Source organism: Lacerta agilis, chromosome 5 (genome assembly GCF_009819535.1).
Source record: "Lacerta agilis isolate rLacAgi1 chromosome 5, rLacAgi1.pri, whole genome shotgun sequence".
In the NCBI taxonomy this organism is placed as follows: Eukaryota; Metazoa; Chordata; class Lepidosauria; order Squamata; family Lacertidae; genus Lacerta; species Lacerta agilis.
This window is the reverse complement of record NC_046316.1, coordinates 32,323,652-32,395,022: the sequence shown is the minus strand read 5'-3', so window position 1 is coordinate 32,395,022 and position 71,371 is coordinate 32,323,652. Positions and strand designations below refer to the sequence as shown.

Below are 71,371 nucleotides of genomic sequence, written 5' to 3'. Positions count from 1 at the left end.
CTTGCCAATAAAATTCTAGCCGCTGTTGTGGCATACATAAAAAATACTCTATCCTGACTGGGTATCTCTTCATTGGTCATGCTCAAAAGAAATGCCTCTGGTTTCTTACTAAAGGTAATTTTCATTACCTTTTTAAGCTCGTTATAAATCTTATCCCAGAAAGCATTTACCCCTGGACATGACCACCACATATGATAAAAGGTACCTTTCGTAGATTTGCATTTCCAACACACATCAGACATTTTAGAATTCATCTTAGCTATCTTAACTGGTGTCAGATACCATCTGTACAACATTTTCATTATATTTTCTCTTAAACTATTACAAGCTGTAAATTTGATACCTTTCTGCCACAATCTCTCCCAGTCATCCATCATAATATTATGGCCCACATCTTTAGCCCAATCTATCATTGTCGATTTAACCAGTTCGTCTTTCGTATGCCACTCTAGCAACAAGTTATACATCTTGGAAAGGTTTTTAGAGTTCGATTCTATCAGTTCTGTTTCCAGTTTTGATTTTTCCATTTGAAAACCAGTTTTCTTATCTAGCTTAAATATCTCATAAACCTGATGATATTGCAGCCAGTCGGTGACTTGACTTTTTACTTGGTCGTAGCTTTTCAGCTTGATTGACTCACCTTCTCGCTGCAATATATCCACATATCTTAGCCAACTTGCAGACATGTTCGGTCTCTTATAAGCCTTGGCCTCCACTGGTGAGATCCACCTAGGAGTCTTTCTCTCTAACAAGTCTTTATATCTTGTCCAAACCTGATACAGGGCTTTCCTAACTATATGATTCTTAAAAGTTTTGTGGACTTTCGCCTTGTCATACCAAAGGTATGCATGCCAACCAAACATATTATCAAATCCTTCCAAAGGAGATACCTTTATCACTTTACACCAGAGAAAAGCTCAAAGAATGAAAAACCAGCTGAAATAATTGCTGACAATTTACTGAATTGCATGAAAGAGAAAGGTATTGATAAAACAATACAAGCAATTGGAGGTGATTCAACAAATATTAATACCAGCTGGGAAGGTGGCACCATGCACTGGGTAGAAGTCAAACTAGGCCGCAAACTTAACTGGCTAGTTTGTGCTCTTCACACCAACAAGTTACCTCTTCGCCATTTAATCACAGCCCTTGATGGGAAGACTTTGTCAAACAACAAGTGGACAGGTGACATTGGTAAAATATTAGATGCAGCTACAGAGCTTGATATTAATCCTAAATTTCCAAAAATTTCAATTGGAGTACCTGTTATTGAACTCAGTGACAGTATTGTGAAGGATCTGTCAACCGATCAAGCGTATGGATATAGAATTACACAGGCCATAAGAGCAGGTAAACTTCCCAATAATCTGGCACTTCTTGAAATTGGACCAGTGAGCCAATCAAGGTGGCTTACAACAGCAAACAGACTTTGTTGCTTGTGGGTTTCAAAACATGGCCTAAAAGGCAAAAACCTCAAGAATTTAAGGCTGATTGTGGATTACATCGTTGGTGTGTACTATCCGTGTTGGTTCAATATCAAAGTAAAACATTTGTGGATAGAAGGCCCATGTCATTTGTTGTTTCAATTGCAACAGCTTAGACTGCAAAACAAGGCTGTAGTAAATGCTGTTTTGCCGACTGTTAAGCATTCAGCATGGTATGCATTTAGTGAAATGTTAATTCAGACACTGCTGTGCTCAAATAATAAGGAAGAAAGGAGAGCTGGAATTCAAAAGATCATCGATTTGAGAGGTGGCAATTATGATACACTTGGAGACCTTTCAGTACTTCTAAGGAAGACACCTTCTATAAACACCTCTGCTTCGAACTTAGTGGAGTTGATAGACTGGTTTGATGGAGTTTATGAACCTCCATTAACATGCAAAATGACCTTGACAAAAATAAAGGAATTTATTGACAAGCCTATGCAAGTTCCTCAGTGGCCTTGTCATGGTCAAGGGATTGAAAGATGTGTGAAACAAGTCACGGAGGCTGCAGGAAAAGTGTATACACAGGAAAAAAGGGAGGGCTACATCAGAGGCCAAGAAGCAAGTCATCGGCTTTTGTCAAGAAATGAATCAAAACAGGACTTGATGAAATTTGTTATTAATTCTAATTAATATTATTCTTTTTTTTTACTATAATAGGACATTATAAGATAAAGTGATGATATGTTGTTACACCTGGAAACAAAATTTCTTTATATTTTCGCTTGTATAGAATGATTAAAAACTTTAACTTCGCTTCATAATGCGAGTTTTTGGCTTTTTTAAGTGTATTTCAAACAAATCTCAATTTACCAAGATAATCATCAACCAATCATAAAAATAATTGAAGATTTGGATTCCTCATGTGCAATAACATATTTTTAGAACCTCTCATTGAGCAAATTCACAAAGGAAAATTTTCCGTCCTTAAATGACACGCCCTACTGCAGATCCCTAAGTGTGCTGATGCTTCTTGGTATCAGTCGCTGTGATGTTCAGGCAGAAGAAAGCTTTTGAAGCTCCCGAACGAACGACCAGGAAGGAGAGAACATGCCAGCCAGGCATGTGTCTCTGTCAGGGTCCTACACGAGAGTAGGACGCTCCTGCGAACAGTTACAACTACATAGTTGCACCAAGGGAAAATATTTAACCAAATATCTCTCAGCGCATAGATTTATTAAACACTTGCCAAATTACTAAGGTATTGCAAAGAAAAGAGGTTGCAAAAGAGGGATTGATTTCTTCATTTCCAAGGTAGTATTGAGTGTAGTATATAGATTTTTCTTCTTCATCATCTCAGTTATTTCTATGTATAGTTGCATCAAAGATTATAGATATCCCCTGAACAAGAATATGAATATTTTAGCCCCACCTCAATTGTCAACTCAATTACAGCAGTTCTAATTGCTTTATCCATGATCTCTGTGTACATGTCCTCCTTCACTAAGACTTCCGAATATCAGTGACGAGCACTATGGATACTTATTCATTATCTCTATGATCTCCATAAACATGCGCTCAGTTGCATCAATTCCCCAGATAAAATCTAGGTGGTTCCATTCGGGAATATGCTTTTCATAAATGAGGTTAGTAATCCGTGGGCGTAATAGTTTTATATCATCTGGGCGTGCAAACAAGTCTTGCCCTCCAGTCCATATTGCGATTGGTATTTGTATATCTTCTATCCTGTATACAGGAGGTGTTGTCTGGGGATAAAACAGCAACAATAATGACTGCTAAAGACTTCCTTTCAAGCAGATGATGTAAAAAAGAAGGCAACCCATAAAACAAAATATGACTATACACAGGTTGCTAATAACTTCCCTCTGGCCAGGAATCTTGAAACAATATAGCAGAGATCAGCAAACTTTTTCAGCAGGGGGCAGGTCTACTGTCTTTCAGACCTTGTGGTGGGCCAGACTATATTTTGGGGGAAAAATAATGAATGAATTCCTATGCCCCACAAATAACCCAGAAATGCATTTTAAATAAAAGGACACATTCTACTCATGTAAAAACACGCTGATTCCCGGACTGTCCGCGGGCCGGATTTAGAAGGCGATTGGTCCAGATGTGGTCTCCAGGCCTTAGTTTGCCTACCCGTGCAATATAGTATGATATATCCAGAGGCAACATTATTGGGGTATTATATATGTAACTGAACCATTTTCACAACCAAAATCCAATTGTTAGTGGCGTATAAACTGTGTCTCAGCACTCTGTATTTCTGGAAACATATATAGTTTTTCATAATCTACCTCTCAGTTATTACACTTGTAAATTGCAACTCCAGCGAAACGTTATTCCACATTATGTATAGTAGTGTATAAACTAGAAAAATGAAACCTATTCTAAACTATATTTAAAAACATTCAGTCAACTAGCAAGCGAAATACAAAAAAACCCTGCAAAATACCTCCGAATTGCACACAACAGAATTGTTTACTAAAATAGTGTGTAAATTTGAACACACCCGAGAGAATAAAATGGACTTTAGATAACAGCAAAAAATATGCGAGGACGGGGGCTGAACTTAGCTCCCTGACATAGGCATGCCTTTGAACATACCGTATATACCCGAGTATAAGCCGACCCGAATATAAACCGAGGCACCTAATTTTCCCACAAAAACCTGGGAAAGCTTATTGACTCGAGTATAAGCCGGTTCACCTTTGCCGCTGTGGAGGAGGAGGAGGAACGAGCAGCCCGAAAGCAGCCCTTTGGGCTGCTCCTTCCTCTTCCTCCTTTGCCAAGTTTGCATTTATGCGAGCAATTCAGGAATGGAACAAGCTGCCTGGGGAGAGTAAAGAACCGCCGTTCTTGTACGCTTCTTAAGGAATGGTTAACTGGGGAGAGCGGGTGGCGGCATGAGCGGAGAGAAAGGGCTTCTTTCTCTCTGCCCCCACCGCCCGCCTCACTCAAGTATAAGCCGAGGGCAGCTTTTTCAGCACAAAAAATGTGCTGAAAAACTAGGCTTATACTCAAGTATATACAGTATCTTCTAATTGGAGCCAGACCCCCGTTAACTCTCACAGCTAGCCTCCCCCCTCCCCCAACTACCACCACCACCGCTCCTGGGAATGTTTTCTTTTATTACATTGAGATTTCTCTGTTCTCTTTATAGGTCTGTACTTGTGTGGAAGGTCTGAGAAAGTTGCTATAGAAGATGTGTGAGGAAGAGGACAGCACCGCACTGGTTTGTGACAATGGCTCAGGACTTTGTAAGGCTGGCTTTGCTGGGGATGATGCTCCGAGAGCAGTTTTTCCATCCATTGTGGGACGTCCCAGGCACCAGGTGAATAACTGGTTCAGCTACTGAAATATAAACCGAGGCACCTAATTTTCCCACAAAAACCTGGGAAAGCTTATTGACTCGAGTATAAGCCGGTTCACCTTTGCTGCTGTGGAGGAGGAGGAGGAACGGGCAGCCCAAAAGCAACCCTTTGGGCTGCTCCTTCCTCTTCTTCCTTTGCCAAGTTTGCATTTATGCGAGCAGTTCAGGAATGGAACAAGCTGCCTGGGGAGGGTAAAGAACCGCCGTTCTTGTACACTTCTTAAGGAATGGTTGACTGGGGAGAGCGGGTGGCGGCACGAGCGGAGAGAAAGGGCTTCTTTCTCGCCACCCCCACCGCCCGCCTCACTCGAGTATAAGCCGAGGGCAGCTTTTTCAGCACAAAAAATGTGCTGAAAAACTAGGCTTATACTCAAATATATATGGTAAATCTAATTTGGTCCCTCTGTAGTCTGTATTAAGTGGGAAATAGTGTCAAAAAAGTTTTCAACTGCACTATACGTATCAGAGATGTTATTCTGATTTCAAACACTGCCCTACCTGATTGTACTTCTCCATATTCTTTTCCTCTGAACCATGGTCAAATCCTTCAAACTGTTTTCTCAGATGCACCTAGAAATAAATTGTGCATTTTTGTAAAATGTGTAATTTTCAAAGATGCAAAAAGTGTCAGATGTAGGATTTTAGCAATCTTGACAACAGCCCTGTAAGATAGGCTGCTGTTATTTATCCCTGTTCTTTAGATAGATTGCTATAATGGTCTCATCATAAATATCCATCTATAATCATTTCATAGTTCTAGAAAACATTTTTTTTAAAGCAACTATGGATCAATACACTGCTTCATTAAAATGTTGCTTTATTTCCATATGAGTTCATGGATGGAATCCCATTGCATTCTTTTCTGGGATAGAGTCAGATTTCATGTGCCACACGATCCTTTCCCTGATTCCAAACATCGGAGGAAGCTGCTTCCAGCCATTCTGTAGATAGCTACAAAATCTTCAGACACAAATAATAAACACCATGCTGTGACAGAAGAGCTAGAGTGATTGGCAGCAGGGAAGTGGAATAGGATGTTTGGCACAGTTTAAAGCAAGTAGAAAGCGTGGGTTGGGAAATGACGGAGATTAGAGAATTTGGTTATGTGTGGGAAAGTCAGAGTCCAAGGGAAAGTGAGATGGGAGAAATACAGAAAGTGAATGGGGAAGAGTTGGGTTAACTGTTTTGAAATTTACAATAGACAGGATAAGAAAACCAGACTTCAAAGAACTGACCTGCCAAATTAGCTGCCAGGCTAAGTTCAAGGTGCTGGTTTGGTGCATAAGACCCTACACAGCCTTATCTCCAAAATGTTGCAATAGACAATCAGATAAAGAGAATGCCATCGTGGGAAGAGTGGGAGGAGGGGAGCTGGACTTGGCTGATTCAGAGCTGCAGGGCTAGAATCTCAGCAGCACTCTCCAGTTGCAGGGCTCACGCTGCTTCTTTGAAAAAGTTGGGGGCATTTGTCCAGCCTCTATTTTGTCCAGCCTTTGATTTCTCTTTCTCTCTTCCCCAATTCCCAATTAATCTCATATTCCTGTTTCTGTGTGTATGTGAAGTTTGATGTGTGTGTCTTTGTCTTGTGGTTACATAGGTAGTGTCACACTTCCCTTTCGCCCATCCTTCATTTTGGTCCTACTTTTTAAGGCAAGGTTTATTTATAGCTGCATTCTGCTTCGTGTACTTCTCCTTATTAGTACTTCTACCTTGTATGTATGCATGTGCAGAGGTCTAGCTAGCCACTTGGGTGCCTGATGCGGCGGCGTGTCCTGCAGCTGGGGATGGGGCGATCCGCCCATGGAGCCTCTTTGCCAGCCCCCCCTCAACTGTAGGGCTGCTGAGGGAGAGGCAGTAGGCAGAAGTAAGTCCCACACTGCCATTTGAGGCAGTGTGGAACTTGCAGGTGCCTAAGCCACCATGTCACTCCTAAAAAGTTACAACCCCCCCCCAACTCATTTTGTCGCACACACCCCAGTGATGACACCCGGGGCGATACGCACCCCCCGCACCACCTTCCTTCACCACTGTGCATGTGTGAGTAAGTCTTGTGAGCAAACTGCACACAGTCCAATACATATGCACAACAGGAACAGGGATGCAGGTGACACTGTGATCTAAACCACTGTGCCTCTTTGGGCTTGCCAATCAGAAGGTTGGTGGTTTGAATCCCCGTGACGGGGTGAGCTCCTGTTGCTCGATCCCAGCTCCTGCCAACCTAGCGGTTCAAAAGCATGCCAGTGCAAGTTGATAAATGGGTACTGCTGCGATGGGAAGCTAAACGGCATTTCTGTGTGCTCTGGTTTCCGTAACGGTGTTCCGTTGCGCCATAAGCGGTTTAGTCATGCTGGCCACATGATCCGGAAAGCTGTCTGTGGATAAATGCCAGCTCCCTTGGCCTGAAAGTGAGATGAGCGCTGCAACCCCATAGTTGTGTGTGTGTGTCTACTTCAGTCATTAAAAATAATCTTTTTATTGGGGGGGGGGAATTGTAAAGCTGGCTAGCATGAAAGTCCTTGCATGGAGTTACCTGTCTGAAATTTCAATTACATATGGGGAGGAAACCCCCAAACAGGGGCATTTCCCCCCTGCATGCCTTCCCCTTCCTCTGAAGTTGGCTCAGGTGTATGTGTGTCAAGAGGACCCATGGAACAACTTGGGGGGGGGAGGGGAGGATAGTGGGGATCATTTTGTCTGGTAAGTCAAAATGCTTGTCTTGCCAGATCAATTGACATAGCACTAGGATGAATTCCTTCAATGGCATTTTAATAAATTTAAAATTGAATAAGCATAATATTTGAAAATTCAATATACCTGTTTCCAATGCAACACGTTTTGCACAGATGTTCCAGCAGGAGAATGGGATGCATACATGTCCATTCGGCTCTGAAATAAAACAGTCTACATGGCTTACGCTGCTATAATGCTCTGTTCTGGAAGCCCCACCTGATATCTACACTGTTCCCTTTTCTACAGCAGGCAAAGACCTTTCTATTTTCCCAGAGAAATGAATATACAACAGTCATGATGTCTGAAGATGAGGCAGAGGTAGAGTCCAACAACAACTAGAGGACCACAGGTTTGCCAGCCCAGTCTGACTGTAGGACTAAAATTCAAAGGGGACTTGTTGGAATCTAGTGGTTCAGACATGCTTTAGGAAGCTCACAGTCCATTAGGGCTTCCTGCCTATCCATTTCAGCTTCTCATCGGCAGGGCAAGAGGCCTATATGCATGTGTACCTACAGGAAGCCTCTTGGGTTGACAGGGGTCAACAAACCTGACATACTGGATTAGATGCATTTGCATGACTTCTCCATGAATGCACAGCATTCATACTACACATACTACCTTTGTAGAATCCATATCTGAGGCTCAAATGTCAGTTTATGAATGGATTCTGAAATGCATTTGGGAGTTGGAAGAATCCTGGTGGAAAGTCCTGATTAGTATTCAAGGTATACAATGCTGTGAGACTGGTGTGTGCTTGTGGACATGGGGGCAGCCATCTGTTGTACACACTGTGGCACTTTGTGCACAGAATTAGAGGGAAAGGGATGCAGATCTGCGTTCCTTCCTGAGAACTGGTCTGTTGAAACAAATGTTCATCATAAAGATGGAATGGGAATTCTTTGCTACCACTAGACAGAGGAGAGAAATGGTAATCCATTTCCACATTTCAATCATTTCAACCTGGAAGCTTTTACATAACAAAGCGTAAGCACTCATTAAGCTTAGATATAATATATCCTCAACTCCAGCAACCCCAAACAATCTATATGTCATAGATGTTTTTAATTATTTACAATATGCTTTTAATTTATTTTAAATTTTATTGTTCTACCATTGATGTGCTCCCTCTAGGGAGGAAGGGTGGGGTAGAAATGTTTGTTTGTTTGTTTGTTTGTTGCTGTTGCTGCTGCTGTTGTTGTTTCTAATCCAACAACCGGAAGTACCTCAAAGTTACATGTGCCCAAGCTTAAGCCTATGCATGTTTACTCATCATAAACTCACGTAGGATTGCGGGGCTAGTTTTCAAGAGAAAGAATCACCCTGCAGGGGCAGAAGGTCTTGCCATGCCCTTGCCACTTGGACTACAACTCACTTCAGGGAATTGGGTGTGTAACATATAAGCAATGACAACAGTATAGTGACTGTGCATAAAGCTACAGAACCAGGTCCATGTTGTATGTCTCACTGGGAACCCATTTTAGTGGTGAGTGGGTGGTAGCGCCACGTTTAAATGGGAGCCAAGCTCTACCCCCATCCCCAGTGGCCACCTGCCATTTTGATTTACCTAAAATTTAATGCCTTGGTCCATAAATCTATGAAATTAGTGTGATTGCTTTGTGTGTGTTCTGGGAACCATCAATAACACTGAGCCAAGGGCACCCTGAAATCTGGTGCTGTCCTTGCCTGCAACTCTTTTGTTGTTGTTTTTGGTATGTGCCCCAGTTCCAGCTCGACTTCCAGGGTCATCAGTCTCTTACGTTTATCCCTGGCCTACTTAGGCTAAACACAAGCTCCCCTAAAATTTCCATTAAGTGTTACAAAGACAAGAATATAACTTACCAGGTTTAAATTGGGGATGTTATATCCAGCCACATAGGAAATAACATTGGCACAAAATTTAGGCTGATAAGTGCAAATCCTAGTGACTGCCTTTTTCCAATGCATAGAGTAATGAAAAATATCTTTCTGGCCAAATATTGCCTGAAAAATAATATATTTGAAATTAGCTACCACTACACCAAATCAAGATCAATATCCTATTCTCAGAGAGTCCCACTGTTGTGGAATGTGTATGGAGGCGGGAGGGAATGAAGTCGATAGTGGTTTCTCAGGCTGCTGCTGCTGCCAAAATCTCAGCAGATCCACCTTTGCCTCCAAGCTAGTAGCAGCAGCAGTCTGGGTGGCCAGCAGATGCCCATTTTGCAACTGGCTCTGCCAGGATGTGGAAGAGGAGCCAGCCAAGCTGCTTCATTCCATAACACTCAAGTTCCGTACCCGCTTCCTATGTCATTATGTAGCATAGCTCCCTTCCTATTTCCTATTAGCATCATTTTCAAATAGACAGAGGGCTGCTTAAAGTCTTGGTGCCACAAGTCCAGTCCTGCTGCCAATGAGCAGAGGGAGGGAGGCAGCTCCAAAGCCCTAGAAGGAGAGCCCAGATGTGGTTCAAGCACTTCCTGCTCTTCAGCTCAGGTTCCTCTCAGGGCAGTTCTGCTGCTTCCAGATGACACCTCAGCTGGAGCTGCTTCACAATTCCCTCAGTAGTACTGAGCTTGGGAGGAAGAGCATTTGCTGTGCAAACTCTCCTGCCCACACTGGATAGGGGAGAGCTCCCGGCTTGCAAAACAAACCAGGCTGCATGCCTTTCCCTGCGTGCATTGCAAATGTCCATGAGACTGCAGTAGGACCAGCAAATATGGCAGGTTGGGTTGGACAGCAGAATAACTGCTGTGGGTGGGGATAGTGGCCAGAGTGCTGAAGGGGCCCCAGAAGTCCCTCATACCTGACAGTGCCACTTCCTGCTTTGCATCCCCCCACCATAGATCTAATGGGACACTCCTTAGTAAATTATAAGAAACTGTTACAACACTCTTAGTGCCTTACTGTGGGCACACTGAGTTTGGTAAACAAATGAGAGCAGGGGTGATGGCACTAGCATACACACACACACACACACACACACACACAGACTATGAATATAGATCTTTACTCAACTCTGTACCTATATGATTGACTTATGAACTAGTCTGTGCTCATATAAATAGTGCCCAGAAAGACTTACGTGGAAAATCATCTCAGGAACACGTGCTAGTTTTGTGATTGGGGATGTGCAAAATGTCACTGTGGCTACAGGTGCCAAAGCAAAAAATACTTTGATTCTTTCAGCCAGTTTTGGCCAAGTAGAGAATCCTATGAAACCTGAGAAAATAAAATTTATCCTAAATCAGCAAGTTGTCAATTCCTTCAACTTTCTAGAATACTCATAGCCCTTGCAGTTGATAAAAATGTAATTGTCTTCCTTCATGTTGAGTGCCTTTAGCTTTATATTCCATTCCTGTTGGGCCTTTTAATGGCTAGTCGGTGTCTTGGGGGGTTGGAATGGTCATGCTGGTTTATGCTGGTTTTCATAATATTTTGTACTGTCTAAAATGGTTTTTAAAATGTATTATGGTTTATTTGTGTTCATTTTTGTAAGTCACCTTGGGAAGCATTTTGATTGAAAAGCAAATTAAAAATCTTTTAAATAAAGAAGGGGAGCCTTGCTGAATACAAGGGGATGGATAGCTCAGTTCACCAAGTGGGATGGTGTGCATTGGTCCATGTGAGGGCTGTCTGAGATTCCTGTCCAAGACTGTGGAGAGAAGCTCCTATCCAGTGTAGATCGGGGATAGGGAACCTGTTCCAGAACATGTTGAACCCCATCAACCCCAATCTGAATGACTAATGGTCAAGTATAATGGGAGTGACAGTGTAACAACAAACATTATGAGGGCCACAAGTTCTCCATCCCTGGTATGAACAGTACTGAGCTATGTGCATCCATGGTTTGTCTCTGTATCAAGCAATTTCCTACTGAACCAAGGGTGGGAAAGTGGATCCTGCTGTCAAGTTAGAGACTCAGCATTCCCACTCCCTGATATGGCACATTTGATTCCAGTGATGTCGAGTTGAAACCTGCAGCTGCAAAGGAAGAATCAGGAGCACAGATTTTCCCTTTCTTCCTCTACAGCCCTGCATTTAAATCAAGCCATGGCTGTAGAGGAAGATTCTCTCTTTGCAGCCACAATTTGAAATCAAGTTGTGGCTCAGGCTTCAAAGGACAAACTGGGTGTGCATTGCAAGCACAGTCGTTCTTCCATTCCAGCACTGTGCTTTTTGAATCTGGCATCTTTTTGGCCTCAGAAAAAGGCACCCAATTAAAAAACAAACAAACAAACACCCAAATCAAAGCAGAAGTTGGCTGTATGCTGTGCTTCCCCCTGACAGCTTTGTTTCTTTCTAGACCTGGTTTTTCTCAGGGTGTCATTGGAACAATATCTCCACATCCCATTGTGATGCTCATGTGAAAACAGCCTGCGTTCTGTAACATACCACTTGTGGAGCCTTCCGAATGGCCTATGTAATATAGTTGTTCCTGCCCAGTTTTATTCAGAATGAAGTGTATAACAGCTGGAAGGTCATAGTATCCCATCTCATGAAAACTAGAGAGAGAAATGCACACAATAATGCATGAGCAAGCATTTGTGATGTATTAGCATTAGCAATGGATAAACAAGAGGCAAGGATTAGCACAAAGCAAAGAAAAATATCTACGTGGATCATGTGATGACATAATCCACCATCTTTGTTTTCTTACCTAAACTCCCAGAATTTCTTCTCATTTCTTCTCATTGTTTTATGATTTGAAGACCAAGGATTTCCTCTGCTGTTTCCAAGCCAAACATCATACCCAGCGTCTGCCAATATGAAACCCAAACTGTTGCTGGGCAAGTTCGAAATCCAGTGGGTAGCATCTCCAATCAAAGCATGTTGCAAAAACACACTGGGTCGTGGACCTATAAAATAGTAAGAGATGCTTTGTTAATGGCCTGTTATATTCTATATAAGGGACTCCAATTTTCAGTGTGGAAAGGAAACAATTTGATGTATTCTTCTTATTATTTATTTATACCTCACCTTTTCCCATGATGGGTCTCAAGGCAACTTACAGATAAAAACAAGAACTGCTTAAAACATAGAAAAATCAATCATTACTATACAATTAAAGATTGGTAGAATTGATAGAATTACAAACTCTATGCATATATAAAATCTGTTTAAAATATACCAGTAATTACAAGAAAAACAACACGGCACTTAATTCCTATTTAATTAAACAATGCTTAATCACACACAGTTGGGATTAGGATTATAGCCAAAATTTGTGAAACCTAAGGTGGGATGGGTTAGGGCTTGTCAGTGTTATGATGTTAGCCTTTCCCAGGGCATTACCTTTGTCTGCATCACAGTATCTTCCACAAGGTATTCTGTAGACTGTAAGTATATATCCATCTTTTGTCGCAACATGATGTTCCTCACTTGGGTATCCATGATAATGGATAATCTCACTCTGGGGAGAAAACAGAATGGGGTTGCTTGAAGGCATCTCCTTTGTAATTAAGTGTTGTCCATCCACCCATCCATCCATCCTTCCTTCTGCCCACCTGTCTCTGTTAGCAAGTAGGTGCACCATCAGTAGGGAAACTCACCATAGCCGAGTTTCCAACTTCACCCAAGCAGCTAGAAAGCAGCTACAATGAGCTCTGCCATGAACTAGACGGAGCCCTGGCCGACAAAGCATCAAGGGAAGTTTTAGCCTCAACTGTGACATACGCTCCAACATTTCTCCAATTAAAATAGAGACATTCTATTCAATAATGATAATGATGATGGTGGTGGTGGTGGTGGTAATATTTATATCCCACCCATCTGAATGGGTTGCCCCAGTCACTCTGGGTAGCTCCCAACCTATATAAAAAATGTAATAAAACATTAATAGTTCATCAAATTAATAGTCAAATTCATCTTCCAGGGGATCCACTGCCAGTTGAGGCATCAGCTTCTTAATCCCCACTTAACTCACCAGCAGGAACAGGAACAGGCAGGAGCCCAAGGTATGGGGGTACATGTGGGTAGAGGAAGCAAGTGGGGGGGGGGAGAGAAGGAGGATCCAAGAGAAGGGGCCAGTGACTTGTAGGGTGCTGTGCCCCTTGTGGTGGAGGAAGAGGGGAGTCAGAAGGAAGAGACCTGCAGCCAGAGACAGGGGAGACAAGGAGAAGGAGGAAAAAGCACTGCAGGAGGCCTCAGATCCTGGAGAGACTGAGAGTCATGGCTTTGGAAACCTCTAGGTCAGGCTAGGTCAGGCTGGATGAATCCCAAGATGGAATTAAGATTGCCGGAAGAAATATCAACAATCTCAGATATGCTGATGACACAACCTTGATGGCAGAAAGTGAGGAGGAATTAAAGAACCCTTTAATGAGGGTGAAAGAGGAGAGCGCAAAATATGGTCTGAAGCTCAACATCAAAAAAACTAAGATCATGGCCACTGGGCCCATCACCTCCTGGCAAATAGAAGGGGAAGAAATGGAGCTAGTGAGAGATTTTACTTTCTTGGGCACCATGATCACTGCAGGTGGTGACAGCAGTCACGAAATTAAAAGACGTCTGCTTCTTGGGAGGAAAGCAATGACAAACCTAGACAGCATCTTAAAAAGCAGAGACATTACCTTGCCGATGAAGATCCGTATAGTTAAAGCTATGGTTTTCCCAGTAGTAATGTATGGAAGTGAGAGCTGGACCATAAAGAAGACTGATCGCCGAAGAATTGATGCTTTTGAATTATGGTGCTGGAGGAGACTCTTGAGAGTCCCATGGACTGCAAAAAGATCAAACTTATCCATCCTTAAAGAAATCAGCCCTGAGTGCTCACTGGAAGGGCAGATCCTGAAGTTGAGGCTCCAGTACTTTGGCCACCTCATGAGAAGAGAAGACTCCCTGGAAAAGACCCTGATGTTGGGAAAGATGGAGGGCACAAGGAGAAGGGGACGACAGAGGATGAGATGGTTGGACAGTGTTCTCGAAGCGACTGGCATGAGTTTGGCCAAACTGCGGGAGGCAGTGGAGGATAGATGTTTTGAGACTACAATTCCCTGCATCCCTGACCACTGGTCCTGCTAGCTAGGGATCATGGGAGTTGTATGCCAAAAACATCTGGAGGGTGGAGGTTGAGGAAGCCTGCTCTAGGTCATCTCCTCTGCTGTTTCCATCCTCAAGGAAGGTGCTGAAGGGCTGGAAACAACAAGAGCTGCTGTTGAGGAGGAGCCAACAGGTGTTTGAGCAAGCCATAGCAGGCAAAGTGGGAAGGGAGGGTTGCCCTGTTGTTCCAACTGTTTGAGACAAAGTACAAGCGTGCAGTAGTTGGTGCCTAGACAGCTGTGTGTTGTATTTATTTGAATGTTAGTAGCTGAGGTAACCAAGCGCTTTGCCAACAAAGAACTAAAGATCCTGTTGCTCATCCTCATAGAATCTTAGAGCTGGAAGCAATTTATTTTCAAATACAAAATTCTTTTGCCTCAATCCTTTTATTTTCCTCTCTATTTTATTTCTTGTAATATATTACAAGAGATTAAATTACTACAAACACAATAGTAGTTTGTAGTAATTTAATCTCATATAGTATTTCTTTATTTCTAGGTTTTTGTAATAAATCTTTTTCTTTCCTTACTAACTCATTTACTATTTCCAGGTTTTTTAAATTTCATTTGACTTTTTCAAATATACATTTTGCTTTATTAGGTAGCCGCTTAGGACTTGCATCCAAGACCCTCATCGAAGTAGAAGAAAGAAGAAGGTGAAGAAGTAGATAGGTAGAGATGGAGGGGAGAAAGACGGAAAGGAGGAAGAAGGAGGGAAGGGAAGGAAAAGAGAAGATTTAAAGGGGGGGGGAGGTTAAAAAGTTCTCCAAAGTCTTTTTTATATTTTCTCACAAATGATGTGGCTTTCAGTACTTCCACACATTGTTGTTTCTTTCCCTTCTGTGTAAAGAGAATTCCCTCTGGATGTTCCCACCGGAATGAAAGAGCTTCTGTCAAGAATTTACATTCACTCCTTTTTTAAAAAAAGAATCTTATCGGGATTTCATTCAAGCTGATAATTCTTTGTTCCTCAATTACCAGTCCTTTCTGAAAGTGGGCCTGCAGTACATTATTTTTGAAGCTTCTGGAAATGAATATCACTAAACAGTCACCTGGTGATTTCTTACTTTTAGCATAGCGTGATTCACTCTGAAAATCATGTGGCAACTGTAGTACTGCCGATTCCACCAATCAAAGTGGTTGAGTGGGCACATCTAGTAGGCAAACTGTTCCCAAGTTCTATTGGGCTTTATATACTAATTGTAACACCTTGAACTTGGCCCAGTAGCAAATTGGCGACCACTGCAGATTTCTGAGCACAGGTGTTTTGTGCTAATATGGCCTCACTCCTGCCAGCAATTGTGTTGCAACTTCCAGGTCAAGTGCAAGGGAAGCCCCACACAGAGTGCATTGCAGTAACCCAGTCTTGAAGTAACCATTGCATGAACCGCTGTGGCAAGGTTTTTCCAGCCTAGGAATGGCCACAGCTGTCAAACCAGTTGCAGTTGGTAAAAGGCAGTTCTAGCCACTGAAGCTACCTGAGCCTCCAGTGACAGAGCTGAATCCAGAAGCATCCCCAAACAGTGAACCCGGTCCTTCAGGGTGAGTGCAGCCTCATCTATGGTAGGCAACTGGTTAAATTTTCAGACATGGGAGCTTCTTATCCACAGTGCCTCCTTCTTGCCAGGATTCAAACTCATCTTGTTTTTTCTCATCCATTTCACCATTGCATCACCAACAATTCAGATATTATGGAGAAATAGAGCTGCCCTGAAATGACCTCTCCCAATGGCTTCATGTAGGCTGAAAGGCCCTCTCCCAATGCTACTGTCTGGACTTGGTCATGAAGGTAGGATTGGAACCACTGTAATGCAGTGCCCCAAATTTGAGTTCCTTGGAGCTGGTCCATAGTCAATGGTATCAAGTGCCAACAAGAGATCAAAAAGGAACAAGGTCACATTCCTCCGTCCCACTCTCTGCAAAGGTCATCCATCAGGGTGACCAAGGCCAGTCCTGAACTCACCTGTGTCCTCCATGAATGTCTTCAGTTGTTCCACCACTTTTCCCCAAAAGGGGATATTGACCACTGACTGGTAGCTGTTTTAATCCAAAGCATCTAGAACCTGTTTCCTTAGGAGAAGTCACACCACTACCTCTTTCAATGCAGCAAGGACCACCCTCTCATGCCATGAAGCATTAACCACACTCTGGACCCAATCAACCAATCAGCCCCCCTCTGCTAGATTTAGGATGGACAGTGGTCAAGGGGGCATGTGGTTGGATGCAACTGCCCTGAGATCTAATAATAATTTCACCTGCATCAGGTAAAAGTGATCCCACAAAGCAGGAGGTGCAACAAGTGCAGAGTCAACATTACTCTGAAGTTGAGAAACCTGATCCTCAAAGTGCATAAGCCAGTTGATTACTGTGGGCCTTTGAGGGCTCCAGAGGTCCCTCCCTCACACTGGGTCTCAGTAAGTCCAAAATAACTCCACCGGCTAGCTACTAGAGGATGCAATACGAGGGTGCAAAATGAGCATCTTTGCTGCCTTTATTGCCACATAGTAGGCAGGATTATGTGTTTTTATTGGCTGCAGAGCAAGAATTGTGCTATTTTAGTCTCTGTCTAGCCACACATGCTAGCCAGTTTCATAGCCTGGGACTGTGGGGAGTTACTGTACAGAAGCAGGAGGAAAATGGATTTTGAGATTACTGAAATTGTGTGCATGTGTGGCAGACCAGCTGAGGATTTGGCAACCAAAAAGGCAACCTGGGCTACTCTCCCCACCCCCATTTTAAAAACTCGGACATAAGTCTATACTGCAGTAATCCAGACACTGGTTGCATAATTTTGGCAGCTCCCTAAGGGGCATTATGTACCCAACAGAGGCATTGTCTTAAATCCTTGACAAATTTCCTTGTTGCTTGGAAGAAAATCCTACTGCTTAAGATAGAACTAGTCATTTCCCCCAAAGTCTCAGTATGTGGATTCTCCCAGCACAGAATCATCTCCTATCCAAAACCCTCTCCTTTCACATGGATTTGGTGAGAACAAAGTGTATTTAAGAGCTGAGTATTAGACAGAAAGATGGTGTTCCAACCAGGTACCTATGCTCCTGATGATTCAAGTCTGGATATGGACCACAGGCCTGAAGGGGATTTCTGTTGCTTCAGGATAAAAGCAGGTATTGCATTCCTGCTTTTTGGTCAGAGTTCATTTACAGATGCAGCTGTATTTCTCACACCACTCTTGGAGAGTCTCGTGATCTACTAACTGAGCCATCCCTTCTTTGATGCCCAATACCCTTGGAGCTGTGTCCCCAAAGCCCTGGATGATGTCCCTTCTGTTACTAAGCCTTTCCTCAAAACCTACCTAGGTTAATCCCCTATGCACTACATTTGTAGGTCAGTCTGTAACTAAGCCTGTGCCAATGTGTCCTATGGCATCACCCTTCCCTGTTTATTGCTACCCATAGATAGTTACTATGCAGAAGTAGTAGTATCTGGAATAGCCCCTAGTACTTTGGAACAAGAACTGGTGATTCCCCTTTATCTCTCTTATTTTAATGACAAAGAAATAGCAGTCAAAAGTACGTCTTACTTACAACATTCATAAAACACTCAGGATCCACTGTATCTGCAGTCACAGGTTTTTCTGAAGCTTTGAATTCTTCTGAACTGTAAATTCCTTGGCACAAACATGCTACTATAATAAAGCCCCACATCTTCAACCTGTATGGAACAATGCTGTTGCATAACAATAACAACAACAACAGTAGCAGTAATAATAATAATAATAATAATAATAATAATAATAATAATAATATATGTGGTTCCTGTATATTTAAAGCAGGAATGATGTGCCCACAACTTTTGGTTAAAATGAAAGAAAATTCTGAAACCAATGTAATTCCCTGGTGGATCCTTTTTGACATAAAGGAGGAGATGTAAGAATGTGTTGGGAATGGTGTGTGTGTGTAAAACAGATAGGAAAACTATGACCTTGGATAACATGCGATCATAACATCATTTAAAGCATTTTTTTCTCTGAGATTCATGCTGAAATTATATATATATATATATATATATATATATATATATATATATATATATATGTTGGACTCTTAAGTTGTTTCCCAGCATTTCCTTTCCTTGCTCAAATTTCCTCCCATTGTGAACAATGGGGGAAACCACTCCAGTTCCTGGTAGCTTTATCTGTGGTTAGGGGGATGTGTTGATGGACTGGTAGTTTTGGATCCTTCAGATCCAAGTCTTCCTCTGGTTTGCCCTCAGCATGTCCCAAATCTCTCACCAGGCACCATCTCCCTCTTTTTTTAAGGTCCTTCTGATGTTACAGCTCCAAAATTAGTAGTCAAGGGCCATGGAAGTTTATGTGGTGGTGTGTAGGGGAGCTACAGCATCTGATGTCGCCCTTCTAGGTCGACTCTCTCTCTCTCTCCCTCCCTCTCTCTCTGCTCTTGGGGAGGGAGATCCAGTGGTTCCTATGGTCCCTGGGATTTCAGGGATGTAACACTACAAGTCTCTGTTTTTAAGACCTGTGTGGTTCCACTAACAAAACTTCCCAATCATCTTCATGCATTGTATGCATACAGTGGTTCTGTAAAATACACTCCCCAATGGGGGAGAAGTCTTCTGTTCACCATTCCCAGAGCACTGCCTCATCATCTAAAATATTTCAAAAGCATCAACTATAGCTTCCTTTCTCCAAGCCTATAACTATATTTCCCGGAGTTAACATATATTTTTTTTCCTAAAAAGGAAGGAAATTTATATATACAAACAGACTACTCACCTAAAGCAGGATTCTCACTCTTCTTTGTTACAGCCTGCAATTTTTTTTAATTTTGGGCTAGAGTTCCCAAAGTGCAATTGCTGACGTTATCGGGACACCTTAAGTTATTAGGCGAGTTTGTCGTCCTCTCTCAAAAGAAGTGCAGAGACCCGACTGAGCTTCGTAGAAGCATTTATAAAACGGGAGTGTGCTAAAAGTTCTGGATGAATAGCAATCCTCCAGAAGGTCGGAGGGTTGCTCTCTGCCGCCGGGCAGCGTCTCCGCCCACTCTCCTGCTCCCCGGATTAGGCGTGACTCGCGAGCGGAGCTGCAACCAGGCACGCTCTTTCTGACCCGGAGCCAGGCTCCGGTGAAGGAGCTTGCTGTGGCGCCCCCACAAAATTGCTGACGGGGCCACGCCCCCTACCACCCCAGCCCTTTGAAGAGACCAAAAAGCAGTTCTTCAAATCCCAGCTAGCGACTCATTATTAGCTCCTTCATTACTGTTAGTAAAGAGTTCAGTACAGCCCACAGAGACTGCGTGCGAATGTCGATATATGGCTGAGAGAGCCTTAAGTGGATTTCATGATGTCCGTCTGAAAATACAACATGCGTTTGATCGCAGCCGACAAGCTGGACAAAGCGAAGCAAATGGAAATGCTGCCTCTCCCCTTTGCAACTCACGATGCTAATATCATAGGAAACTGTTGAATGACGTAAACTATCTCTTCTGCTTTGTGTTGGCATCCATCTGCCTTGAGAGATAATGGAGTGCGCCTCTGGGGCTGAAGCCAAGCCACTGCGTTAGCAGCACCAAAGTAGCCTATGGCGCAGGCCTGGAGAGTGTGTGTGGTGTGGAGGCCCTGGGCTGCCCAGACCACAAGACCCAACTTTCAGTCTCTCGCGGATGTGGTCCAAAGGAAAGCAGAGGAACCCATTAGACACCAACGTGGCTGCAGGTGTTGCCAGTTGTGTAGAAGGTGCCATCCAACCATCTTAGGGACTCCACCCTGGATTTGTGTAGGGTTTGCTCCTTAGCCTTTTCTTCTCCCAAAGAAATCTTGCAAGGCAGCAGAGCTTAAGGATCAGAGTTTTCCTTCTAGATGGGGGGCAGATGGGGCTCAGGTTGATGAGCCCCATCTGCCCCTCATTTCCCTCTACAGCACATACAGCAGTAGAGAGGCTTCGGAGATCCCCTTCTGTACTTCCTAGAACTGACCTGTTCTCCCTGCCCCATCCCCACCCCCCCCAGCCCTCACTAGCAGGCTTGAGATCTGTCAGACTCGACGACAACAACAACCTTCACAGAAGTGACGCAAATCAGTGCGGCCTCTTCAGAATGCCAGGAAATTTATTCTGTAAAGGATGTGGCTTTAGATTCATGCCAATTATTTAATAATAATTAATTCTGTGGAGGAATTGAGGACACCTAGTAGCAGATTTGTTTGCGATGACTCAAAAATAAATTGAATCAATGCTGACATGTTTTGGCACTGGGTTAAGCATGTTGCTTCATCAGATCAATGATTTCATTATACATTCGTTGACGTGCATCCAAGCCCCAGATGAAATCCAGATGAGACCACCCTAGAATGAATTGGTGAGAAACAAGGTTCTTAGTTTGGCTGTCGGGTCTGAGAGCATGTCTTTTCCTCCAGACCAGACTGCAGTTGGCACAGACATATCTTCCACTTTATATAGAACATGGAGGAGGGTGAATGCAATAGAAAGAAACCTGTTGAATCATTGCCTGGTGTTTTTCATCTTTGGGTATACAAATGATTATGAGACGTATTCTCTTCCCTCTGAATTCTAATCATTCTTAGTGATGGATGGTGTGGTGGGTTGGAGACATGGAGATGGTGGAACAGAAGTCTCATCTGCCTATAAACTAGGGTGAATCCTAGATCCTGAACCAGGCATAGGCAAACTCGGCCCTCCAGATGTTTTGGGATTACAACTCCCATCATCACTAGCTAACAGGACCAGTGGTCAGGGATGATGGGAGTTGTAGTCCCAAAACATCTGGAGGGCTGAGTTTGCCTATGCCTGAACTAATTCAGATTGACCTGGAATTTGGCTGGACTGGGTGGAGTCAGCCACAGATGCCCCCAGTTGAGATACGGTACACCCAGAGTGAACCCAGACTGGCAAAACACAGGTCTCTTTTTTATTTTGACGTGTAAAACTTATTCAAAGCCCTTCAAAGTGCATATTGATCTGGGTTACAAAAATGGCTTTGTTATGTATGAGTCGTTAACCCAAGTAACATACCAAGTGCAGCACCCTGCGAATAGCCAACATAATACAACTGCTGTTGTCCAGTTTTATTCAGAAGGAAGTTGAGCACAGCGGAAAGATCATATTTGGCCATCTCATCAAAACTAGAATGTGGGAAAAATCAAGCACACTGCCTGTATTCCAGGAGAAGCATAATGAAGGGGTGAAGTAGAACCCGTGCCTTTGTAGCACTGGCACTGCGGTGGAAATGGAGCGAGGTAAGGAGGCAGCAAGCTTGGGGAAATATGTGTTGGTGGCAGCCTGCAGCTACACATGCAGTTGCTGGGATACTGCCATAAACAAGCCAAAGTGGATTTCACCACTGCTTTGTCCTGGTTTCTTAGTCGTTAAAACAGTTCTAGCTATAGCATATTATTACAACATAACCTGAGGTATGACTGTAATCCAGAGTGTTTGTTGTGGGGGAGGAGTGAAAGGAGAATGTTAGCTGCTTTGAGACTCCTTCTGGTAGTGATAAAGTGGGATATCAAATACAAGCTCTTCTTCTTCTTCTGGTTGAAGGCCATCAAGTCTTGCACTTTCCCATCAACTCCCTTCTCTGCTTTTTCCTTGGGAAAGCTTAATAATGCACCACGCAGCGGGATGTCTCAAGCAAATGTCATGCTAGCTTTTCTTAGTGATTGAGAGAGGAGGTGAGAAGGTGGAAATAAGAGAAGGAGAGAGAAGGGAGTGGGTGGAAAGAAAACAGATTTGCCTTTGTTACACACCCTCCTACATTGGTGGGGTGAGTAGCAGTGGGTGGCTATTTACATTTCCTGGAATACATTGCAGAGGAATGGAGGAAGAATCAATTTTAAATACCGGCAGACTGGTGGTTCCAAGCTGATCAAACTTTGCTCGCATCAAGCACCCACTTATGTCAAGGTTGCTAGTATTACTCTTGCTTCTCATCAAGATTAAGGAGGGAGTCAGGAATTTGGTAGGAAGCTTGCTAAAGAAATTTGCATCCTTGGCAGAAACAATATATTTGGATTACTGTGGGAAATTTTAAGGGTGGAGCAAAGTCAATATTGATCAGGACAGGTATAAGCATTGGCAGGCATTGCCTAGTCATTGCCCAAGAGTGTCAAGTGTTGGCATTGCCCTAGAAAGGGCCAAAGGTGTTTGGTTTCAACCAGCATTAGATTTGCTGGCATGCTTGTCCATCAATTCAGTTGTGAAGGCAGACCTGCAATGTGGCTGAAGAAGGTGCATTGAATCCACTTTTTATGTTACAACTGGCGTTTCCCATATTCCACAGCATACAAGTTAATCATACCTGAATTCCGCTGACTCTCAATGCCAAATGGTATTCTGTTTATGCTCAGAATATAGCCATCTTCTGTCACCACCTCATACTCTTCACAGGGGTAGCCTCTGTGGATGATAAGTTCGTTCTGCAAGGGAGAAGATGTGAATGGGGATTTAGCCCCTCCCTGAAGGATTTATATTGCAGTTTATCTTATCTGGATTTCTGAAGTGATATCTTCCTTTTCAAGATGGACTGGGCAGATAAATAAACTAGACTAGAGACAGAGATGGGGAGAAGTGTGAGTTAAAGAAGACAGCAGGGGAAAGCGGGGTGCATCTGTCAGGAATTTATTTAATATCCTTTGATTTTTATTGACAGATCCTTGTACACTCTGACCAAGTTTTCAACTTGCTCATGAAATGGATAGTTGGTAGTCAGTCAGTTAGTTAGTTAGTTAGTTAGTTAGTTAGTTAGTTAGTTAGGAGGTCCTAGGAGATAGAATGAATGTAGAAGGGTACTTTAAAAGGATGCTTTCTTCTTTTTTACTTGAAGAAGTGTGTTAGTGACAATGATGATGTATCCTATTAATTTTGAACAAATACCACTAGCACTCATGAATGCTTCGGGATCTACAGCTCTCTTTGCTCTCACTTGTTCTTTTGAATGTGCAAGTCCTTGCGATAGGCATATAAAAACGATAAATGGCCACATGCTGCTCCTAGGTAACAATAAGAGCATGGATTCATGAATAGCGGTGCTCTGTATTAGTCAATTAGTACTGAGAAGAATGATTCTAGCGGGTACAGAAATCCTTTTAAAGGCTTTGTGAATGAAATACACTTTGGGGGGAAATGCAAATAGTACCTACTGGTATAGTCGCTGATGCTTGCATCCCTATAATATACTCAGATCTGAGTATGGGCTTTTGCATTTATTGTTGGAAGCCACCCAGAGTGGCTGGGGAGACCCAGCCAGATGGGCGGGGTAATTATTATTATTATTATTATTATTATTATTATTATTATTATTAATTGGTGTTCCTCGGAAGTATCCCAGGGCAAACGTTTAAATATGGTAATGCAAACAGTAAAATTATAGGGCCAGATTCAACTAAATAATTGTGCCCACAGGAGGCAGCACAAATGACTTGTTCTCAAAACAGAATTGCAAGTTAATACTGATGTTCATACCTATGGCAATTAACCCATAGAATAGTAAACTTCTTGCCACAGTATCTTGCTATGATATCTAACGAATTGAAAAAAAATATGTTTAAAATAACCTTTCCTTAAAAAAAACCCTGAAGCCTTTCTTTTAGGAATTCTAGGTGCCGAAATACCAACAAAGCAGAAAAGGCTATTTATGTATGAGACCACAGCTGCTCGGACATTAATGGCCCAGGGATGAAAAGAAGACAAAGTCCCTACTAGAGAAGAATGGCAGATTAAATTGATGGATTATGCCGAAATGGCAAAAATGACTGGAAGAATCAGAAATCAGAAATTTTATTAAGGAATGGGGAAAATACATAATTTATTTTAAAAACCATTGTAAACAGCTAAAATCATTAGTAGGATTGGATTAACACCTGTAGTTTAATGTTGAAGTTTGCATATAATGGAGATGTAAAAGATTTGGATTATTATAAAAGATGCAGGAGGAAATGGTTAACAAAAGGACCCACAAAGGGGAGGAGGGAATTTAGAAAAATGAAAGACAGGAGAATGACTTAAGGAAGCTGGTTTTTGTGATCTTTAGCCCTGAAAAATGCCTGTCAGGATTGAGACTGTGTTGTATTTTGGGGGAGAATTAGAATTGTATGGGTTTCAATTGTTACCCCACTTAGAGTAACAGCTAAAAGTACAGTGGTACCTCAGGTTACAAACACTTCGGGTTACAGACTCTGCTAACCCGGAAGTAGTACCTCGGGTTAAGAACTTTACCTCAGGATGAGAACAGAAATCATGCGCCAGTGGCACGGTGGCAATGGGAGGCCCCATCAGCTAAAGTGGTACCTCAGGTTAAGAACGGTTTCAGGTTAAGAACGGACCTCCGGAATGAATTAAGTTCGTAACCAGAGGTACCACTGTAGACCTGTTGTGATGGCCTATGACACAGATCAATTACTGGCTGGCCCTTGCTTGCTTGTTATATAGTATTTGTCTTTTTCAGTCATTCCCCATTTTCTCTTGCCCCCCCCCTTTGAAAGTATGGTTGCCATACTTCAGAAAGTGAAAATCCAGACATGAAAGTTGTTGAGCTTCCTCCCCCCCCCCGACATTGGTTGCCATATCTCCAAAGTTTCCCATACATCTCAGCGATTTCCACCCAGACACTATTTCCGATGGCCGAATCCCAGCTATGTCCAGGAAATTCCAGACACATAGCAACCCTATGAAAGTAAATATTTTATTATTGGTTACAGAAATCGCTGGTGTGCCTAGAAGGTTAAAACCAATCTGTGTTCAGTTGACGCAAACTCCCACTACGAGTCACAGTATGGCAGCTTGTATTCTTCTGGACCATCAAGCTTCAGTTAGACTTCCTCCAACACTCATGCTTTATATGGTTGTAGCTCCAGAAGTAGCTGACGACCACGTTGGCAGTTATCATCCTTTCTTCACATCAATGTACTTCTTGACAAATCTGTTATAGCCTCCCCAGACACATATAACAAACCCAACTGTGGTGTAATCTCACATTGCTAACCAGGTTGGCAACTGTCCCACTTTTATATCCAGCAGGCTCATATCTGTTACTGCAATGAGTTGGTCTTCCATCTTGAAGCTGCTGCAGTGTCCCTCTCCCTCATTTTCTTTTCAATCACAGTGAGTTGAAGGTTTGTTGTTGTGGATGGTCCTCAAAATGTGTAATATCACTCTTCAAAGCTTATTAAGCACACTGAAATGTCCAGAATACTATATTGTATTGTTGAAGCACACAAAAGAAAGAACTGTTGACCATTTGCACTAAACTTGATTTCAAACGAGTCCATCAGAGGGTGTGGGTGGGTGCACGGAGCCTTTAAAATGTATATTTTAAAGAAAAGAAAAGTAAGTAAAAACCTCCAACTATAATATTTCTCCTAGAATTTGATGCAGGTATGCTTATCTCTTTGAGGACACAAAAGCTGCCAAATTTCAGAAAGATATATTTAATGGGAAATAGAAATTACCCTTGCGAGATTTAAGGAATATATATATTCATGTAACTGGACCTGTGTGTTAAAAAATGGTTAAGACAAAGAAGTAAAGAGTACAAATGGACGTCAAGTCTGTTTATTTGTTCATCAATGTTTAAAGTTTAATGTATGTTTATTCCCATCTCCCCCCCACACACCCTACCCTCCCTTCACTACATTTCCCTAACTCTCCTTTTTCATTTGTTTCTATGTTAATTTGTGTCAAGATATGTTATGTAATGTTTTGCAATGCTTTGTCAATTGATCCTATGTTATGTTAAGAAGTGTTGTGTTATGTTAGGTTGTCAGTCTACGTTGAGTTTTGTTACTCTGTTATTTTGTGCTTTGTTATGTTATGTCTATTATGTTTTGTCACCAGATTTGTTAATAAAAATTAATTTAAAAAGGGGAAAAAAGAAATTACCCTTGCGTGGGGGTTGGGGGTTGGGGGGGGGGGAGCTTGAAAACTGGGAACACTGGAGTGAGGTGCCCATGGGTAATAAGCCTGTCAACATTCAGACAAATAGGTCCAGGAGCTATTGTTTTATGTAATTTTATTTTGTTATTTAAAAAAAAAAATAGAAAGTCACAGTTTTTTCTTCACTGCCCCTCTGTTCCTGGATGTTGTGCGTAATGTGACCAATTTTGTTGATGTGCTAATAGATAAAACTCCCCTTGTTATCCTAGGAGAGCTCTAGAATCAACTATTTGTAGTAGTGATGGTTAAGACAGCAACAAGGTATTGTATTTATGTGAAGGCTGCCCAGTGCCCACTCATTCCCCACCCTGAAGTTCAAGGTATATATAAGGAGTCGCTTCTGGAACAAAATTCAATGTTTATTTAATTACATTCTCTGAAGGTTTAAAGCACGATGGTTTCAACCGCGAGACACAAAATTTAAGTTTAAGACATAACCTTTTTGCAGATAATTTTACACTCTTTTCTAAACTGAGTCTCAGGGAGACTTCACCCACCTAGAATGGCTGTCACTGTTCCTAACCAGAAACACCCACTCAATATCTTCTTCTATTTAGTTTCCCCTCAGGGAATCAAAACTGAATTGCCCCGCCTAGTTAATCCTACTCAGATAGTCCAGGCTTTAACTGCCCACATTGGTAGCCACATTCATTCAGCACCATACATTTTAAGCACACTGGAAGTGTAGTATGCAGAGAATCAGATGTGTGGTGAGGTGGTAATTCTTTTATCACATTTGTATCCTGGCCTTTTTCACGGGGTCTGATGCAGCAAGGCAATTCTTATATTCTTAATCATGTGATTAAGGATACACAAACCAGTGGTGAGGAAACTGATACACTTTTTTTAAAAAAACACCCTTAAAACACTTAGTCATTAATTACTCCAAATAATTATGGGAACTGTAGTTTATTAAGGATGCAGTGAGCTGCTAGAGGACCACTATTCCCTTCAGAGAGCTACAAGTAGAGGGATGATTGTTAAACCACTCTGGAATTGTAGCTCTGTGAGTTCCCAGGAAGCCACGGAAAGCCATGACTGTTAAAGTGGTATAAGAGTGCTTTCAACATATGTAAATGGATTTTTAAATACTGTGGATTTCAGTGGCCTACAAAGGCTGTCAATGCCAGTACAGTCGTACCTTGGAAGTCAAACGGAATCCATTCCAGAAGTCTGCTAGACTTCCAAAACGTTCGGAAACCCAACAGTGGCTTCTGATTGACTGCAGGAAGCCCCATCAGATGTTCGGCTTCCAAAAGAATGCTCGAAAACTGGAACAGTCACTTCTGGGTTCCAATCATTTGGGAGCTGATTTGCTCGGTAGCCAAGGCGTTTGAGATCCAAGGTATGACTGTATAGTATGTGTTGTGACTGGTGTAAAGAAAGAAATGAAATTTATCATAGGAATGTATCGATTTACAGAGCCATCCTCACAGAATCATAGAATTGTAGAGTTGGAAGGGACCCCAAGAGTCATCTAGTCCAGCCCCCTGAATTGCAGGAATCTCAGCTAAAGCAACCATGACTCAGCTAAGGCATCCCATCTCAGCTAAAGCATCTCATCAACTCCATGATTTTGTAGTACATGAGTTTGGGGGCACTGAGGCCCCAGATGAAATCCCAGTGGTTCCAGTATGTCATATTTTTGTAGTAAACTAGGTTAGTGATACGAGGAAGCAGGACGGCTACATCTCGGGGGGTTGCAATCAGGTCATTCCCGCCAGACCACACTGCAGTTGGCACAGTCATGTCCTCTATTTTATACGAAGGGGGAAAGCTCTAGAAAGAAAATGACAATGAATCATTATTATTTTTAAAATGTTGTTAGTGACAGCATCTTGACACAATTCAGACCACAGTCCACAGGCCTGTATAGATGGGTGGTTTTTCCTTCTTTCTACCTAGAACACTTATAGTCTGCTAACATGTTTTAAATATGGTTGGGTGGATCCTCTGAGGTTCTCCACAGATTTGCTCCTGGTTTTTTGAAGTTTTGCACTAAAAGCCCAGGAACTTTAGTCACTGATTTATTGCTTTCTAGAGTTGTTGTTGTTGTTGTTTTGTATTCTATCTTATTTCTTTTTAGCTTGTTGTACACTACTTTGATGGCCTCAGCCCATGAAGTGCTCTACACATTTACAAAACAAACAGACAAACAAACAATGGAGCAGGGGGCAGGGAGAACCCAAGGCAACCTGACTGACAATTGAAAGCTTCCCTGAAAGAGCTACACTTTCTGTAATTCATCACACAGATAACATGACAAAGTGGGAAGAAGAGGGGAGTTCTCCCCACATTTCTTTGCTGCCAATACCATTGTTCCTGCAAGGAAAGTGGGGAGTGGTTTGGGTGGTGGGAATGGCTTTGAGGACCCTCCAACTATTTGCTGCTTGGTCTGAGGAAACGGAGTTTGGGAGTCAGGAGATTCTCTCCACATTTTAAGGAGGTGGAAAAGAACTTGCTTTCAATGCAGAAGGTCCCATATTAAATCCCTGGCAGGGCTAGGAGAAATCCTTGGAGACAACTGGACACATATCGGCTCTTCCTCCAAACTTTGGTCAAATGTGTGGTCTGAGGTTGGATCTAGGAGGAGGGTGGGGCTAATGTACATAGCCATGTTCCACCCCCCCCCACACACATACATTCTCTGAGCATGTGGAGGTAAACACCTGATGAGATCACATTCACATTAACTGTGAGCTAGTGTGGTATATTGGTTAGCTTGTTAATTAGTACTTGGAGATCCATGTTTACATTCCCCCTTAACCATGAAGTTCACTGACTGACCCTGGATCAGTCACAATCATTCTAGACTACCTCACAGGGTTGTTAAGAGGATAAAATGAGGGGACAATGACACATTCCAGCTTGAACTCCATGGATGAATGGCGGGAGGTATATATGGCTGCCATACATCCAGGAATTGGACTGTCAAAATGGGGTCTGGGCAAATTTCCACCGAATTGGCAAAATGTCTGGGAAAACCTAGATGTATAGCAACTAGGGCATCTTTTTAAGAAAAAAAGTTTTAAAAATCCAATTCCCCCCATCCGCCAAAAAAAAAATCAACAACTTTGACAAAAAAAACAAAACAAAACCCAACTTTGTCCTGATTTGGGAATATGTAGATATGTATAATCTTGTGTCACCAAATCACTTTTTGGATAAAAGAATGATATTTTGCAAATCCATGTTAAGAACATCAGAAAATTAGGCCAATGCTTATCTCTTATATTGACACTGATTAGAACTCCAAGCAGTTAATATCATCTGGGTTGTGCTGATAGTCAGAACCATTGTAAATATGTGCCCTTGATGCAGATTTCTATTTTCACCATATTTACTGAAGAAAAATTGTTCTTTCTTACCTGGTTATATCTTGCCTGATTCTCTTTCCCGTAGTCAAAGTATCTGAATAATCCTGAATCTCTTATCTATCAAAATAATAGGAAGGCCATAGCATTGGATATTAGCATTAGATATTATGTGATACATATTACAAATAATAACATTACTATTTTTGAGCCAGCCTATTCTTTTCTGTAAAATCCTTGTTTGACTAATTATGAACGTTGCCTGTTCCTTTTGGAATTTATCTCTATGGCAGTAAATATCTCTTGGGGTAAAATATATTTTATGTGAGGAATCCCTTTCTGAAATGAAGGGATTTTCAGAACACTTGGTGTCCATGTGCCCATTTTTTCGTAAGACAAAAAGAGCTCCCTACTCTGCCTAAATAAACAAAACTAGGTTTTAACCATGTCAGTTCAGAAAGCTCAAAGTAGAACAATAGCACCAACTTAAATTGGCTTAAAAATTGTCCAGTAGCACCTTAGAGACCAACTAAGTTTGTTCTGGGTATAAGCTTTTGTGTGCATGCACACTTCTTCAGATACATTGAAACAGAAGTCACCAGACCACTGTTTCAGATGTATCTGAAGAAGTGTGCATGCACATGAAAGCTTATACCCAGAACAAACTTAGTTGGTCTCTAAGGTGCTACTGGACAGTTTTTTTTTATTTATTTTGACTGCGTCAGACCAACACGGCTACCTACCTGAATCTTAAATTGGCTTAATTATTGTAGTCGCTTCCCAGGGAAAGTTAAGTACACTAATGGTTGCAGGATTCTTTGCTGGAAGCTCAGAAATGTTGTAATTTCTGAGTGTGCATATAAGCATGGAACTCTCTTGACCACCCCAGTTGCTAAAAATTATACAACACTCTACCTGTTTCCAGTGTACAATAGATTTAGCTGATGTTCCATCTATAAAGCGAGCTGCATACACATCCAATCGACTCTGCAGGAAAAGTTTGAAAAATAAACAAAAATCTGAAAAAAACCAGTGGAATTAAAAAACAAAACAAAAAACCCCAGAAACATCCCTACAAGTAAAGGCTATGTTGTTTAGAAAAGGGATGAGGAAAATACTATACAATTATAAATGGGATGGAAAGAGTATTTGTGTGTGTGTGTGTGTGTGTGTGTGGAGAGAGAGAGAGAGAGAGAGAGAGAGAGAGAGAGAGATTTCTCCTTTTCGCATTAAAAGAACCTGAGGCCAACTCAGCTGGCAGATTCAGGAAAGTTCAAGCAAATAATTTTGTCACACAGTGTATATAGCTCAGCTGGGGAATTTACTTCTGCAAGATGTGGTAGTAGCTTTGAAGTGGGTTGAGACAAATTCATTTAAACCCAGCCAGATGGGCAGGGTACAAATAAATTATTATTATTATTATTATTATTATTATTATTATTATTATTATTAATAACAACTCTATCAGTGGCTATTAGTCATAATGGCTCTGCAGTACCTCCAGTGTCAGAGACAATATATTTCTGAATAGCAGCTGCTGGGAGACAGGAATGGTGAGACTGAGCTTGTGCTCAGGCTCAGCTCTTGTATTTCCTATAGGAATTTGGTTGGCCACTATGAAAACAGGATGCTGGGCGCGATGGGCCTTTGGTTTCCAACGTTTCTTGAACATGGGTCCCCAGCTGTTGTCAGACTACAACTCCCATCACCCCTGACCACTGGTCCTGTTATCTAGGGATGATGGGAGTTGTAGTCCAGCAACAGTAGGGGACCCAAATTTGAGAAACTCGGGGCTTTTCTTATGTTGCTGAATTCCAGCTTTTTAGTAGCAACTATTGTTAAGGCAATAAGATGCATTGAAGTTGATTCACCCTTTGAGATGAACTGGCCACATCCTGCTTATTGCTCGGCAGGCATTAGGCAGTGCATGCCTTCTGTCTTTAAGGTCATAGGCTGGACAGAACCAAAATTCTAATGGTCATTTTTCTTCAGGAGACATGTCTCCAATGCCAGTTGCACCCTAACTTTAAAGCAGTATCATATAACTTAAAACAGGCATGGCTTCCCCCAATGAATCCTGGGGGCTGTAGTTTGATAGGGGTGCTGAAAGTTGTTTGGTGACTCCTATAATTCCCCTCACAGACCTTTATTATTTCCCACAAACTGATTGTTAACCACTCTGAGGGAAGCCATGACTGTTTAAAGTGGTAAGATGCTGTATAGTGCAGATGGAGATTCACTTTCTGGCACCTATGCCCATTTTCCTGGGAGTAAGTCCCATTCAGCTCTATGAGAATTGTTTCTGACTAGACACATACAAGATTGTGCTGTAATAGTGCAATCCTAGGCATATCTACTCACAAGTAAGCCATATTATGTTCAATGAGATTATTTAAAGTTTGTACAAGATTCCTGTCTTATTCTGAGTCTTCAGCTTTTTGCACCCTTTGGATGCTCAGCTTTTGCTTAAAAAATGAAGCTTCATGAAGATTCAGAGCATGTAGCAAACCAATCATTAGCTACTATGTTTTATTTACACATCTACACACCATATTTAGATTTGTTGCATTAAATCCGCCTGCCGAGAATATGAGTTGAGCACAGAATTGCTGCATGAATGTAGCGCTGCACAATTTTCTGATAAAGTCTGCCACGGGCTTGCGAAACAGTACAAATTCTCCTCTGACAAAAATGCTCTGGAAAGATATAAAAGGTGTTACAATTTAACCTTAAAAAAATATTTACGGGATTAGCTATGTTCCTCTATAATTTTTTTGTGGCTGGTTGCAGCTTCTTAAGTTTCAGTTGGAGAGTGGGAGCAGAGACCCATATGCTGATCGTACCCTCAATGCAGGTGCCAGGGGTATCTGGTCCACCTTCCTTTGGGAAGGTCTGAAAGGGATTTAGAAGGGCATACATCTGGTCATACTTACAAGCCTCTTCACAATCAGGAACATTGATAACACTTAGGAGGCTTGTAATCATGTTCCACCAAATCTATTTACAAGACCCCTTCAGATCTTCCAACTCAGGTGGAATCTCGACACATATAAAAAAGGCTCTGAAAATGCTTTATTAAAAAAAACACTTTGAAAAATATACTGAATCTTCCATAAGCTCAACAACACCATCTAGTGTCACATTTGTATAATGCACTTAAAACATTATGTTTGCAGCTGTATAGCTGAGTCCTCAGTGCAGGAAGGTTGGAGTGAAAATTAGTGAATCTGTTGATTCTATTTCTCTCAGTTTTGCACATTCCACTCTTAAGTTCAATTCTCCACATTTCTAAATCAGGCACAAATCCGCTTGGAATTTCTTCAGTGTTATTTTTTTCTAATATATACATTTTTGGTACATATTTGCCTAGCACACACATTTTTGCAAATAAATTTCCCCTAATATAACCATTTTTTCCTGCTATTTTTGCTGACATGTGGATTGATATGCACATTTTACCCTAGTATATGCATTTTTGTATTCATAACCTGCCCGGAGAACCAAATTTTGGAGATGAGCAAATTTTGAATGGCAGCTGAGCTTCTTTTTTGCATATTGTGCAAATGAGGTAGGCTCTCCTACAATGCAAACTGAATTGAAAAAAATAATAATCCTATTCCTAGTTGGATGTGGACCAGAAACACAAAGCACACATGCATCTCTCCCCTAGATGGAAATATTTAATCCTCATGGTTTTTTTTCTTGGTTTGTTCTCTTTATGTTGATCAGCACTGTAAGAGCAATCCACAGCTCAATGAAATGTATAGTAAAGCATGTGTTGGTTCTTCAAAACTTTTTTTTTTAAAACAAAAACGAAATTTTGCTGTGCATAGCAACTCAAACAAATTTAGGTTGCATTTCTTATATTTCTAAACAGCCCTTCATCCAGTACGCTCTCACAGTAACACTGCAGTTATGTAAAATGTGAACCTGTTATATAGAATCATACAGTTTATAGACTTTTTTCTTTTATCGCATAGAGTAATCTCAATGAGGGTGACAGGTACAATTGTCTATCTTAGTTATGGAGTTAAGGGAATGGTTACTCTTAAATTCCTGCTAGCCTAGTATTTTTTGATTACCCGGTAATAAAATACAGATTGATGTGTACCTTGGATGAGTAGTCAGGTAGTAGGAAGGAAAATTTGGAAGGAGGGCTTGTCACATACTTAAGAGAAATCACAGGAGCCAAGGCGGTAAATAATTTGATTTTTTGAGACAGCTCTGGTATGGCTGAAAATGCTATGAAGCCTAAGGGGTAGGGGAGAAAAAGAGAGTGAGCATTTAGGACTGCTCTCTGTTTCTTGGGAGGAAAGCAATGACAAACCTAGACAGCATCTTAAAAAGCAGAGACATCACCTTGCTGACAAAGGTCCTTATAGTTAAAGCTATGGTTTTCCCAGTAGTAATGTATGGAAGTGAGAGCTGGACCATAAAGAAGACTAATCGCCGAAGAATTGATGCTTTTGAATTATGGTGCTGGAGGAGACTCTTGAGAGTCCCATGGACTGCAGAAAGATCAAACTTATCCATCCTTAAAGAAATCAGCCCTGAGTGCTCACCGGAAGGACAGATCCTGAAGTTGAGACTCCAGTACTTTGGCCACCTCATGAGAAGAGAAGACTCCCTAGAAAAGACCCTGATGTTGGGAAAGACAGAGGGCACAAGGAGAAGGGGACAACAGAGGATGAGATGGTTGGACAGTGTTCTCAAAGCGACTAGCATGAGTTTGGCCAAACTACGGGAGTCAGTGAAAGATAGGCGTGCCTGGTGTGCTCTGGTCCATGGGGTCACAAAGAGTCGGACACAACTGAACGACTGAACAACAACAAAAACAACAACAACAACATAGTACGAAATTCATTCGCCAATTTACCAAAGGGCTACTCCTAGACTCTAAAGCAGAGATGGGGATTCCTGGCCCTCCTGATATGGCTGGACCACAACTCTCACTATCACTGTTCATTTGCCACACTGGCTGGGGCTGATGGGAGTTGGAGTCCAAGCGCATCTGTAGAGCCACATGTTCCCTATATCTGCCCTATGCGATCAATGGGTCGCAAATTGAAGCCTAGCAATAGATCTGCCATGGGTGGCAAAACCTGACCATCTCCCCTCTCTACTCATCAAGTTGAAACCAGTTGCCAGTAAAATAAGGCAATTGAGATTACTCTGTTATTCTTGTAATGATTTTCTCTTTTAAATATAAGCTGTAAAAGTCTAAAATGAATCTAAATAGGGGAAACTCAGGATCACAGCTGTGTGTAAAGCAAGGCTGAACTCTTACGATACATCATGGGCTCATGGTAAGGTTTTATTCTATAACGTCAAAGCCTCTTTTTCTCCCCAGCGAGCAGCTGCTGATTGGAGGTGGGCAGAGGACCAGTTCAAACTGGTCGTGGGATGTATCTGGCCCAAGGACTGGCGATTTCTGGCCCATGGGCTGGTCAACAGGACACCTTACCACTTTCTCCACCCTTACAGCTATTTTCTCATTTTTTCCTGAAAACTCCTGTGTACCCTCACAGGGACATAGCATAGTCACAAAGGGAATGCAGGCCCATACTGACTGGTTCACAATTCAGCAGCAGTGTTGGGGCAAGGCTGACTCCCAAAACAAACGGATGAGCAGTATAAGGTCAAACTGGAATCTTTACAGCTGGCTCTAGGATCCAGAATAGCAGAACATAAGCCATTTTATTTAATTTTTTTAAGAAAGAGAAAGAGAACAAGAGAGTAAAAAAACATGGGTTAGTCCACTTTAGCATACCAATGGTTGTGCCTTGAGAGTAGCCTACGTAATACAGTTGCTTCTGCCCAGTTTTCTTCAGAATGAAGTTGATCATTGCTGGAAGGTCATACAGAGCCATTTCATGGAAACTGAAGAAAAGATTTAAATGTTATGGCAAAATTAGTGACACCTCTTCATCCGAACTCCCAGATGTTCACCCAGAGTTGCCTTCTGGAGGGTTTTGAGTGAAATGTGGGTGCAGAACCAGGTGGTGGAGCCACCATCTCTACTCTCCACTTTAATTTTGCAGCAGTGGCTTCCAGCAACAGGACATCACACAACATCACACAGACACACATTTTTTCACTTTACACATGAATCTCATGAAGAACCATCACACATAAAAGCAAGCTGTAGGATGTGAAGATGTTCAGTGTGTAGACCTCTACTTCTTTCCACACATTCTGGAATCATGCAGGTCACAGTACGTATGTGGAAAGCCAACATGCATAGAGATCTATAGCTTTTAGTTACTGTCCTGCTCAGTGTAACCCTATTGAAATTCAGGGTGTGACGAGGGAAGGAGGGGATTTGATTCAGTTTGCAATGAAACCTGAATATTTCAAATTTGCACTTTCTAAAACGAAACGACAACTGAAACACAGCTATCCTTCGAAATTCACATTAATCCATATGTTGTGATGCCATTCTCCAGCCAATCAAGAGTTTACAAAATACACATATTATGCAAAACTGTGAATAGAAATTAGTGAAAATGACATGATGAAATGTGCACACCGAAATATATCAAGAGAACTTTGCACTAAAGTTCTGAGGAATTTCCATGAAGACTTGTTAAACAAAAATAAATAAATTCAAATTGCTGCAGATATGTGGAGAACCAAATTTAAGATTGGGAAAAAAAGTGACAAACTGAGAGAACCTAAACCGACAGATCCTTCCATCCCTAACAAGGAGTAACAGGTTCACCCAGCCACAATGGTCCCCTCACATATGAATCATAGGAAGGGGCATTGTGAGGAATAAAAATGTTGCCTTTTCAAAAGGCCACAAGGCTGCAATGGCTAGATGACTGCAGACAGCAGAAACTTTCTTACACGTATCTTTAGAACAGCTTGTGGTTAGGAGGCTGATAGATAGGGCTGTTTGCAACCGTTTGCAGTTTATCTGTACACCCACTAGTGGTTGGGATGTGGCTTTATTGCTTGAGTCAATGTGTAAAAACATTAGAGACATGGACTAAATAAGGAGAAAGGTAAACAGGAGTAGTGGTCGTTGGAACTAGAGTAATGGGAGATTTTAGTATTGTAACTAGGTGGTCATGATAGGCTGTAAACCTTGCATGTACCCAGCCAATGGGTAAACAAGGGAGGGAACCTGTGATTTGGGTATAAAGAATATAAGCTTGTGCCTTGCCAATTTGGGGTGTTCCTACTTTGGACACCCACTCTTGCAAGAATGTATTGTACTCAATAAACTCTTTGATGCTTCACCAGTTTTTTTCAGAATTTATTTTGAGGGTCTTGGGACCCACGTTTTACTTCTAACAGGCATCACACATAGGGCTGTAGGATGTGAAAACCCCCTGCGTGTAGACTTCTACTCTTTCCCACACATTCTGGAATTGTGCAGGGCTCCGAAATTTTTATAGTCCCTATTTCAAAGGGTTATGTTTCTACAGTTCATTTCTTAGGATAGCTACATGCATAGAAGTCTATAGGTCATAGCCATAGTCCTGCTCAGTGCAAATCTATTGACATAAAGGGATATGAATAGGGATAGGGAGAAATTCAATTCAGTCTGCATTTAAAGCTGAATTTATCAAATTTGTTGATATGATAAAATTTTTTGAGTGATTAAGTTCTTAAAATTTTTGAGTGATTAAGTTCTGCAATCAATCAGTGTTTACAAAAATGTGTATATTCGGTAAAAGTGTGCATAAAATGTATATTATTAGTGAAAATAACATTTAAAATGTACCATATTGGGAGATACTACTTGCAAAAATGTGTTCACTAGTCAAAACTGCATACAAAAATGTGCTAATCTGGAGAAATTTGCAATAAAATGCTGAAGATCAGCAGAGTTAATGTATGAAATAATATTGTTTATTGCTATTTATTTTACAGTTCAAAATACCTGAAATCCCAAAATTCCTCTTGGTCAGTTGACAAATTCTGGTGTCTCTGAGACCAACTTGATCCTCTGCTGTTCCCCAGCCAAACATCATAGCCAGCATCCGCTAATATAAATCCAAAACTGTTGTTCGCCAGATTTTCGACCCAGAAGCTAGCTTCCGCAACTATCCCATGCTGCAGTAACACAACAGGCCTGGGACCTGGTTTAAAAAACAAATCTTTATAACAAAGCAAATGAGAATCTCTGTGCCATGATAACAAAGATGTTTTTGACAAATCTCTCCCTTGTTTATATAATTAGATTATAGCTTATATTACAGTACATTATGTCAGTATGTTTGTTAGGCTCTAGTCCAGGGGTCGGCAAGCTTTATCTCAGTTCAGGGATGGCTCGGCTCATGGGCCAGTCAAACAACCTCTGCGGGCCACTTCCAGCCCATGGGCCTTAGGTTGGTGACCCCTGTTTTGTCTCATTCAGTGGCATGGATCTGAATTTTGACTGTAGAGGAGGCTTGTCAACAGAGCACTATTCAAGAATTCAGAAAAATCTGTGGGCACTGAAACTGGGGAAGGGGAATAGGCAGGCACACACCAAACTATGCTCCCAAGGCCCTGATATGAAGTGAACTTGCCCATCCCATCATTGACCTTCCTGGGAAGTCTGAAGGGAATTTATAAGGATGCTTTCTCAAGGCATTTCCATGTGCTTCCATGAGGACATCTCCATGTGATCCTGATAAGGCTGGGCTCTCATTTGAGGAGAGACTTTTTAGGGTGTTCAGTCCCTTTCTGACCTTCCTGCTCAATACAAGACAATTGAGGAATGGAGCTGGTGTACCTGCCCCTTCACCCATCCAGTTTAAGGCTGCATATGCTCTTCTGAACACTTCAATGGGGTTCCAGAGGGTCATGCAATGATTCCAGAGGGTCATGCAATGGCTTTGGGTCTTGACTGAAGCTCTGATAGCTTCATGTAAAGCTCTAGTATTTACATAATTCTGCACTGTCTTAAGGTTTTTAATATGCCACTGTGATAGGCCAGCAATTTGTTTTGGACTCTGAATAAGGAAAAAAATATTCTCAGATACCTCCGGCGGTAAGATTTTCTCTTCCAAAGGGAATGCGGTTTACTGTCAAATAATAGCCGTCATCTGTTAAGACTTCATACTCTTCACTGGGGTATCCTTTGTAGCGGATCACCTCACTCTAAAAGAAGAAGCAATCAATTCCTGAGATGTTTTAATTCAAAATGTTTTAATCTGTCACAGAGACCTTTAGCTAACAACTGTACATTGATAGTGTCAGTATATAGGTCAGTCACTAGATGGCAACGGAGGCGGTTGTTTCTAAGTGAAGTCAGGCCTTTCCTGTGTCTGCTCTGTGTTTGTCTAAAAGACACCATAAACAGATGTCACCACAAGTGTACATTCCATATATATGCATACAACTATAGTTGAGCAGCACAATCATAGTGTTATTCACATGTAATGTTTAACAAGTTTACAACCTAAACAAAATAAAAATTAAAAAATCCTTCCAGTAGCACCTTAGAGACCAACTAAGTTTGTTCTTGGTATGAGTTTACAACCTGCGTGCGTACAAAGCAGTTGAGCTGTGTAGAAACTTTTGACAAGTGTAGACTCTTTCACACAAGACCCTTTCACTCTTTGCTTTAAAAATCAGTTTGCAATAAGCTCCTGTTCAGTATGAAATGAAGCTGCACCAACACATCACCACCACCACCAGATTTCATTGCATTTGTATACTGTCTTTCTGCAAAGGTACCCAAAACAGTGTACTGTTTCAAAGTACTAAGACAAATGATAAAACATCTAAAAGCGGGGAGGAAGTCTGACTGGAAAAGGTTGTGATGTTGTCTGTGCCTGCCTCCTTCATACTCACTTACTCAACCTACCGGTACAGTCAGAATTGAGAAACGTTCCTGAACTGCTTTCAGTACAGTGGTACCTCTGGTTAAGAACTTAATTCGTATCTGCTATCCATATCAACAACTAATAACAGATATGGATGGCACGCCTACCTCAATTATGAAAAAGTTAAAGTGAATAAAGAATTTACAAGTCGTATCCTTAGAGGAACATTATATAAAGTTTGGATTAAATATAGAAGATATGTAGAACCGCAAACACCATGGTGGATTTCAACGGTGGAAGCCCTTGCTATTAAGAAATTAAACACTAAAACAAATTTGCCAACTTATAAACAACTAGTAAAAGAAGAACAAGGAAAGTTGAGGTTAAAAACATTTGAAGAAATAAGGATATATGAAATAGATAGATGGCAGTATACACAACTTAAAGGTATATTTAATGCAAATCCAACAAATGGCTTTCCCAAAGAAAATTCTAAATTTGATAGCATAGTGATACAAAATAATAAGAAATTATTGTCTAAAGTATATAATTTGTTATTGGATTGGGATTTAATGGATGAAGAGGTAAAGGAATCAATGATAAAATGGTCTAAAGATATTGGCCAGACAATTTATTTAGAGCAGTGGGGAAAATTCTGGAAAGAAGCCATAAGATTTACTGCCTCATACACAATTAAGGAAAACTTTATAAAAAATGTTCCATAGGTGGTATTTAACACCTGTGAAGCTGGCCAGGATGTACAAACTAAAATCAAACCTTTGTTGGAGGTGTAATAAAGAAGAAGGAATGACAATACACATGTGGTGGCAATGCGAGGAAATTAAGAAGTTCTGGTTAATAGTGAATGAAGAAATGAAGAAAATGTTGAAAATATCAATAACAAAAAGACCAGATGCATATTTACTTGGATTAATAGATGATGAAATACCGAGAGGGAGGAAAAGAATTTTTCTTTACGCAAGCACTGCCACTAGAGTAGTAACAGCCACACATTGGAAAACACAGAGGGTTCCATCAAAGGAAGAATAGATTTGTAAATTAAATGAATATCTAATCTTGGCAAAATTAACCATTTCAATAAGAAATCAGTCAAACCAAAAACTAAAAAATGAATGGAAATGTTACGAGGGGTATATGGCAAAGCCCAGCTCAAAGAAAGTTATGCTATCATGCCTAAATAAAAAATATGAAGTATACAATATAAAATAGAAGTACGAGAGCTAGTAAGAAATAGAGAATGAATAATCAAATGGAGGGAGAACTTGGAATGCAATAATATTGAAATATAGATCTTGGAGGAAGTCGAGTTGGAGGCGGAGGGAAATACATGGGGTCAAAAATAATTAAAAGAGTTAGAAGGTATAAATGAAAGGGAAATGGGAATTGGTGGTGGGATAAGGGGATAAGATTGTGAGATAGGTAATATAAATGTACTGTATGGAAATAAGTTGTAACATGAATTGTATTAAATTATATTACAAAATAAAAAAAAGAGAGAGAAAGAACTTAATTCATTCCGGAGGTCCGTTCTTAACCTGAAACTGTTCTTAACCTCAGGTACCACTTTAGCTAATGGGGCCTCGCGCTGCCGCCATGCTGCCAGCGCACGATTTCTGTTCTCATCCTGAGGTAAAGTTCTTAACCTGAGGTACTACTTCTGGGTTAGAGGAGTCTGTAACCTGAAGTGTCTGTAACCCAAGGTACCACTGTATTATGGAGTAGAATTCCTGGCTCTCACTCTTGGACACCGTACTCAGATTCTCAGCCAGATTGTTACCAAACATTCAATTCCACAATTCACCACATAGATTATGTTACAATGAGTCCATTTAGCAGATTAATGCTGAGCTCCAAAGATGTAAGCAGGGCTTTCTTTCAGCCGGAAGTCACCAGAACTCTATTCCTGCACCTCTCGGGTGGGTTCCATTGTCATTCTAAGGGAGGTGTTCATGCTGGTGCTACCAACGTTGCATCCTTAGAGAGGGAGGCCCACTGTCTGATTCAGACTCAGGCACATCCCCAGAGGTGAGGAGCGTTTTGCTGGCAGGAGGAGACACCTGGTTCAAATCAGGCAGCCCTCCCTTGGTGCTTGGGACATCCAACAGTACTGAGGTGGGACTTTCTCCCGACAACCAGCATCCAGCACAGCACCTCACAGGCCATTGGGTCCTCCCCCAGGACCGAACTCCCCACTCTCATCCCGTTCCTTCGCCCCACTCTAGCCATCTCTGCCAAGAAGTCTTCATTGGGCTCACTACACTAAGAGTTCTTTTTTTCTGGGGGGGATGCGGGGGGGGGGGAAACACACATACACCTAAACTTTCTGTGAATCTAAGTTTGGCCTCATTGAGGGGCAGTATTTCAATATGAATAGGAAAATGAGAGTATCCCTAAACATTTTTAAAGAAAAAAAGCACTGCTAAGAGGGAAACAGAAAGTGCTGTTGTCCTTGCTGTTCTACATACTACTACTCCGTATCACCAGAAATAAGTTTTGCATTTCCCCATGGCTTGTTTGTCACCACTCCCAATTACATATCCCCACCCCGTTAACCAATAGTTATGCTTCTGATGTTCCAGACCTAGGATTGCCAACACGTTGCAGATGTTGTTGGGCTAGAACTCCCATTAGGCCCTGATAAATGGTCATGCAGTCTGGGGCTCATGGGAACTGGAGTGCCACAACAGCAGCTTGAGGGCACCTTGTTGGCTACCCCTGTTCTAGACTGGAGGAAGGAAGACAGAAGGAACAAGCACTGCTCTTCAGCTCCCTCAGATTTGAATTCTAGGCCCATCTCAGGCCTGCCACTGCCATGAGATTTATAAAGGAGTGCATAGCTTACAACATTCATGTGAACTTCAGGATTTGAACCTCTGCTCCCACTCAGTTCTTCTGAGCTCCCAGTTGCTCGTATTAGGCAAGCAATGGCAAGAAACCACCACATCTTCTTTCTATATATGAATTTTTTAAAAAAGAAAAAAAAAGTGAATGGGAGAGGAGGGGGAAAAGGTGGGGTATCCTACATCAATTACTTCATAAGTAATGCAGACAAAAATATACACATTTTAATCAAATATTCCAGAATGTCTGAAATCCAAATTCAATATATGAGTAGCATACAAAAATAAACCATCAAACCTAATAGAAAACAAAATTGTGTTAAATGCTTGGAATTCCAAGCTGCATAAACCAAGTAAACTAATTTGGGAAGAAAAGAAGAGTTTTAAACCAATGTGAATAACAAGAACAACAACAACAACAACAATAATGCCAGGGCTTGCTTTCCTTCTAGGAGAAGAGAATATCAGGGAACTGGGGCTGCATGCCAAAAACACATGCTTGAGTTACAGCATGTTATACCTAGAGGGGCACATGAAAAAAAATCTTTCCCTACAAATCTTCATTCCGTTCTGTTTTAAGACATTCTTTTAAAAATTCCAGGCTACACTGTACCTTGCCTTCCCCCTTACCTTTTGCTTAGCAATACCCCATACTCCTCAAAATGCAAATATATACAAAAAACCCAGAATAAATGAAAATATTACCACTCAGAGTCCTCTAGCTGTGTTTAGGCAGGAACAGAATTTCCAAATGATGCCTCCGCCAACATTACCAGCATTATCTATTACCAGAGAAATTCCTTTTCCATGTTTCACAAGGGATTTGTTTTTGCAATTGCCATTTCCTTATAATCGGTTCTCTTTCTTCTTGATATCAAAGTATCCGCAGCATAGCAGTAATATTGTGGGTGGCTTCCTTAGTTATATGACTAGAATGGCACAACATTCTTGGTTAGTTCCATTGGGAACACCTAATTAATACTTGTGTCCAGTGTAAAGGAAATAAATGCACATGACTGATGATCTGTAGCAGTGCACTTGACGCGGCCACTCACAATCACAGCAGAACACATGTGTGTTGGAAATTGGGGCATTTTTTGCCCTGTGAGTCTATGCTCCCCTAAATTACTAACGAGGGATATGATGCAGAAAGAGTGGAGTCAAGGTTATGGAAACGAACCCTGAATAGGCGACCCATTACTTTAAAGTGATGTCCTTAATAAACCTTTTATTTTAATGCCTATGCCATTCATTTTAAAGCCACCCTACATTTTAATACACAGTTCTTTTGCATTCCTGCACGTAGGCATGTGACATCAGATACTGGTGCTTCCACCTAAGCTCCTATTTAATATAATAGGCTTATGGTACATTCATAGAGACAGCATCAATTAAGTCAATTTTAATCCTACCCGTATGAAGGACTTTCTGGCAGCACCACTGCCATATACAAGAGTGCCCAGGTCTGTAGGTGTAGCACCGGCCAAGAAAGATGCTGTGCTCAAATACTTTGGTTACTCCACCACTGCAGAGGCAACAAGGCCATTTTTTCTCCATTGTAAATACATACCCTGCAACAGTCTACAATTATATCCAGGGACATCCCCGTGCCACGCTTTCCACACTGTGTCCTCCTTCCGATTCCTCCTGTGTATACGCAGTAAAACATACACCACTCTCTGTGTCCTCCTTCTCACCTCTTAACTGTCATTACATATCACTGGAGGCCTTTCTTCATTTATACACTCTTGCAAAAACTGTCCTAACTGGTTTCTGAACAAGATGTTTTAGTAGATTGACAAGATCCATGTGTGCAAGGGTGTCTGTGTATCAGTGCCATTCGAAAGAACCTCATCCTAGATTCGGTTTAATCTCGCTTATTTGTGAGCAATGCAATCACTTTTGGATAGAGCCCCTCAGGGACCCAAGCCCTTTCTATTTCTACATAGTCAAAACAAAATAGAAAATAAAAAAAATCCTTCCCGTAGCACCTTAGAGACCAACTAAGTTTGTTCTTGGTATGAGCTTTCATGTGCATGCACACTTCTGAAGAAGTGTGCATGCACCCAAAAGCTCATACCAAGAACAAACTTAGTTGGTCTCTAGGTATCTGAAGAAGTGTGCATGCACCCGAAAGCTCATATATTTATTGATTTGACATTTGTTAATTTGATTTTTCTCATTTTTGTGAATTGAAACTTGGCAATGGGAAAAAAGAAAGCTCATACCAAGAACAAACTTAGTTGGTCTCTAAGGTGCTACTGGAAGGATTTTATTATTATTTATTTTGTTTTGACTATGGTAGACCAACACGGCTACCTACCTGTAACTATTTCTACATAGATCATTCATCAAATCCATTGGTTTTCATTTCAGCACCACCTGTACCCTGGTGACACCCAGCTTTACCTTTCTACCTCGGATATCTTTATCTCCATCCAGTCTTGCAACTCCCGCTGCCTGCAGCAACATTCCTGCTTGGATGGTCACCATTTAAAACTCAGCACAACAGAGGGCAAACTTCTCATCTATCCTTCCAAATCTTCACCTCCTCAGAGATGGACTTTTTCACTGCCAGTGTTGTGGAATGCCCTTCCTGCTAAAATACAAGAGGTCCAATCTGTGTTGGGTTTCTGCTGGCCTCTGAAAACACACCTGTTTAGGCAAGCATTCTCCTGCGCTGAACTCCTGGTGTGTTATTGTTTTAGTTTGTGTGGTTTTAATTATATACCTGTATTTATTACTGTGCATTATAATTAAGGGTGCCTCAAAACCCACAATGGATTTCCTATTGTTTGTTTTAATTATGCATTGATTTTACAATTGCAAACCACCTAGGAGCCACTTGCTAGCTAAATAAATAAATAAATAGTTGCCCATTTTCATTCATAGACTAGAGTCCCAATGTAACTTGTTGATAAGGCTCAGAGTCTGAACATTTTGATGGATCTTGCCTTCTTCTTCTTTTGTTTCCATATTTCATCCACTACCAAATTGTGTGACAACTCTGCTTCACATGTTTGTGTGCATGTGAGCCCAATCATTTACTTTTGACTACAGTAACCTCTTCCTCCTCTGCCCCCATTCTCATTCCTTAGGCCTCTTTCTTGAATGTTATGACTAAAACCATTTGGGTCACATGACTCAGAGACTGCGACAGCCATTCTTTGCTCCTTACATGAACTTCCTGTTTGCTCATACTCCTGAGCCCTTTCCAGGCATTCCTATGACACATGAGACAGAGGTGCCCCCAACATTGCCACAAGAGCAGATGCTACAGGGCAAGAGGACAGATAATGAACATTCCCCACATCAAATGGGGTGCGCCTTTCGCGTGGTCACGAGTAGCCCCCTTGGATCACGGTGCAGCTCCTGGCAGTTGGACCTGGCACCACCTTTCCCAGGTTGGATACCTGTGGACTCCACCTACTCTAGCAGCCGCCCAATCCTGGCTGGGGAGGTGTTGCCAGGGGGATTGGCCAGGCAGAAGGAGGGATTAGGCAGTGCACACAATAGAAGTTGAGTCATACCTGGGAAGCGGCCGTTGGATTCAGAGCTTCCCCACCCTCCACTCCCTCAATTGACGTTTACTTTGCAGGTTAACCACCTTTTTTCCACAGCCACACAGGCACGCAGGTGCTGCTATGACAAGGTCGCTGTTGAAGGGCCGGAAAGGACTTTCCCTGCATTGGCAGGTTTCGCCTTTCCCGTAGCAATTCATCACAACTTTGGCGGTTGCAGGCCTTGGGCGGAATCCTTTAGTCATCTACGAAATTGGGGGTGGGGTGGGGAGCTGTGACCCCCACCCCCATTGCGGCGTTGATAACAGGGTTCCCGTTAAAGGGGTCTCAGGGGGAGGCATTAACCATATGCCCCAAGGTCATCACTGCCCTCCCCCTCCAGCGGTGGCGAATAGGGGGGCGGGCTATCTGTTTGAAAATATGTTCTCCAGAGCTAGCTCATACGCCACTCATGCTGGATAACCCTGAAGTTACCCAGAACCCCGGCTGGGGGGCTGGGAAGGATAAACGCCCAATGCCTGAGCCAAGGTCTTCCTACATCTGAATATTAATAAAGTTGTGGCCAATTTAATCCCATAGAATGTTGTCACGTGTTGTTATTTCCCTCAGGGGCTGCCCGGGGTTTGGGGGACTCTGCCTGGCCACACAATATAGGAGCAAGAGTGAGGCAGCTGGAAGCTCACAAGTGAGAGGGAACATGCACACGAAAGCTCATACCAAGAACAAACTCAGTTGGTCTCTAAGGTGCTACTGGAAAGAATTTCCTATTTTGTTTCCTATTTTGTTTTGACTATGGCAGACCAACACGGCTACCCACCTGTAATAGCACATCCCAGTCCTGGCTGGGCACATATTGCCTCAGAAAAAAATCCTGAGCCATTAATGATTCTTTTATTCCCCTATAGATTTGTTATTGTTTGAGCACATGCCAGAGGCCAAATTGAATAAGATAGAACAAACCTGAGCCCCCAAAGTGGACCTTACTGCCCATCTACAAATATCCCCTTTGGGGGCAAAGTGCTTGAGGCAGGGATGGCTGTGTAGCTTCAGTTGTACAGTGGAACCTTGGTTCTCAAACTTAAACCATTCTGGAAGTCCATTCAACTCCTGAAACAATTTGAAAACCAAGGCATGGCTTCCTATTGACTGCAGGAGCAGAAGCCACATTGGACGTTTGGCTTCCAAAAAACATTTGCAAACCGGAACACTTACTTCCGGGTTTTCGGTGTTCGGGAGCCGATTTGTTCGTCAACTAAGCTGTTCTAAACCAAGGTTCCACTGTACTTGCATGAAACAGACTACAGTAGTACCTTGGTTTACGAACTTAATCTGTTCCTGAAGTCCATTCTTAAAACAAATCTGTTCTTAAACCGAAGCACGCTTTCCCTAATGAAGCCTCCCACCGCCAGTAACCTTCCACCGTTAGGCTTCCGTTTGTAGACCAAGGTAAAGTTTGCAAACTGCAACACTACTTCCGGTTTTGCAGATTTCATAAACTGAATAGTTTGTTAACAGGGCTGTTCATAAACCAAGGTACCACTGTATCTTGACCCATTTCTGTTTGACTTCAGATCTGATTTTGGTGCGAAAGCAGATCTGGCATAATGAAAAGAAGCATCAATAAATTTAATGAGCTCAAATCCATCACAGCAAAATATTGATTTATAGAGAATTCCCCATCAACTCCACAATTTTGTAGTACATGAGTTTGGGGGCATTGAGGCCCCACATGAAATCCCAGTGGTTCCAGTATGATATATTTTTGTAGTAAACTAGGTTAGATATGCGAGGAACTAAGATGGCTATATCTCCTGGGCGTACAATCAAGTCATTTCCACCAGACCACACTGCAGTTGGTACACTCATGTCTTCTATTATATGAAGGCGGTACACTCTAGAAAGTAAAAGACAGTGGTTCATTTTCAGTAAATAAATAAACTGATGTTGTTAGTGACAGCATTGAGGCATAATTTAGAGAGTACCTATGTGATGTTCACAACCTTATATGGAGGCAGGTATTTCCTCCTTCCTAATTAGAACTCTCCTGGCCTGCTAACATGTTTTAAATATAGGTAAGTAGCCGTGTTGGTCTGCCGTAGTCAAAAAAAATAAAATAAAAATAAAATAAAAATCCTTCCAGTAGCACCTTAGAGACCAAGGTGCTACTGGAAGGAATTTTTTTATTTATTATGTTTTAAATAGGAATAGGCAAATTCCCAGAGGCTTTCCTCAGGATTGTTCCTGGTTTTTCCAAGTTTCCCCCCACTCTGGAACAAGTAAATTAGTGTACATTAAATGTTCTAAGAGCTTATAGGAAGGTTTTAACTGTTTTTAGAATTTGTATTTTCTGCATTCCCTCTTGTTCTACAGCAAGTAATCAATGACTGGAGGGAAACCCTGAGGAAATTGCAACTAATGGAAATTGAAAGCTTCCATGAAAGAGCTACACTTCTTGTTTATATTATTATCTATTTTATTTATTAATTCTGTATACCTTCCTTCATCAGAAGATCTCAGGGAAGTCCACAGTGTAAAAAATACAAAAATCTGGACGTTCCAGTTTGGAGCTTTTCCTCTTTATGAGTTTGCCTAACATTTAAAAAGTCACCATAAGGTCAGAGATCACAGATTTCTAAACATCTGGTCCTGTGAGAGAAGGTATATGCACAGAAGTGTACACGGCCAGGCTTTCCCTCCAGACTTTGGTCAAGCGTGTATAGGCCTGAAACTGGATCCAGTGTTACAATGAGGTTGGGGCTAATCAGTGCTATTTTTCTAGAAGAAGAGGTGCAGGAACTTACCATGAACGTCTCCCTTGTTCTCTTAGAATGGCAATGCCTCCCAACTGAGAGGTGCCGGAACTGAGTTCTGGAAAGTTCTAGCTGGAAAAAAGCCCTGGGGAGGATCCAACAACATCTCCGCTGCCGCCCCCCACCTCCCGCCAAATGCAGCGGGGTGGTGGGAGGCAGCAGGAGCTAAGCCTTCGCTCCATAAGACGCACTAACATTTCCCCTTCCTTTTCAGGAAGGAAAAAGTGTGTCTTATGGAGGGAAAAATACGGTATCTAATGTTAGCCACCCTGAGCCCGACGTTGGCCGGGGAAGGTGGGATATAAATAAAAGTTGTTTATTATTATTATTATTATTATTATTATTATTATTATTATTATTATTTGTTGTTATTCCTTTGTAAGAAAATATGAAATAACGTAAAACCATTTTTGCGGGGGGGGGATCAATGGGGGGGGTTGACAAGAAATTTTCCGCACTGGGTACCCCCTGACGTTCCCATGCCTTGGGGGAGGGGTGGCAATTTTTTTTTTGCCCCCGGGCGGGTACCAATTTACCTAGCTACACCCCTGAGGACAGGTTTTCCAAATCTCAGAAACTGAGACGGCTTCTGTAAATCCAGGACTGTCCCTAGACAATAGGGACACTTGGGGGGTCTGCCTTAAGTGATCTGTAATGGCAGTTAGTAGGTCAGAAGGAGAACACAGATGATGCCCTGCATCATCATTCATGAGATGTGGCATACACGCCATTGAATAGCAATTCCCATTAAATTTGGGGGGAGGGGTGCCTCAAAATATTTTGTTGGTGGTGCAACAATTTGTTGTAAATGTTGCACAATGTGAATTTACAATTGGGGGGGTATTGCCTCCACTGCAATGGTGGAGTAACCAAAGTATGTCAGCACAATGCTTCTCCTAGGCAGCATGACAGTCGCTTAGGTGCCAGGGGTGGTGCCAGAAAGTGTATATATACAGGTAGGATTAAATTGACTTTATTTGTGGGGACCTAATTTGTCAAAGGTCCATTTAGTTAAAGATATGGTTTTCCCAGTAGTAATGTATGGAAGTGAGAGCTGGACCATAAAGAAGGCTGATTACTGAAGAATTGATGCTTTTGAATTATGGTGCTGGAGGAGAGTCTTGAGAGTCCCATGGACTGCAAGAAGATCAAACCTATCCATTCTGAAGGAAATCAGCCCTGAGTGCTCACTGGAAGGGCAGGTCCTGAAGCTGAGGCTCCAAAACTTTGGTCACCTCATGAGAAGAGAAGACTCCCTGGAAAAGACCCTGATGTTGGGAAAGATGGAGGGCACAAGGAGAAGGGGACGACAGAGGACAATATGGTTGGACAGTGTTCTTGAAGCTATCAACATGAGTCTGACCAAATTGCGGGAGGCAGTGGAAGACAGGAGTGCCTGGTGTGCTCTGGTCCATGGGGTCACAAAGAGTCCGACACAACTAAACAACAACAACAAATTTGTAAAGATGATTGCCATGTTTATTAATTGGTGCTTCTTGTATGAATGCACCACAAACGTATTGTTTTAAACAGAAGCCCAGGTTGAAGTACCACACACTTGGTTGTACACCACATAGTTCACTCTCAGTTAAACAATAATAATCACAGGACAGGCCTCAGTTCCTATGTGCCTCACAGAGCTATAGTTCCCTGGGAAGAGGGATTGATTATTAAACTACTCTGAGAACTGTAGCTCTGCTAGAGGAACAGGGGTCTCTTAGCAACTCTCAGCATCCTTAACAAACTACACTTCCCAGCATTCTTTGGGAAAATTATAACTGTTAAAACATTGTCATAGTGCTTCAAATGTATGGGACAAATGTGACCAAAACATTGGACATGATCCAGGAAAAAAACGAAGCACTTTTAAATACTAGAAAGGCTTTCCACACCAGTGTAGCTTACTGCACAGGGTTTGTTGTGACAGGTGTTAAAGGAAGATGTGTCAATAAAGGAAATGAAGTTAAATCCACCTTAGCAAAGTATTTATTTACAGAGACTTCCCCATCAACTCCATGATTTTGCTGTACAAGAGTCTGGGGGCACTGAGGCCCCAGAGAAAATCCCAGTGGTTCCAGTGTGTTATATTTTCATAGTAAATCAGGTTAGTGATACGAGGAAGTAAGAAGTCGATATCTCCTGGGGCTGCAATCAGGTCATTCCCACCAAACCACACTGCAGTTGGCACAGTCATGTTCTCTATTTTATATTCGGGAGGAAAGCTCTGGAAAGTAAAAGACAGAGGATCATTAAACACCCATAAACACACAAGTGTTCTTAGTGACAGCACCTTGACACAATTCAGACTGCCTATGGGCTGATCACAGGCTTATATGAAGGATGGGTTTTTCTTCATTCTAACTGGAACACTCGTGGTCTGCTAACATGCTTTGAAGAGGGTTGGAGCTCACATATTTCTAAGCTTCTGATCATGTGAGAGAAACCACAAGCACACAATTATACATGTCCAGGCCCTCTCTTCAGACTTTGGCCAAATGTTTTGGAGGTCTGAGGTTGGATCCAGCAGAAGGGTGGGGTTGAAGGAGGGGCTAATACAGTGGTACCTCGGGTTAAGAACTTAATTCGTTCTGGAGGTCTGTTCTTAACCTGAAACTGTTCTTAACCTGAGGTACCACTTTAGCTAATGGGGCCTCCCACTGCCGCTGCGCTGCTGGAGCACAATTTCTGTTCTCATCCTGAAGCAAAGTTCTTAACCCGAGGTACTATTTCTGGGTTAGCGGAGTCTGTAACCTGAAGCGTCTGTAACCTGAAGCATCTGTAATCCGAGGTACCACTGTACACACATCCCTGTGCCCACCATGCTCTCAGCTTGTGGAGGAAAACACCTTTAGGGATCATATTCACATTAACTCAGAGCTATTGCATGATTGTGGCTAGATCAGGGGTCAGCAACCTTCGGCTCTCCAGATGTTTCGGACTACAATTCCCATCATCCCTGACCACTGGTCCTGTTAGCTAGGGATCATGGGAGTTGTAGGCCAAAACATCTGGAGAGCCGAAGGTTGCCTATGCCTGGGCTAGATTGTCGAACTAGGACTTGGAGACCAAAGTTTACATCCCCACTCATTCATGAAGTTCATGGAGTGACCCTGGGTCAGTCACAAGCACTCTAGGTTTCCCCATAGGGTGGTTATCAGGAAATAACAGGGAGGAGGAGAACCATGTGTGCTGCCTTGAGCTCTGCCAAGAAAAGGTGGGATGTATATAAATAAATGAATAAAATAATTGAGCTTTCACCTGCAAAATACTTTTAACAAAAAGAATAAGATTTTGCATTATCAAGCCCACATTAAGAATTTGAGTAACTTAGGCCCATGCTTAATTTTTATAATGAAATTGGGAAGAAATCTAAATGGTTAATATTATCTGGGTTGTGGCTTCCGGCGGCGACGCCATCGCGGGCGGTCGTGGGTTGCCTCGGCAGCGAGGCGACCCAGGCTGGCCCGGCGGTTGGAGCCCCGCTACCGCTAAGCGGGGCTCCGGTGGGGCGCGGGAAGAGCGTCCCGCGCCCTGGGCTCCCCGGCGGGCCCGCAAAAGCTCCGAACCCTTCCCTCGTTCCCCCTGTAAAGGGGGAGTGGGGGTGAAGGGACAACGGAGCTGGGCCATTAGGGGATATGCCCCAACCGGGTCGGCGAAGCGGCGGTCGCCGCTCGCGATGAGCGACATCGTTCTCCCTGCTAGGATTAGAAACAAGGAAGCCCGGTGGCTGTGAGTACTTGATTGGATTTGCATTTTGCTTTTAACGATCCGGGAGGTCTCAGGGAAAGGAAGCCTGCCTCCCTCCCTTCGGTGGCTAGAAAATAACTGTTCTAAGAGACTGCTGTTACAGCAATGGTTACAAAGTACTTTTATTTTGACAAGTGAGACTATTTTGATCTCCCTTCGGGGGAGCAAGACGGTGGAGAATATCCCTTTTTAAAATTGTGGTCTTTGCGCCCTGGCTACATGGAAAATGGCTGCGAAAGATTGTGACTGAGTGGAAATTTACTGGCACTAAGATGGAAAAGTTCTGAAATTGAAACTGAAATCTGATACCTATGCCCGCTTCTGCCATGCTGGGTTTCGTTTTTGAGTTGGTTATGAACCATGGATTGACTGATGAACAAAGGATTACTTTCTTGAGACTGGAACTGCTTAATCAAAAACTGGTGATACTGAACCGGGATATGGCAGAAAAGATATTTCCCACAGAGGAGACTTTTCAGGAAATGGCTGCACTGGAAGAGAGCCTTGGCAAAGAGCTGAAGGGGATGATTGAAGAACAGAGTAAAATGGCTTGGCGACTCCGGAAAAAAGAAACGTCCTTTGGGGGTGGCAGACCCTGGACGGGGATAAAAGAAGAATGGAATTTTGAATCGGAGAAGCTGGAAGAAGATGATGTGCGTACCCTGATGCTCTATGCAAGGACTGTTGTGGACTTTGTCTGGATCTGTGGACTTACAAGAAAAGAGGATAATTTGAGGAGCGGCTCCGGAGTAAGACGGAGAAAGAAAATGGACAGAAGGGGGATAGGGTGAATTGTATTAAGGGTAAAGTAAAAATGATTTATTATGGTACCCTGAAGCCGGTGTGTCAAGACTTTAAGTTTTTGAATTAGAAAAGGGATATTTTGATTTCTTTTTATTAGCAGCAGTTTAAGGGAAAAAAGATGTTTGTTATGATCTGATTTAAGAATAATATGTTAAGAGATGGAGTTATGTGATTAATTAATACGAAGCTATAATATGATTTGATTTTAGTTAAGTTAAGAAGTGGAATAATATTGTAAACTAAGAAATAAGATTTTTTTAGGAAGAATGTTCAGTTTTGAACTTTTAAATGAATTTAATTTTTAGAATGTGAAGTTATTAAAGTAAAATTTGGAATTGGAACCGAAGGAGAGAAGGCAGGGGAAGTCTAAGGTAAAGATTCGAACAAGAAAATTTTTTTTTCTGTATAAGAAGAATTGTTAGTATGTTTGTATTCGTTTAGTTTTAGTTGGGGTGGGTAAGTGTTGGGTTAATGTTGGTGATGGTGTTGGATTGTCTGTTTGTTATGGAAAAACTAATAAAAAAAATATTATCTGGGTTGTGCTGGTATGCAACAAGTCTCATTTCAGACCCATTCTAAATATGTGCCCTTGATGCAGATTTCTATTTTCACCATATTTACGGAACAAAAATTGTTCTCTCTTACCTGGTTATATCTTGCCTGATTCTCATTCTCGTAGTCAAAACACCTGAATATTCCTTTTTCTCTTAGCTATCAAAATAATAGGAAAGCCATAAATATTATATGATACATATTATTGAGGATTGTGAAAACTAAGTCTACAATATTGTGGAAATGTAAAGGCAGCTTACAAAGTGGTTTACAGGGAATCATTGTACATGGCTCACTTCTTGTATTGTCAGGACAAATATTTCCGCTCACCTGGTCGGACTAGCCTTCCTCTCTTCCCCCTGCACTCTTCTGGGAGTTCCCCCAACCACTGAGCAGATGTGGGGGAGATGTGGAATGTGCATTGGAGGAGAAGAGGAGGGGGGACCCAATTGCACTAGCAGGAGCCATTGCCCTGGCTTTGGCCTGAGTGTCAGGTTAGTTGAATACAGCCCATATAACTCATACTTAGAAGCTTAACGGGAGGCATTAACAGCCTCTTACAAAGGAAGAACATACACAGAATTAACATGCACAGGTAAACTTACCTAACTTATTAAAAAGCAATAGTGAATGTCATGGTGGGGCTGAGCTGCTCACCTGACCACCCACTAGCAGAATTGCTGCAGCATCCCAGGATGGAGACGCAGAAGGATGAGTGCAGTGCAAATGTGCTGCCAGGAGCACCAGGTTGGTGCGCCACTGCATTTGCACTGCGCCAACCTCACCACTGCTTCATCCCTCCCACCTCTATGCAGCAGCAACTCAGCCAAAGGGAGGTCAGGCGTGTGGTTCAGTGTGGTGTAAAAACTATGACAGGATTGAAAGGGGTACTGGCAGCATCCCATGAATTAGGCTTTGCCCAGTGCAATTTTTCAAAGTTTTGTTCAGTTAGTGGCTGCCATTTAAAATTTCCCAGAATGACACGCTTCGAAGAACATTGGAGAGAAATTGTAACTATTGCCAAAAAAAACCCCACACAAATTCTGCTAGAAAATAGAAAGCACCCACGAATCATGTAATTTTTCTTTTAATTGCTGAGATTAAATGAGATCTTTCATTTTTGTTTACTGTTGTTAATCTAAATTCAGAGGCTACTTTTCCACACATCAGCCTTGGTTCTCATGATGAGAAACACTATCTTAATTTCAACTTCAGGGTTTGCTCCCCAGGGTGGAAGTTTTAGACATGAGCAGGGTAATATTTTTACACTGGGGTTTTGTAGGCACACCAGAAGGCACAGAGGACTCTTAGAGCAGAGCAGCTGCAACAACTGTCACTTGCATAGTAGAAAAAGGCATTTGCCTGAATTAAAATCCATCATACATAGTCTCTATAAGGGCTGTGCACCAGATTTGGACAAGTCCCAAGCCAAACTGGGCCTACTCGGATAGATTGATTGAGTTGGCTTGACAAAGCCACAGTTCTCTATGGAATACACTAGATGGCCTAACAGTGAGTGAAAGCTGTGGTCCTGTGGAGTGAGGAGCACTCACTCAGAAGTGGGGCAGGGGTGGTGACACAAAGTATTCTTCCCCTGCCTCCCTCAAGGCCATATGTCTAATAAGGGATTCTGCACTAATTAAACATTAGTCCCACTGTTGAACTAACTCAGGCCTAAATATGAGGTGGGGCAGTTGGTCCATGGATTAACCAGCATGAGTCAGCCTGGTGGAGAACCTGGATGGAGGGTGTGAACTCTACAGAGCCTTACTGTTTATAACAAGAGTGCAGAGTCTTGTGTTCTTCCTGATGTTGCTAGACTGCATATCCCATCATCCCTTATCATTGGCTGTAATACCTGAAAAACTGATGGGAGTTAGAGTCCAACAACACCTAGAAGACACAAAGTTCCACATACCTGCCTGATAGGACCATTCAGTTCAAGTACTTCTATTACAAATGCCAGCTTGGATTCAAAGGTGTCCAGGAAGGTCTTATTTTGCTTGTCTTTCCCTAGCTCTAACTCGTTCTTTTCTGTAAAATCTTCATTTCCCTAATAACGAATGGCGGCTGTCCCTTTTGCAATTTATCTTTATGGCAGTAAATATCCCTGGGGGTGAAATTTCTTTTTATGTGAATAATGCCATTCTGAAATGAAGGCATTTGCAAAACAATCAGTGTAAACCTGTGTCCATATATATATATATATATATATATATATATATATATATATATATATGCATGCTAATGAATATATATCCTCATTAGCAAAGACCTGTCAGATCTGCCTACATAAAGAAAACCAGGATTTAAACTCCTATTAGAACAACAGTACAAACATAAAATGGCTTAATTTTTGTAGCAGCTTCCCAGGGAATGTTAAGCATACTAACTCTTCCATAATTCTTAGGTGGGAGCTTTGACAGTTTAGTGCTATAGACAACCTATATGAATTTCTGATTTTGAGTGTACATGCAATCATAGAACTCTATTCTTCAAAGTGTACAACTCTCTACCTGGTTCCAGTGTACAATGTTTTTAGCTGATGTCCGATCTGGAAAGCGAGCTGCATATACATCCAGTCGACTCTGCAAGTAAAGTTTGAAAAACAACACATTTTTAGAAAAGAAAAGAAAACAGAAAAATTAGTGGAAAGAAGAAGAAAAAACATCAATTACCCTACAAATTAGTGCTACAACAATTGCTGGGGCAACTTAGTTGAGAAAAAGGGTGAGCTAGAAAGTATACAATTATTCAGTTGGCAAAGAATGGAGAGAAGAGGGACATTTTGGTCCCCCTTGCATTAAAGAACAAGCTTGGCTTTAAAAGGGGTTAATACAAATTCATGGATGACAAAACTGCATGGCTATGTAATGTCTCTAGTGACAGAGGCAATATACCCCTGAGTAGCAGCTGCTGGAGAAAAGGACTGGGGAAACTGAGGCCCTGCTTGTGGATTTCCTTCCTATGGGAATCAGGTTGGCCACTACGGTATGAAAACAGGATGCTAGACTTGATGCAGGCATGCCAACTACATGAGGAATCCCAAAGCAATTGATAATATAGTCTTGGGAGTTTGTAATAAGTAGAACAAAATTTGGGTGAAATACACCAGTCGTGCATGGCTTCAAATGTATGTGACCACTCCATTTTTGTTTTCTTTGCAGTTGTTGGCATCTGTTTGTCTTGAGAAGTGGGTAGAGTGCACCTCTGCGGTGCGTTAGCTACTGCTAAAGTCACCTCCCAGGGTGCAAGTCTGGGCAATGTGCATAGAGGCTGCCCAAATAACAAGACCCCTCTCTCGGCCTTGCTGATGTGGTCCAAAGGAAAGCAGAGCAATACGTTTGGCACCAGTTTGGCTGCAGGAGCTGCGGGAAGGAGGCGTACAAGGCACCATCCAAACTGTCTTAGGATTTGCGTAGGGCTTATTCAGCCTTTTCTTCTTCTGAAGATGCAGCAGAGGTTGAGGATCAGAGTCTTCCTTTTCCTAGATGGGCTACTTTCCCAGGTTGATGAGCCCCATCTGCCCCTCACTTCTCTCTACAGCGTGTGCAAAAAATACCTTCTTGACTGTTGGACCCACTATTGGTCCGCTCAATCTGCCAGAGCCTGTCTTCAAATGCAGGGGAAGCCCCTAACTCACTGAGGGTTTGACACCCATCAACTACTCTCACCTGGTTTAACCAGCCAGTCAAAGCTGTTCCTGGAGTGTGGCCACTGCCAAAGCTGACAACTTCTAGGAGCCACAAGTAAGAGCTGAGTGCAGGGTGGGGAACAAAGGTGGACAAACTACCCGAGAAGGAACATGACATGTCCCCCATCAGAGGTACTACCCCTCCCCATACACCCCCACACCCCTCTTTGCAGTACAGATTATTTCTAGTTTTATTTATGCTAATTTCCCAGGTCTTGTTTCACAGGAAATATCAGTCAGCAGCTGCTCCATCTACTTCTCTCGCATGCCAAAGACATAAATAAGCAGCTGGGATAGCGTCACCTTATGGTGGTACTAGGGAACTAGGGAGATATATTTGATTGAAAAAGGGACCAGAATAAGAACTTGAGCCGTTTTACAAAGTGAAATTTGGGCAAGTGATTCCAGAAAACATTGGAAGTATAGTAGAAATGAAGGCATATTTTTTTTGTTCGTTCGTTTTTTTTTTTTTTTTTTAAAAACACTTTCTGATCTGAAATCAGATCATATCAGGGCTCCAGACATGTGCAACCCCAACCCCCAAACTAGTAAAAGTCAGTGGCTGCAATGCTACACCCATTTCCATGACAATAAGTCCAATTGAACTGAATGAGACTTGCATCTGAATAGACATGTGTAGGAGTGTGCTGTAAGAGGGCAATGCTAGGCACATCTACTCAGAGGTTAGTTTTCTTCTGCTCAGTGAGACTTACTTTCAATGCATATCTGATTCCAGTCTTCCTCTAAGTGAGCTTTCAATTTTTCATGGGGCCTTTCACCCCTGAAAAATGGAACCTCATGAAAATTCAGCAAACCAGGAATTAGTTACAGTGACTTCTTCACACGTCTGCATACCATATTTATATTTGTTAAATTGATTCCACCCGGAAGCAAAATGGTATATGCACAGCCTGTCTGCAGCAATGCAACACTGCATATTGTGTTGGTAAACAATCTCCAAGACTTGTAAGCCAAGTAAAATTCACCTCTGACAAGCAGCCCCTGCAAAGATATAAAAGGTGTTACTTATATTGAACTTCAATTGCTTTTGTTTGCAGAATTAGCTGTGTCTCTAGAAATTTCCTTGTTGCTGTTTGCACCTCTTAAAAGGTTAAAATTGGAGAGTGGGAGGGGGCACCTGTATGGCGACCCCAATGTCCCTGCATGCAGCAGGGGCGCCTATTCCATCTCCAACCCTTCTACATTCAGTGAGAAAGCTGAAAGGGGATTGTAAGAGCATTCAGATGAACATGCCTGGTTCTAATTGCAGGGAAGCTTGCATGGATAATCTGCCCGATCTACATAACAAAGGAAGGTTGGGAGTGTGGATGGATGAATCTGACAATTACATTTCTCTCGGTTTCTCATTTTCCCACTCTTAAGTTCAGTTCTTCACACTTCTACATTAGTTTGCAATTTTATTTTATTTTTTTAAAAAGTCCACATGAAAATTGTCATTGTCCATTTCCCAGATAAACAATTTTTTGGTACGTAATTCTGCCTAGCACACACAATTTTTATAGAGCATTCCTCCCTTTATAATGCACTCCAGAAGTAATTTTAATTAATGTACACATTTATTTGCACATTTTACTTCAGATAAGGAATTTTTGAGAAATAAGCAATTGCGTGCCAAGGCACCTGAGCCACAAAGTTCCCAGGAGAACAATAAAGCACACTGACATGAAATATATTGGTTTATGGGTTCAAATAGGTCACAACTTAATTGGTTATGGATGTGAGTGGTTTGACTTAGGCACTGGGGTGAAACCAGGCTATATCTTGACTCCTGCCTGCCTGCAGGGAGTCCACTTAAGGGTAAACCACCATTAGGGGCACCGCGAGGGCAGGGGCGTTGCAAGGTGGGTGTGGTCCGCCCCGGGTGTCACACCGAGGGGGGGTGACAAACTGCCGGGTGGCACTCACTGCGGGGTCTCTGAGACGTGTGACTCGGCCCGCTGCAGGCCCCACAGTGAGTGCCGCCCACCAGTTTGTCACCCCCATCGGAGGAGAAAGACTAGGAGAGACGAGGTGGCTTGGGTGCCCCAGACTGTCCGCCCACCACCTCCTCCCCCCCCCAGCTGTAGGGCGGCTGAGGGGGTAACGGCTGGCTGCGCCGTGGCCACATTCATACTGAGAGCTGATTGGCTGGTGCTGTCCCACGAGGGCAGAACCCCAGCAACAACAATGCGGCCGGCATGATGCAGGTAAGAGGTGGAAACCTTCCACCGCCTAAGCCATCATACTGTTTTGACTCAGTTGCCTGGCTGCAATGCCACCCACTGGGAAAAGGTGAGCAGACTTTTTGCAGGGATGCTGAATTTGTTTGTATATTGTTTTCAAAAGTGCATATTTGGTACATTTGCTTATAAATGCAAATTATATTAAATTTCTCCCCCATCCATTTCTGGGTGTGCAGCAGACACACCTGACACATGCATATCCCTCCCAAGAACGGATCTATTTAAACTTTAGTTTCTTTGTCTCAGTTTACTTTCTTCATTTCATTGACAGTGCAATCCACAGCTCACTGAAATGAATAGTAAAGCCAATAGATGTGATTGGTTATCGAACACATTTTTTTCTAGATGAAATTTTGCTGTGCATGAATTGCATGTGAATCAAATTTACCTTTTATCTAGCATATTTCTAATTCAGGGCCGTCTCGTCATAGGGGCTGGGTGGCGCGGTGCACCAGGGTGCCAGGCCCCCCAGGGGCGCCCCCGCGAGCCCGCCAGCATACCAGGCGCCCCTCCCCAACCCGCGCCTGCCCCCATGGGCGGGTGGGCGGGTGGGCACTCACGCGCCGGCTGCCCTCCGGAGCCCTAGGTGGAGCGCTGGGAGGGGCGTGCAAAGCCCCGCGCTGCTCCAGCACCACACCCCTCATCCCCCGCTCGCCCACCTCCCTCCCGTGCTGGCCACCCCTCGGGGGATGAGGGGCGTGGCGCTGGAGCGGTGCAGGGCTTTGCGCGCCCTTCCCAGCGCTCCACCTAGGGCTCCGGAGGGCGGGCGGCTTGCAGCGCCACACCCCTCATCTCCCGCTCGCACACACCCCCTCCCGAGGGGCGGCCAGCGCGGGAGGGAGGTGGGCAGAGAGGTGGCCCACCGGGGGCACCGAGGGATCGTCGCGCCAGGGCGGCTGATCCCTTTAAGACGGCCCTGTTCTAACTTGCCCTGCATTCAGAAAGATCTCAGGGGAACACAACATTTCTGCAATAATTACAGCCTGTTATATTCTATACATGCAGTTTATAGAATCTTTCTTTTCTTGCACACAGTAACCTAGGTAAGTAACTAGACATATTTGTCATGGATTCATGGGAGAAGTGACTTTTAGGGTCCCATTAGCTTTGCATTTCTTGATTTCATCAGTCACCAGTCATGAAATAGTGACTGACCAGTACCTTGGTTGAGTATTGAGGAAGTATGGCACCAAGTTTGAAAGGAAGGCTTGTTGAATACCTAAGAGAAATCACAGGAGCCAGGGCAAAGAATGTTTTGATTTTTTGAGACAGCTCTGGTATGGCTGAAAATGCTATGAGGCCTAAGGAAGAAGAGGGGGGGGGGGAGAAAAAAACACAGAGAGCATTTAGAATCATGTTAAGTGATTCTCCAGTTTTCCAAAAGGGTATTCCCTGACCTCAAAGCAGAGATGCAGAGCCAGTGGCTGGCCTGATATCACTGACTGGGGCTGATGGAAGTTGGAGTCTGACAGCAATCTGGAGGACTACAGATTTCCCATATGTACCCTAAATGATCACTGGAGCTGCTGGGAGGAAATTGAGGGATAGCAATAGATCTACCAAGGATGGAGAAACCCGAGTGCCACCTCTACCGCTGCAACTTTGAAGCCACTTGCCAGGAAAGGAAGGCAGTGGAGGTGATTATTCTGTTCTCGAAATAAGTTTCCCTCTTAATTATAGGCTCATCAGGTGAATGAGCAGATGAACTCTGCCCCTAGAGCTATTCAGATCCTGTAGGTCTTTCTTGATTTAAGAACTGGCACCACTGTACCGCAATGGAAAGGTAGTCTAAGGTAAATGATGCAAGCACATTTTCTTGTTACCGAAAAGCCTTTAAATCAATCTCACTCTGAGAAATTGTGACCTCTAGGTATCCGTATGCAGCTGGGCCAGAGCTCTTATGGTAGATGATGGGGCACGTTTTAAGGTTTCGTCACCTAACTTCAGAACCTCTTTCCTCCCCTCTTTTGAAGCTGATGGGTGGTGGAGACAAGAGGACTAGTTGAAGACATGCCATTGGATGTATCTTACATTCAGACTGGTGATTTCTGACTCTATCTATCTATTTGTCTGTCTACCTATATCATCTATATATCTATCTATCTATCATCTATCTATCTATCTATCTATCTATCTATCTATCTATCTATCTATCTATCTATCTATCTCTACCATCTATCTATTTTCATCATTATTTATTTAAATATCCTGCCTTTTTCTCTGTTGGGACACAATGTGGCTTGACACCCTACAACTTTCTCTGTCCAAAAAGCTGTCTTCCCACTTTTCCTGAAAAGCCCTATGTACTCTATAGTGGAGTCAAGCAAGGTCACAAAGGGAATGCAGAGACAACAGTGCCAGGGTTGGAGCAAGATTGACTTCCAACACAGAAAAAAAGGGACGAGCAGCTTATAGTGGAACAGCTGCCTCTAGAATCCAAAACAGCAGAACACAGAGCAAAGTGAGCAACACAGAGAGGAGGGAGAGGAAGGAGAAAGAGAGAAGATTGTTCCATTTTAACATACCCGTGGCAGCACCTTCAGAGTAGCCTACATAATACAGTTGCTTCTGCCCAGTTTTCTTCAAAATAAAGTTGATCACTGCTGGAATGTCATACATGCCCATTTCATGGAAACTGAAATAGTAATTGGGAAATAGGATTGGGCTTTTTAAATTTTATTGCAAAATTAGTGACTCCCATGAGCTCACAAGTATTTCACCTTTGGGGCGGACCGCTCATGAAGTGGGGTAAAGCAACTGCCTCAGGTGGTGGAAGCCCCTGAGGCAGCAGCCTTGCATGTACCCCTCACACCTTGCCACCTCCACCACTGGTGGAGAAGTGGTGCCAGCATTGGCACCCATTTATGGTGAGATCTCATGGAGCATGAGAGATCAGGTGAGATTTCAGTGAGATCTGGTGAGATTGCACCATAAACCAGTGCCAATGCCACTTCTCCTCCAGTGGCGAAGAAAGCATGGAGGGTAGGCAGAGGTGGTGCCAGTGGAAGTGGGCACATGGTTGCGGTGTCAATGGAGGTATGTACACAGCGGCAGTGCTGGCAGCAGGGCGGTGCTGCACGGGAAGAACGGGGCACCACTTCCCATTTCAAGTGGTGAAATTGGATGCACCACCCCTGTTTCCCCCAGAGCTGCCTTCTGGGAAGTTTTGTTTGAAATGTGTGCAAGGAATGAGATGATGGAGCCACCATCTTTACTCACCACTTAATTTTTTTAGCTGTGGGTACCAGCAACAGAAGGATGCGGGTGGCGCTGTGGGTTAAACCACAAAGCCTAGAGCTTGCTAATCAGAAGGTCGGCGGTTCGAATCCCCGCAATGGGGTGAGCTCCCGTTGCTCGGTCCCAGCTCCTGCCCACCTAGCAGTTCGAAAGCACGTCAAAAGTGCAAGTAGATAAATAGGTACTGCTCCGGCAGGAAGGTAAACGGTGTTTCTGTGTGCTGCTCTGGTTCGCCAGAAGCAGCTTTGTCATGCTGGCCACATGACCCAGAAGCTGTACGCCGGCTCCCTCGGCTAGTAACGCGAGATGAGCGCTGCAACCCCAGAGTCATTCACGACTGGACCTAATGGTCAGGGGTCCCTTTACCTTTACCTTTACCAGCAACAGAACATCACTAAAAATCACACACACACGCACCCCACACACAAGAAAAGAGTTTCCTTCACACCTGAATCTCATGAAGGGGAATCACACAAAGAAAAAGGCTATGGAGTGTGAAGATCCCCAGTGACTGCCAGTCAGTGTTGACAGTACTCAGGTAAATGAACCATGTTTGCTTGAACCATGAACCATTCCATCAGAATAAATACAGTCCAACAACGTAATCCATTCCGGAAGCCCGTTTGGCTTCCGAAATGTTTGACAAGTGAGGCGCACCTTCCGATTGGCTGCAGGAGCTTCCTGCACTCAAGCGGAAGCCGTGTCGGACGTTCGGCTTACGAAAATGTTCAAAAACTGGAACACTTACTTTCAGGTTTTCGGCGTTCAGGAGCCAAAACAGAGGTGTTTGGGAATCAAGGTTTGACTATACTTGGAAATTTGATTAATGTTACCTACCTTCATAATTTGGTGCTGTATCACAGCTGATTGGCTAACAACCTATGACCCAACAGTGACAAATAGGTCAGCATAGTTGAAGTATGAGATAACATTGTCAATGGTTATAAAGCTGTTCCTTTTTTGTTCAAACTACAGTGGTACCTCGGGTTAAGAACTTAATTCATTCTGGAGGTCCGTTCTTAACTTGAAACTGTTCTTAACCTGAGGTACCACTTTAGCTAATGGGACCTCCCTTTGCCGCAGCGCCGCCGGAACACAATTTCTGTTCTCATCCTGAAGCAAGGTTCTCATCCTGAAGCAGGTACTATTTCTGGGTTAGTGGAGTCTATAACCTGAAGCTCTGTAACCTGGAGCGTCTGTAACCCGAGGTACCACTGTACCTGAAATCCCAAAATTCATCTTGGTCAGTTGACAAATGCTGGTGTCTCTGAGAACAACTTGATCCTCTGCTGTTCCCCAGCCAAACATCATAGCCAGCATCCGCTAATATGAATCCGAAGCTGTTGTTGGCCATATTTTCAACCCAGAAGCTAGCTTCTGAAACCACTCCATGTTGCAGCAACACAACAGCCTTGGGACCTGTTTCAAAAACAAAGTATTTGTTTTAACAAAGCAGACGAGAATTTCTGTGCCCTGGTAACAAAGATGTTTTTGGTGAATCTCTCATATTTCTAAAACATTATTTATATTACGGTACATTACATCCATAAATTGGTTAGGCTGAAGCCTCATCCAATGGCATGGATTTGAGCCTTGATTGTAGAGGCTACTTGTTAGCAAAGTGCTATTCAAGCATTCAAAATATTTGTGAGGGATTAAACTGGGAATGGGAGATAGGCAGGCACCCACCAGCCATGCTCCCAAAGCCCCAGCCAACACTGGACATGTCTGCCCTTTCACTGTATTTCCTGGAAAGTCTCATGGGAGCTTGGAAGCATGCCCTGCTCAATGTGCTCCCATGTGCTTCCATGAGGATGCCTCCATGTGGTCCTGGTAAGTCAGGGTTCTCACTTATGGGGAGGACTATAATAAGTGTGTTCAGCTGATAGACTACGGATTTTGTTGTTGTTGTTGTTAAACACACATAACAAGATACCTCCCACTGGAAGATTTTTTTGCCCAAAGGGTATTCTGTTAATTGTCAAATAATAGCCATCATCTGTTAACACTTCATACTCTTCACTGGGGTATCCATGGTAGGAAATCACCTCACTCTGAAAAGAAAAAAATAAAATAAAATGCTTAGAGCTTTTGATTCAGAATGGTTTAATCTATCTGCCAGGGAGGAGACATTTAAGCAGTATGTGAACAGTGTCATGATACAGTTTAGTCACCAGATGGCACAGGAGATAGTTGAGTTTCTACTGTCTGTTCTCTTCTTGTTTAAGAGCTACAGATATCTTCATACACTACATTCAACAAGTGTACCATCTGTGCACTTTTGTACACAAATGTTGAGTTGTACACTCACATGTAATTCACATGTAAATTTCATCAAAGGTGTCCCTTTGTTTACAGCAGTTGAGCTGTGCAACTGATGTTGAATCCTTAGAGACAGAGGTGGGTTGGTGCTGCTGATTTCGGTTTACTGTCAGATATAGACTCGGGTCTTAGCCACACTTCTTGTCCCACCACTTCTCCCTGTGCAAAAACAGCTCTTTAGGACTCAATAAGAACAGACGGCAATTTGGGTTTTATCCAGATTGATGTTTGCTCCAATTTAGGGCTAAAGAGTTGTTTTTCCGTGGGAAAGGAGTGAGGCAAAAGGAAAACCCATTGTTTCCTCTCTACTATGACCTAATACTGTGTGCTATTGAATTTTGCAAAATACATCCATGCTTCGCTTGGGCAGAGGTAAGGTGTAGGAGTTGATGACTAACAAAAGTAATATAGATTAGAATCAAATCACCTTACTTGGTTTCGCCAGAAGCGACTTAATCATGCTGGCCACATGGCCCAGAAAAAACTGTGAACTAACATCAGCTCCCTTGGCCAGTAAAGTGAGATGAGTCGTTCACAACTGGACTTTAACTGTCAGGGGTTCTCTACCTTTACCTTTACAAATGTTAAACTTCTAAAAATTAGTTCTGTCTTAATAGCCAGGCAGGATAGAAGATACGAAAAAGGAAAGGAAAAGGAACCTAAATGTTTACTAATCAATGTGCTGCGGAATAATCTAATTTGCAAGTAGGTGACCTATATGTCTGCACGTAGTTGATTGTTTATTTAACTAATCAAATTATATTGTGTCATTTGATGAGAGGATGTTTGCACTGCTGACACAATGTTGTTACTTTATTACCAAATAAGGTGAATTGATTCTAATCCAGAGGTAGGCAACCTACGGCCTGTGGGCCGGATGTGGCCTGATCGCTTTCTCAATCGGGCCCGCGTACGGTCCGGGAATCAGCATGTTTTTACATGAGTAGAATGTGTCCTTTTATTTAAGATGCATTTCTGGATTATTTGTGGGGCATAGGAACTCGTTCATCCCTATATATATATATATATATATATATATATATAGTCTGGCCCACCACATGTTCTGAGAGATGGTGGGCTGGTACACAGCTGGAAAAGGTTGCTGACTCCTGTTCTAATCTATATTACCTTTGTTAGCCATCAACTCCTACACCTTACCTCTGCCCAAGGGAAGCATGAATGTATTTTGCAAAATTCAATAGCACACATCATTAGGTCATAGTAGAGAGAAAACATTCTGTTGAACAAAAATGGCATCACTTGACCAGTTTTGTTGACATACCAACATGAAGATTGCAAGGTAGAGAAAAGTGTCATTTGCTGAATTCCAGCTAGTCATAAAGTTCTCTAAAAACGCAGGAGCTTCACCAGAAACAGAAAGCTGCATACTGTTACTTGGACTGCATCATCAGTGTTTTCCCCAAGCCAGAATAAAGGGATGCATACACAGACACAATGTGAGAAGAACGTCCCCAATTTGGAGGTTTCCCATATGGTATTTCCAGCTTCTGCTTTTAGTTGTGGTGTGTTTGCTCTGACACTTCACCTTGCCCCTCACTTAGATATTATGGTGTGTGTTTCATATTGTTACAGGAATTCCAGGGTCTCAAATATAGAATAGATGTTGATAATTGCAAAAGATAAACAGACATACAGAAGTATTTTTATTTATTTACTTGATGGGGGGCAGCTGCACCTCCCCTGGCTATGCCCATGGTGAGTGGGGGGGAAATCCTTTGTATCCTTCTCCGCTCCCCCTTAGAGCAGCTCCCCCTTCCAGCTACCTTCAGGATTTGCGTTGGAGGATGCTGGTGAAAGTCAGGCTGAAGGTTTCCTCCCCACAGCACAGAGTCAATGGGGTGGGAGGGGGCATACCCCCTAACATAAAGGCTGCCCCCCAACATAAAGCCTGGCTATGCCCATGGGGGGAGTGTCTCTGAGTGCAAAGATAAGGAGGGGAGGGGTGAAAAGCTGTGCAATCTTCATACATCATAGAGCAGTGAAAGAAGGAATGATGGAAAGGATTTGGGGGGGGGGGGTTGACAGAATGAAGGGAAAGCAGGAAGAGTCTTCCCCCCACACCATCCTACTTTCTCACTCACAGTCTCACAAAGAGCTGCAGTGAGAGCTGCTCTGCCTGAAGTCCATAAAGTCAAATGACTGACAGGTTAGTGATACCTGGATGTTGTAACCAGTGGTGGAGGAAGGGGGTGGTGGGAGCAACGTCATAGAGAAGCGCCTTTGCAAAAATAAAAATAAAATAATCTTGGGGGCCCTGTCTTTCTTGTTTTTCTGCTCCCTGATCTCCAGGGAGATGAGAGTGGGGGGGGTGTCTCTCCAAGCAGGGAGGGGTCAGCCGATCTCTGTGGGTCTCCACGTGCCAGAGACAACCAGGGAGCTCTGTGAAGTTGACCAGGAAGTTGGTGGCGAGGAGGAGGAGTTCTGAAAAAGAGGGGACTGAGTGATTGGAAAGCTGCCTGCTTCTGAGACTGGAAGCTATTCTCCTTTTCAGTGCCTGCTTTGGAGAAGAGAGGTCCTTCACAGAAGATGATTTCCCTAAACCCTTCTGTTCATTTTGAGCTGACGTCACAGTTGTTCTCTCTGCATCTGCTTTTGTTCTCTTTTCTTCCCCTTCCCCTTCCTTTCTTTTTAAAAAAACTTTCTCACAGATCACTCACTATGCTGGCATTTTGCTGGTCTCCCACCCATGCCTTATTCCTTGATTGGAGGGGTGGAGGAAATTTTATGTCACATCATTTGATGGATTTAGTAAGAACAGGAAGAGCTGTTTGACAGTGGAACGGTAGCCGGGGGGGGCACACTTGCCATGGCTGGAGAGGGAAAAAGGCAACACCGGGCGGGGATGGAGGCTGATGAGGGAGTGAGCACTTGGAGAGGAAAGAAAGCCAGGAGAGAGAGAGAGAGAGAGAGAGAGAGAGAGGTGGGCCGGAGGGACATGGCTGGCAAGGCGGTTGCCTGTGAGAGGAACGCTTCCTGAGCAAGGGCAAGGCATCGATGGGCAGGGAGAGCAAGGCCTGGCCAACCGCGCATGCACCCGGCCACAGAGGTGGGAAGGGGACACATCAGCATCATGATGCAACTCAACCCCACTCGGTTCCACTACACAGGCAGCGTCAAGTTCAGCCAGCATTTTGTCATCCCCCTCATGATGGCACTCTGTGCGGTCCTTCCCCCACCGTCCCCCCTTCCACCGCCACTGCTCACAGGCCACTGACCCAGCATCAAACTCCCCCCCCCCGTTATCTCTTCCTCCTCCCTCCTGGCCAGCCCTGTCAAGAAGTCTCCCCTCCTGTTTTCCAGGCTCATCGGTATCACTTCAAGGAATAGTTTTGCATTTCCTCTTAGCTTGTATGTCATCACTCCCAATTGCATCTCCCTCCCCATGATGTTCTAGACCTGGGATTGCAAACATGGTGCCCTGCGGATGTTGTTGGACTAGAACTCCCATTAAGCCTTGACCATTGGTCCTGCGGGCTGAAGTTCATGGGAACTGGAGTCCCCTAACAGTTGCTTGAGGGCACCTTGTTGGCTACCCCTGTTCTAGACTGGGGGGGGGAGACAGAAGGAACAAACATTCTGCATTTCAGGCCCATCTCAGGCCTGTTTCTGCAATAAGTTTAATAAAGGATTACGTAGCTTACGACATTCATGTGAACTTCAGGATTTGCAACTCTTCCTCTCCTACACAAGTCTTCTAGGATGCCAAATAGCAAAGCAAGTGCAAGAAACCACCACTTCATTCCATACATCTATTTTATAAATGGGGTGGAAGAGGAGATAACAAAGTAAGGGGGGAGGATCTCACATCAATCAATTATGCTAGAAAAAATATATACACTTTATTCATATATTCCAAAATGTATAAACTGCTTCGCATTCAAAGAATACCTGAGTAGCATACAAACATAGACTATAAAGATGGTCATTTTAAACCTAGTACAAATCATGAAACAACCTTAAAAACATGACGCCAAAGCTGCAAAAACCAAGGAGGCTAATTTGGGAAGAAATGTTTTCAGCCAACATCAAAATATAGAACTTGCTTCCTTTCTAGAGCAATAAATTTCAGGGAACTGGAACTTAAAAACACATGCTCAAGTCACAACATGCTCTATGAAGGCGCATGTATCATCATGAACAAATGTTCATCCACAGATCTCAGCAGCTGAGGTAGGCTGCACTGCGAGAGACAGCTTCTTTGACCTCTTAGTCCATAAATGTTTGCGAGTTTATACAAAAGTAGTCAAGCCTTGAATCTAGCCAAGTAGCAAACTGGGAGCCAGCGCAATGCTTTCAGCAAAGGTTTTCCCTAAATAACTTTTTTTTTTTTTTTTGGTACTAGTTGCAGCCGCACATAAAGCCTGATACAGAAATCAAGGTTAGAAGTTATCATTCTGTGGCTCACTGTTGGCAAGCTCTCTCTATCAAAGAACAGTAGCAGCTGGCATTTCAGTCAAAGGTGGGAAAGGGGACTCCTAGACAGACCAGTGGGTCATTCGCACATGCACCAATAGTCTCTGGCCATTGGTTGGGGCTGATGGAAACTGGAGTCGAACAACATCTGGATGGTCACAGCTTCCACACTCCTGCTTTAAGGCGTCTTTAAAAAAAAAGTTGCTAGCTACACCATACCTTGTTTGACCACGGTTGCCTTTTAAGCTCTGACCCCAACAAGCCCACTTGCTGTTCCCGCTTTCCATTTAAGTCTGTCTCCTTTGAGAGCACTAAGGAAGGACCAACATCAAACTTCTTAGTCATTTATAGGAGATGCTGACTGTTTCCCTGTCAAAGCTGTGAACATAAATATGTTTGGCTCTATGATGAGAACCAAACATATTAAGAATTAAGATTTGCCAGATATAGAATAAGTGACCATATTACCATTCTGAGTCCTCTTGCTGTGCTTTGACAGGAGCAGGATTTTCAAATAATGCTTCTTTATATGGCACCAACTTTAGTAACCACCAGAAATCCGCCTTCTTCATGTTACACAAGAAGTGATTTGTTTGTATGCTAGCCAGTTCTTCAGCATCCATTCTCAGCCTCTGCGACATGACAGTAAAGCTGTGGCAACTACTTTAGCTATTAGACACCTTCATGGAAAACAATGGCACAATGTTCTTAGTAAATTAATGCATACCTCTTAACTCGCGATTCATACACGCCCCAGAAATTTCACTAATGAGATCAAGTGGGTGGCAAAGGAGGACGCTTTGCATGGATCCCCATGGTTTGTTTGTCATGTTGTGACATTTAAAAATGTTGTTATTTCCTCGTCAGTAGTCCCTGCCACGTAAAGGTAATGGCTGCTTCTCAGCTGGTGTGGCAAGGCCACGGTTGAGGTCCAACACAGATTCCAGTGGTGGGCACAGATCCGGCTTGGGCGTGATCATGGAAGGCTGGCCATGTTGACTGCTTGGCCTTGCCTGCAGTTGCAGCCATAGCAGGTGACCTTGTGAACATGGCTCGGGGGGTGGACTGGAAAGAAGGCTGAGGGTGGAGGTTGTCCTTCTGGTCCACTCCTGGGCATAAAAGCCGGCTGCATGCAGGCCCCAACCTCAATTGGAGCTTGGATTCTGATGAAGACAGGCGTTGCTGGAGGCTATTGAAAAAGCTGAAAAGCTTCGAAGATCCTGGGCCATGGAAGCAGATGAAATGGAGATTTAAAGGGCCTCTGAAATGTCCAAAGAGGTTTTTATTTGGCAGTGGCAGCAGCAGCAGGCCAGGGGAGCTACTGAAGAGCAACAGCAGCAGGTCATGGTGGCAAGCAGAGACCAGGCACTGGGGTGAGGGCTGTTGACATGGGTTCTACCCTCCCCCCCCTTTGGCATTTAAAGTGCCATGCCTGTATGGGGGGGCGCTGTTGGGGCTTCAGGGGGCAGCGGAAATAGCTGCATCAGGAGTGAAGGAAGCAATCATCACCCACTCCCTCACAGCGGAACACTGTGCTGCAGGGGAGGTTGCACAGAGATAACCCCCACCCTCTCCCCT

General features: G+C 42.8%; 3 protein-coding genes across 4 annotated transcripts; all 3 read right to left on the bottom strand.

Moving 5' to 3' along the window:
- Positions 1–2,696: 2,696 nt before the first annotated feature.
- Positions 2,697–19,541, bottom strand: LOC117046798 (lysosomal acid lipase/cholesteryl ester hydrolase-like). 2 transcript variants are annotated; one of them, XM_033149205.1, is made up of 10 exons: positions 19,321–19,541; positions 18,113–18,254; positions 12,823–12,940; positions 12,188–12,386; positions 11,923–12,032; positions 10,613–10,749; positions 9,391–9,531; positions 7,636–7,707; positions 5,320–5,391; positions 2,697–3,193 (listed from the first exon to the last, which is right to left on the bottom strand). In XM_033149205.1, exons 2-10 carry the CDS (start codon positions 18,230–18,232, stop codon positions 2,960–2,962), a joined length of 1,203 nt encoding a protein of 400 aa, XP_033005096.1. In that variant the 5' UTR covers positions 18,233–18,254; positions 19,321–19,541; the 3' UTR covers positions 2,697–2,959. The 2 variants fall into 2 exon arrangements, with proteins under 2 accessions (XP_033005096.1, XP_033005095.1); XM_033149204.1 differs by having other exon boundaries at positions 2,698–3,193; positions 18,113–18,239.
- Positions 19,542–27,994: 8,453 nt separating this feature from the next.
- Positions 27,995–43,323, bottom strand: LOC117046800 (lipase member M-like). Its single transcript, XM_033149206.1, has 10 exons — positions 43,135–43,323; positions 42,432–42,540; positions 38,783–38,900; positions 37,696–37,894; positions 35,575–35,684; positions 33,916–34,055; positions 32,354–32,500; positions 30,720–30,791; positions 29,859–29,924; positions 27,995–28,269 (listed from the first exon to the last, which is right to left on the bottom strand). The coding sequence occupies exons 2-10, from the start codon at positions 42,531–42,533 to the stop codon at positions 28,036–28,038; spliced, it is 1,188 nt and encodes a 395-aa protein (XP_033005097.1). The 5' UTR covers positions 42,534–42,540; positions 43,135–43,323; the 3' UTR covers positions 27,995–28,035.
- Positions 43,324–50,718: 7,395 nt separating this feature from the next.
- LOC117046797 (lipase member M-like) lies at positions 50,719–70,342 on the bottom strand. Its single transcript, XM_033149203.1, has 10 exons — positions 70,262–70,342; positions 69,022–69,129; positions 64,974–65,091; positions 64,258–64,456; positions 62,326–62,435; positions 60,962–61,101; positions 58,413–58,559; positions 56,380–56,451; positions 53,957–54,022; positions 50,719–50,984 (listed from the first exon to the last, which is right to left on the bottom strand). The coding sequence occupies exons 1-10, from the start codon at positions 70,262–70,264 to the stop codon at positions 50,751–50,753; spliced, it is 1,197 nt and encodes a 398-aa protein (XP_033005094.1). The 5' UTR covers positions 70,265–70,342; the 3' UTR covers positions 50,719–50,750.
- Positions 70,343–71,371: the final 1,029 nt, after the last annotated feature.

Coding starts and splice junctions, on each gene's coding strand:
- LOC117046800 (XM_033149206.1), bottom strand. CDS start 42,533: ATGTGGTGGTTTCTTGCCATTGCTTGCCTAATACGAGCAACTGGGAGC. Junction 32,501..33,915: donor TACCTGACTACTCATCCAAG/GTACACATCAAT, acceptor ATATCTTTCCAG/AGCATTTTTGTCAGAGGAGA. Junction 28,270..29,858: donor ATCAGGCAAGATATAACCAG/GTAAGAAAGAAC, acceptor TTTTCTTTCTAG/AGCTTTCCCCCTTCGTATAA.
- LOC117046798 (XM_033149205.1), bottom strand. CDS start 18,232: ATGTGGGGCTTTATTATAGTAGCATGTTTGTGCCAAGGAATTTACAGT. Junction 12,941..18,112: donor CTGAGTGTTTTATGAATGTT/GTAAGTAAGACG, acceptor TTTTCTCCCCAG/AGTGAGATTATCCATTATCA. Junction 12,033..12,187: donor AAGAAATTCTGGGAGTTTAG/GTAAGAAAACAA, acceptor TTCTCTCTCTAG/TTTTCATGAGATGGGATACT.
- LOC117046797 (XM_033149203.1), bottom strand. Junction 62,436..64,257: donor GATGAATTTTGGGATTTCAG/GTACAGTGGTAC, acceptor TTACTATTTCAG/TTTCCATGAAATGGGCATGT. Junction 58,560..60,961: donor TTCCTCAATACTCAACCAAG/GTACTGGTCAGT, acceptor ATATCTTTGCAG/GGGCTGCTTGTCAGAGGTGA.